Source organism: Carassius carassius, chromosome 24 (genome assembly GCF_963082965.1).
Source record: "Carassius carassius chromosome 24, fCarCar2.1, whole genome shotgun sequence".
Lineage (NCBI taxonomy): Eukaryota > Metazoa > Chordata > Actinopteri > Cypriniformes > Cyprinidae > Carassius > Carassius carassius.
The window spans coordinates 6,154,279-6,226,367 of NC_081778.1; the positions used below are offsets into that span (position 1 = coordinate 6,154,279).

General features: G+C 38.1%; 4 protein-coding genes across 5 annotated transcripts in view; 3 read left to right on the forward strand and 1 right to left on the reverse strand.

Annotated features, from left to right (window-relative positions):
* The first annotated feature begins 6,353 nt into the window (after positions 1-6,353).
* On the forward strand, positions 6,354-16,248 carry LOC132102743 (PR domain zinc finger protein 1-like). The gene is made up of 7 exons (XM_059507375.1): positions 6,354-6,536; positions 8,042-8,293; positions 9,696-9,815; positions 10,857-11,109; positions 13,008-13,972; positions 14,049-14,177; positions 14,291-16,248. Exons 1-7 carry the CDS (start codon positions 6,510-6,512, stop codon positions 14,876-14,878), a joined length of 2,334 nt encoding a protein of 777 aa, XP_059363358.1. The 5' UTR covers positions 6,354-6,509; the 3' UTR covers positions 14,879-16,248.
* Positions 16,249-21,529: 5,281 nt separating this feature from the next.
* On the reverse strand, positions 21,530-48,759 carry LOC132102744 (autophagy protein 5-like). The gene is made up of 8 exons (XM_059507376.1): positions 48,654-48,759; positions 47,414-47,567; positions 47,193-47,320; positions 41,454-41,532; positions 41,212-41,374; positions 39,623-39,717; positions 33,714-33,831; positions 21,530-21,894 (listed from the first exon to the last, which is right to left on the reverse strand). The coding sequence occupies exons 2-8, from the start codon at positions 47,525-47,527 to the stop codon at positions 21,758-21,760; spliced, it is 834 nt and encodes a 277-aa protein (XP_059363359.1). The 5' UTR covers positions 47,528-47,567; positions 48,654-48,759; the 3' UTR covers positions 21,530-21,757.
* Positions 48,760-49,800: 1,041 nt separating this feature from the next.
* Positions 49,801-53,821, forward strand: LOC132103559 (mediator of RNA polymerase II transcription subunit 18). Of its 2 annotated transcripts, XM_059508670.1 has the most exons (3): positions 49,801-49,935; positions 50,026-50,189; positions 52,870-53,821. In XM_059508670.1, exons 2-3 carry the CDS (start codon positions 50,117-50,119, stop codon positions 53,421-53,423), a joined length of 627 nt encoding a protein of 208 aa, XP_059364653.1. In that variant the 5' UTR covers positions 49,801-49,935; positions 50,026-50,116; the 3' UTR covers positions 53,424-53,821. The 2 variants fall into 2 exon arrangements, with proteins under 2 accessions (XP_059364653.1, XP_059364652.1); XM_059508669.1 differs by having other exon boundaries at positions 49,860-50,189.
* A 1,934-nt stretch (positions 53,822-55,755) lies between these two features.
* Positions 55,756-72,089, forward strand: part of LOC132102745 (forkhead box protein O6-like) — a 38,943-nt gene continuing 22,609 nt past the window's right edge. Inside the window, exon 1 of the mRNA XM_059507377.1 lies at positions 55,756-56,557. Coding sequence (XP_059363360.1) covers positions 56,129-56,557 — 429 coding nt within the window. The 5' untranslated portion in view covers positions 55,756-56,128. The remainder of the gene's footprint in view (positions 56,558-72,089) is intronic.

Genomic DNA, 72,089 nt, shown 5'->3' on the forward strand with positions numbered 1-72,089 from the left:
AACAGACAGAAACACACACAAATAGCAGGAGAATTAGACATTCAATTCCAGATAAAGACAGATTGCACAGACTCAATATGAAATACACAGGGTACAAGGATAATAACTAGACACACCTGGAACAAATTAGAAACGATTAGGACAGGAACGGGAAGGACCAAATAAGGGCATGGAAACACATGGGGCGTAATACACACAAAAAACAAGAAACAGAGTCTGACAGTAACCCTTGATATTCTGAAATGTTACAATACTATTTTAATTACATAGTATTTACAATATTGGTAAAAGTTTAATGTTTCTCCTAAAATAAAATGGAAGACATCTTAAGACAAAGCTGATTATCTGACTGAGACATATAAGAGAATCAGCTCTTAGTGTCCTGAGTGTAGACACCTGTCAGTCATAGCCTTGTGGGCAGCACATCTGTGTGAAGGCACAACTGTACTGCAGATAACATGAGTTTGATTCCAGCTGTTCCTTCCTCACCTGTCCAATTGTTTTCTGTTTCTTCTCCTACTGTCCTATACCATGAAAGGTGAAAAGCACCAGTGTAACCAAGAGAAAGAGCAAGCTGTAAAACATTTTTACAATGGGGTCTTGAGAGAGAGTACAGCAAGACAATGAAGAGATCTCCCGTGTTTCTCTTAGTCCATTCTCATTTTGGACTCCTTTCGCTCAGATCTGTTTCATGTCTCAGTTGTGTCTACTACATCCTAGACACAGTTGATATTAAAATGAGAAATACATGAGAATCACAGCTAAGTCTCCTGAGTTTAGAAAGAGCAACCACTGAGCAATAAAATATTTCTATAATGGAGTCTTCATAAGAGATTGCAGCAAGACAGTAAAGAGATATTCTATTTTCCTTCCACCACATTCTTAGTTTTGACTTCTTTTTTTCTCAGATATTTCTCAAGTCTCATGTGTGTCTCCTAAGGAAGTTTAGGAAAAACATCTGAAATGCTGTTGATACTAAAATGAGATATATATAAGAATCTCATCTAAGTCTCCTGAGCTTAGCAAGAGAAACCACTGGGTAATAAATTTTTCCTATGGGTTCTTAAAAGGGCATAACATTTATTCAACTCTGCCTGGAATTTCTTTATTTACCAAAATTCAGAGTTCATGTCTCCAAAAGGTCTACTTTCCTCAATGACAGAAATGGTCAAAATGTTTTTGAAAGAACAATCTATAATGATTCAGGCTTTAATAAAAGATCGGCAGGAGGAAGCTTTTACTGAATGGATGGAAATTTACCAGAAGAATTAACTAAATTAAACATTTGTCAAGCAGAACAATGCTGAAGACTGGTTCAAAACACACCTCTGCAGTGACTGATCACATTAAACAGTGCTTGTGCTAATGATTTGAATACAGCCAGAGTCCATTCATTGCCATTAAAACAGTAAACCTTGTGTTTTGCAATGTCAGATGATCCATGAGTGTGTGTGTGTGTGTGTGTGTGTGTGTGTGTGTGTGTGCGTGTGTGTGTGTGCGTGTGTGTGTGTGTGTGTGTGTGTGTGTATCTGCATTTCCTACATTATGGGGAACAAATGTGTGTGCATTTGTGTGTGAGAGAGATATTATAATAAAGAAAAACAGAAACACATTACTCCAATGTGGAATCTGCTCTTTTACATTTCTTATGTTTTAATTCTATTTTGTTATGATTTAATACGTTAGCCATAGTTGTTTTTATTACAATATTATAATCATAATTCTTTTTATTACTTTAATGCTGTTTTCTACATTAAAAATTAACACATTCATTTATCACTATACAATTAGCATATGTTTTAACAAATTCAGTTATATTGGCTAATTAATTTGTTTTATGTTATTGAATAAATCCTTAATCGGCGAGTTGGTGATTTGACATGTAGTAGATAGTGTGTGTGTGTGTGTGTGTGTGTGTGTGTGTGTGTTTGTGTGTGTGTGATCTCTCTATAGGAGCCAACGGTGGTTTAAATGGACTCATTGTTCTGGCCATGCTGATGAAACGTGGCTCCTGGTTAAACACACACACACATACACTGTCATATCCATCACTTGTTCCATCTATCACACTAACACACAATTCTGATCCCAAACACTCATCATATGTCATTTTAAGCTGATTAATGTGATCTACACTACTATCTACACCAGGAGAGTAACAGTAATACTAAACATGTGACATGCAAACAGTCAGCATTTTCAAAGCAACACACGCAAGACACTTCAGAACATAGTCAGTGACGTCTGCTTGATTGCTTTGTGATATAATATAAAGTACATTAAGATTTTGCAGAATTCTGCTTTAACCACATAGAGCTATTTTGCACTATACAACATATTTGTGACACATGGCTGCTAAAATAAAACTCTAAAAATAAATCTAAAAATAAAACTGCTAAAATAAATCTGTCTGCAGTGCTTTAAAACCTTTATTGATATGTGACAATGAAAGCCATCATATTTGGTTATCATGGGGATTTGTCTAAAGGCACCTGATCCATATTAAATTAAATTAAAATTAAATGTATGCATTTAGCATATAACAAGTGATGTGTATTTTTTTTTTTCACACATGGATGTATTATTTGAACTACAATAACCAGGCAGTGACCCTGAATCCTTCAAATGTGAAATAGCTTTATTATAGTTCTACTGTACCTTGTTTTCATGTATCCAATACAGGTCATCTCATAATACTTCCAAAGTTATAATAAATCTCAGTTATTATATTTATTTTAATTAATTCTGTTGCTTTTAATTTATATTTTTAATAGCTTGCATACAGTATGTTCAATAAAAAAATAAAACATTAAATAAAAGGATCTGGAGTTTTGAGAATTCATTTTACATGTGCACAATGCAACACAAGCGCGCTCTGACTCCATGTCTCAGGTGGAGGTGTGCAGACAGCTTTTCCAAAGACTTTTGTGGCAGAGATCCAAACTAAATATTTCCTAACATTCACATTCACAGCACTTCACACGGGGTGCTGATGGGCCAAAGGGCTTCCCTACTCACTGTATGTGTGTGTGTGTGTGTGTGTGTGTGTGTGTGTGTGTGTGTGTGTGTGTGTGTTTTCAGATAAACACTGAAGATAATGGTAGGTCTTTTTCTGATCATCTTTTGCTAATCAGATCTTATTAAAAGGTTAAATGGTTAAAAAGCATTTCCTTCTGAATGTTGATGAAATCACTGGTGAGTAAAGAGAAGAGCATGTGTGCTTACAGTGTGTCTGACTTTGTTCATCCTACATACGTTTCTCAGTTGCTTTGATGGGGAAGTGTGTGTGTGTGTAAGGGGGTGGCCAGGAACATTATGTCTGTTTCGTGTAAAGATCTTAGACGCAGAGAGGAGGGCATGTGTGCCGGTGGGGCAAACTCATTCAACATGAACTGTATTATCAGCTCAGCATAACGCTGCAGTTAATGCCTGTGCCAATGTTTGTGTGTCTACAACAAACTAATTTCAGTCAACTACAGTCAAACCCAAATGTCTGGACGGATTTAAATGCCATCATGACAGCAATAAAAATGCTAGAATAAGTATTTATTATGTTTAATACATTATACCAGGTATTGATGATATTTTGTTGATTGTTTTCTCTGGAGCTGAATGGGAAGATAAATGCCTTCAACATTTGCTTTAGCTTGGATTTTGTTCTCCTGCTGAAATGTTTGCTTTCGTAATGTCTTCACATAATCCTAATGAGGCTGATTTGGGTGGAGGTTTGTGTGTGTGTGTGTGTGTGTGTGTGTGTGAACAGAGATCTCTGAACTCTTGTGTATATCTGTAGGAATAAAGCATCGCTATCATTCACTGATGTTTCTGGAAACCAGCAGGTAAAACAAACAGATCTCCATTCATTATAAATGTACTTAAAGTGTATATATCTATAATTCATTTTCATCAATGTGTCAAGTCAATAAACTAATCAAATCCTAGACACATTTCTAATACATAATATCATTTGGTTTTCTAATACATAATATTGAATTGCTTGCTGAAAATATTCAGATATAAATGTCATTAAATAAGTGAATGTGCAGTCTTATTTTTGTAATGATTCTTAATGCATGTTACATACATTCCTGACTGTACCCAAATGGCATGGCATGTAAGCAAACCCTCAATCCACTGTCGCTGTAAAGGGTTTATGTATCCTGAAAATTGAATCATTAATATAAACGGTTTAATAACACATGTGCCAAATTTAGCATGGTCCTCTCTTAGTTTAGATAGTCTCTGTCTGGTTACAGTATTAATCAGCACGCCGCCCCCTCTGTGGTAAATGTTGTAAGGAGACAGACATATCTCCAGATGGCTGGTTTGAGGAAGTTGAAGCGCAGGGATTAGAGCTCTGTTGCCCCGTTCCCCCACATGAAAAAGGCTGGGAGGGGTGTCATCTGCAGAACGTGCGGCACACGTGCAGATCAGCTTCTCTGTGGCACGTGTGTACACACACACACACACACACACACACACACATGCTCGAACCTTCAGACTTCAGACAGGCTTAATACGCCATGCCTAATATTTCATTTGTGGTGGGATGTGCTTAGAATAACAGTCACACACACAAGCAGAGGACATGTACACTAGCTTTCTTTTAACTAAGTAATCACTCTATTTAGAGAGAACCCTGATTAAATGATTTAAAGGAAGATAGCCCTGTTTACACCGTTTTAGAAGGGATGTGTTATTGACTGAGAGAAGGAAATTAGATTAAAAAAAACACATTGGTTTCACATATCAGTCTCTGGCTGCCGAGGACTTGGAGAAGATTGGATGTGGTCGTCAGCAACTTCTATGTTTGCGGCTTCAAGGATGTGAGCACTTACACTGCACAAATTTGTCATTCCTAATCTCCAATTGGAACATTTCTATTTAAGCTGCAAGAACTTTTTGCACTTCGTATCTTCCATTTTTCTTCCTCTGCGGTGTGGGGATGTTATGAGCTGTCTGTAAAACTAACAGCTCTGTTGATGTTCCTCTGCCCGCTATTGTTTACGCTGGTTTTCTTTCAGGCCGCATTAAACCCTTTATACAGACAGTATAAAGGTCCATTTGAATTTGACTTCAGAGATGAGAGAGTCCTCCCTGCCCCCTGGCCTCAGCTTGTCCAGAGAAAGAGAAGGTGTCTGATCAAGCCCTGGAGGGTTCAGCCCTTTTATGAGTTTGGAGTCTCTTAAAGTGGATCTATTGGGGATGACCAACTCTCTTCTCTCGGATCCAGCTTGCTGGCAGGTCCCCGTTTCAGATCTTTCGTTTGAAGGTGGATTTCAGTGTTTTGGTGCTGGTCCTTCCTGGACTTCTTATTGAGTGGGTTTCAGTGTAAACAGCTGTGGACCAGATTGGGGCGGGTTGTTGGCTGAGCGGGTTCTGGGCAGCCCTTGGGGCTACAACAATCTTCTGGGTAGTCTGCTGCCAGGAAATAGTAGGCTGCGACTGATGTGGTCAGCACTTTGTCACCAGCTGAATTTCGGGTGGGTGAGAGTGTTTTTGTGTGTAATGAGGGTTTTTGAGCATGTCTGCTGAGGGACAGGCAAGAATCCTTCAAGAATCTTTCATTACTACTTCATATCCACCTAGAGAAAAAGAAAAGTTTACAAGAGAATGTATCTGATTTTAAGCCTGATCAACATAAGATCCCAGAAAATAGGTTCCTATGAGTTTGTAGTAGCGTTCTTAAGAATTAATAATGTACCGGAGAGGGTAAGTATTCTGGGAAAGAGTGTAAAAAAGGAACAGGGACGCCAGTCGGCTCCCAGTAAATGGCCTTAGTGATTGAGTCACCGTCACAGGACGTCCTTCCTTCACAGGATGAGAGCGAGGAAGACGCATAAACATGTTCACTTTCCTCTTCAAACAAGACTTCTGGGGCTTGGGCCAAAACAGTGTCGTGTTGTGCATCGCAATAATTCAAAGACTATTTTGGTCAGTTTTTTCTCTTTCATGAGGGTCTGTGTTTGAATTGACTGAATTAAAAAAAAAAAAAAGAAAATGCACACCGATTAGAAGTGATTTTAATACAAGGATTGTTCAGAAAGTACATTTTATAGAAGTATATTTTAATAGAAAAATGCAAAAAAAAAGTGTCAAAAGAAAGTAAATTTAAAAGAATCTCAGAGATGCTGGGCACACATTTGTTATTATTTGTCATTTTCTCTAATTAATTATTTTGTCTTCAATAAAAGTGTGTGTGTGTGTGTGTGTGTGTGTGTGTGTGTGTGTGTGTGTGTGTGTGTGTGTGTGTGTGTGGCAGTGGAGTAATTGTTAGATCACTCTATAGGCGGAGTCAGTAACACCAAGGTGGGAGGAGATAGTGGGCAGGGCCAAAGTGCCTTCAACAAGTCAAACATACATTCTCAGTCAGTCATTCAATCTCAGGCAGTTGCAGGAGAAGTCACTTACCATCTGGACTAGCAGTGGGACAAGACAGGAGAACTGTGAGCTGCACCTGTCCCATACACACACATACAAACTCAGGGGAAAGATCACAAACAGCCTCTATGTGTGGCTGGGACCAGAGCGTCCTGGTAAGTGACATTTCTCTAAACTGTGTTTGTTTGTTTTTTTTGTTGTTTTTTTTCTGGTAAGGCAGAGAATGCGTTTTACAATGGAACCAATTGTTTCTATTATTTCAGAAATGAAATATTTAGTGCTTTTTTGGTTATTTAGCAGTTATTAATTAAATGTGCCGTTTTTTTTTTGTTTTTTTTTTGTGAGGTACAAAAGCAGTTTTATTGGTGCTTCCTAGTTTCTAGGTGTTTTCATTTAAAATTCTTGACTGTGATAATTTAGGCATTTCCATTTATTTCAGTTAATTTAAAACAATTCTTAGAAAATTATTTCTGTATGTAATTCTTAGAAATTTTTTTTGTATGTAATTCTTAGAATTTCTTTTTGTATATTTAATAAGTGTAAGTTTTTAGCTCGAATAAATGTAAACTATACATATTTTGAAAGTATTTTTTCCCGACTCAACATAAAATATAGTTTTATATTATGCATGTATATGTATTATGCATACATCTGATTTCATGTTTCCATGTTTGTTAATGAGGTGTTTTTTAGTTTCAATATGAGTTTTGGTTCTACAGCTGTCCTACGCACACGCTTCTTTCTAACAAAAAACAAAACTATTTTCTGATCTTCAAGAAAATTATAAAATGTTAATTTGATAGATAATGCTCAGCTACAATTTATATTGATCAAAAATCTACTTTTTTTACGAATCAATTACAGTTTTGTTAATTTCACATTACTGTTTGTTTTGGAACATACAATTTTATTAATTCTGTAAACTTTAATAAAATGAATTAAAACACTTTGCAATTATAAATACAAACAGTTTTAAATTAAGTTTTTAGTTTAATTGGAAATTTATATTTTAATTAAATTAAATTAAAACACTTTTAATCATTTTAAGTGGTTTAATAAAACAATCTCAAAAAGTCCTGAAGAGGTAACTACATATTTTACCTTTTGAAGTTTGGTTGGTTCACTTTGCGTCAAAGTTTTTTTCCTCTTTTGTTTCTATTTCTCACACACACATTCTCTGGGATGGATTGATGTTCTGTTGCTCTGCCACTGATTCCAATTTTAGCTACATTCAGATGTAGACAGACTTCCTTCCTCTGTTTTCCTCCATTTGTGACTATTTTTTCACTCAGAGAAGAAAACAGGGAGAGGGTAAGGCGCGTGTTGATGGACAGAAATGAAGAGTAAGACATGAGAAGAGAGATTGTGATCAGTTCTGACCTTATGAACGGCTCGGGACGGCTGTTGTCTTTAATTGACTTCTTTCTAGTTTTTAACGTGTAAACAATGAAGCTCTGATTTAGTCATAAATATTTCAATTCTAATGAATTATATTTTTTGGTATAAAAGAATATTTGTGCATCCCGAAAGTTTTAAAGAAACTAGATCATTTATGTAGTTTAACCTTTTTACTTGGATAATGTTAAGTTCTCTTGTTCTCACAGGCCGTCATCATCTGATGAGACGACACATTTAATTCCAATGCTTTTTCTTTTCTCAGGCTGCTTCTCATCACAGCTCGGCCATGTTGACTACTGAGGGAGCACCCTACATCGTGGACAATGAAGAGCCCAAGATGGATGTAGAGGATGTAGATATGACAAAATGGACGGAGGACGAGTTCAAAGAGAAATGCACGTACATTGTAAAGGACCATACGTGGGATGGTCCTCTGGAGAAGCCAGAACTCACTCGGGCCGAGGCGTCCTTACCCAGAAACCTGGCCTTCAAACACCCAGCAGACTCTAAAGAGGTATGACATGACGCCCGGCATTACGCATGATGAACTCATGGCCTCGAGGCTTCCTTTTTGAAATGTGCCACAAGATTCATCAGGTTACAACTGCAGTCCTGCATGCCATCTGCTAATAATTGTTGTCTGCTTGTATGAATGTACTGACGGTAAATCTACAAACCCGCCTCAGAGTGTCACATTACCGAGAAGCGGGTTTAAGCAGAACTTTGGATGGTTGTGATTCTTGTTTAAACAGCGTGTCCATAAAGCTGCACCTACTGATCGTATAACTGGTATTAATCTTCTTTATCAGCACTGTCAGGCCAGTTTTTAAACTTGTTTTGTTGACCTGTCTGTGTCTGTGCGCTATATAATTTCTAGCTCACATTGTTACTCAGCTAACACAAACATCCATACATCAGAGCAGCACATGACAAGCTCCTCAAGCACCCGAGTGCAAATGTTCCCGAGTGCCATCTATCACACTTGTTTAATCTGCAGCAGACTGCCATGTCTGTGTCCGTGACAATCCAAAAACACACCACTTTCCACCTTTCTAGCGCTAATGACGGCAGGAGCTTTGAAAAGGATTAAGGTTCTCTTATTTTGAAAGTGTTTATAGATCAATACGAACAGGGCTATAGATTTTTTCATCAGTCGCTCGGTCCGTCTTATCTCTTCCTGTGAGGAAAAAAGCGTGCCTCTTTTATGAGCACGTACTTATGAGGTGATAAAGAGTTCTTCAAGAAACACCTGAGGTTCTTCATAATCTGAGATTATGATGATGAGAGAGTATTGATGGGGAGAGCATTTCATTTAAGATCTTCAGGTAGAAGATCCAAAGGTATTAGGTATTTAAAATATTCAATATTTTGGCTTTGATTTGAAAACTCCCATCTCTGTTTAACACATTTACTTATTTGAATCCATTTTGCAGAATCAATTTAATCTAGAAAATCCTGTCTGGTCTAAAATATAGTGATATTTCTATCAAATAAATCACCTGTATGGTTCGGTGTTGTGAAGAGAGGTCAAGCTTCGGTGATCTCCTCAGAAGAAATGTCTGTGTGGTTAATAAGAGGTGAAGCGGGACAAACGAAAAGTCTCTCTCAGCCTTAGGACACAACCTTGATGACCTTTAGCTTCCTGTGGCTGTCAGGAGATGTGACGGGTGAAGAGAGGCATGGCTCCATGTCTTTCAAGTGCACACATCTGGCTGACTGTCAATTAATTACCCCTCTCTCACACACACACACACACACACACACACACACACACACACACTCCTTGTCTTGCTAATACTGTCAAGCTAATTTAATGATGCTTGCAAATAATTTTTCAGAAAATGATCAAATTGTGAACTGTACTGTAACCTACCTCTTTTTTAACCACCTGTTTACCTACTTTTTTTTTTTACCAGGTTATTGGTGTAGTCAGCAGAGAATACATTCCAAAAGGCACACGGTTTGGCCCCCTTGTGGGGGAAAGTTACACTGCAGAAAATGTCCCCAAAGATGCGAACAGGAAGTACTTCTGGCGGGTGAGTTGTTTTGTTTCAAAATCTTTTAATAAAGTAGGAGCGGACAAGAAAAAAAAATAAATACCAGGTCACTTCCTGTTCCACTGACTGACTTCCTGTGTGACATCATGGGCTAGATGGTTATGTAGAAGCAGTGAGTTTATATTCTCAGAGCGACCAGAAACTGCTGAGTAAAGATCTGCTGTTTTGGGAACTGCATTGCTGCACTGGTGCTGAATGACTGAGAGAGCACTGATACGTTCCATCATCTTTATTTGACTGTGCAGCGCTCTGAGCTTGTGGGACAGGAAGTGCTGAATGACTCTGCAGTTCTGCTGCTGTGAATATATCTTAAGAATATTTCAGCTTTACAGATCATCTGTGTCACTGCAGTTATTCAATGAGTTTGACCAGTGAAAAAAGAAATCGCATTAACTGCTACTACAATTAAAACAAAACATTTCACTCTCACTCCTCTGTGACTCGCAGCTGTCGTCACGGAGAAAGTGCAAAGTCAACCCGCTCTGGTTTTGTGTTGACTTGTTTTCTGTCACTTCCATATTGTCGCCAAATCGAAGATCCCCAAGTGGAACAACTCTGGTCTTTACCTACTTGAAACAGAACTGATATCATTCTTTCCTGTGTTACTGTCAGTCCTTAACCATATGGTGCAGGGCAGGTGATTACATAGTCACTGGTTAGAGAAAAAGTGCTACAGGAAGTGTAGTGTCGACATTTCAGAGGGGAACCTTGTTTGTGACGTCTTGAAAGTGTTCCTGGAACTTGAAAGCTTAGTATAAACAACATACTAAGACAGGCGTCCCCCGACCACACTTTAGATGAGACCCAAGAATGCATCAGAGAGCTGGATGGAGATACTCTGAGTCTGTGAATATTAGTGTGGGGGCGTTTGCTGACTCACTGTGAGACTTTAAAAGTGCAAACCCCATTCGTCTGTCTCAAAAACAGGAGAACCACACTAGAGGACTATAGAATAGAATACTTAGTAATTAGTAGTAATTGGTCTTAATTTTATTTTATTTCTTTTATAATATTTTGTAGATATACTCAAATGGAGAGTTCCATCATTTTGTGGACGGACTGGATGAGGAGAAGAGTAACTGGATGCGTTATGTGAATCCAGCTCATTCCCCTCATGAACAGAACCTTGCTGCCTGCCAAAATGGCATGAACATCTATTTCTACACCGTGAAGGCCATTCCTGCTGATCAGGAACTACTGGTGTGGTACTGCCCTGAGTTTGCCCGCCGTCTCAACTACCCTGCCTCTGGAGAGATTATGATGCAAAAACTCAGTAAGTTCACAAAAATACATATATTTAATGCCTAACTATTTGCCATAGACCTAAACACAGATATTTGTTCCTTTTTATCTCAGTTTAAGTCTAGAAAAACATGCCTTTTCCACTATAGAGATGGACCCTGTAAGCATGGTGCAAACATACCAGCTTCTTACCTTTCATCTCTGTTAAGATCAGAATTCTTTGAACTACTCTGTTTCTCTGCTTTCTTCCACTACAATGTTTTTGTTCAGACTAATTACAAAGAATGGGAGTGTAATGTTGCAGCCATTGGTGTTTGAGAATGTCCTTTAAACATGAAAGTGCAGACTAAGGTTTGTTTTGCCCAACATACGAAACCAGCAATAAAAGTCTCTAAGCTGAAAAAGACGAGACAGAGGGAAAGATTGATAAAGAGGTGAGGGGGAGATTATAGGTAGCTGAACAGGACAGTCAGTGTGACTCCTCTCCCCAGAGTCATGCGCATACCCTGGGGCCACTGGATGTAGCCGACCCCTTGAGCTCAACACTCACACATACACAAGTATGTAATTACACCTAGTCAGTCATGTCTGCTGCCTCTCTTACCTGCAGCCTTAGGAAGGAATAATAGCTCCTGCATCTCAAAGCAGAACCTACAGAAACCTGGTGTCTGACTCATTGTAACAGAATGGGCTGATCTGACTGACACAACCTCCCACATGAAACTGATTTAGACACTGACCTTCTATTTCACTAGTCCTGTCTGGTGTAAAAAGACAGCAACACCAACATGGATCTTGAGTCCTTTCATTCCTTTGCCTCATGAGGTGTGGGAGGAACTTCTTCATTTGTTTGCCACTTTAAGAGTAAAGAGAGGCTAGTAAGAGCGCACAGGAGAGAGAGAGAGAGAAAAAAACTCCATTGACTAGTTGAACTTCCTGGCGGCAGGGCTGTGCTGACAGATTGATATCTCTGTGATCGCCGACTGTTTGTTTTTGGCAAGCTCTCTAGGGAGGAACAGAACTCATACTATCTGTGGAAGAGAGGTGGGAGGGGAGAACTGATAACCTCTCGGTTTGTTTACACGTAAATGCCGGGACAGAAGGATAGGGGAGTAAAGAGTACAGATCTTCTTTTAAGGGATACTTATCATGCACACACTCATATTCACACTTGAATTCTACACAATTAAAGTTCAGTGAACAGGAAGCAGGAAGTTATTTAATTGTTTACATCCTTTTTTTAAAGAGATTTACAGTGAAGCATTTAAGATATATGGAAAAGTAATTTTCCAAATAGCTGCCCACCTTTCATCAAATGCGAGTGGGTGGAAGGGTCAGGGAGGTTTATGATGGGTCTATTTAGCCTAAATCTGATAAATGTATTACTCCATGTATGTTTTATTCATATTTCACTCCTCATCTGATTTTTAATGTGAATTCTGTGAAACCTTTTAAGTTTGAGACTGTGCAGAAATTTGGGAACTCATTTAAGATTAATCACTAAATAAAATCCATCCATGGTCTCTGTGGAGGAGATGTAGACTTGTAGATCCCTATTAGCAGTACGCCATCAGTCCCCCCACACCCACCCATGAACCCCATTAGATAGTATCAGTGCATCCATCCCACCCTGGCCGGGGCGGCTGTCAGGCCTCACATCCTGTCTGTAGACCCTAACACAAGATAATTTATCAAACTGCCACACTAAGTGAACCACTGAGGTGCTTTGTTGAAATTTGGTTAAAGAAGAGCTGTATCATCTGGGACAGTAGAACTGATGTGCCCCTTAAAATAACATTAACTGGAATTGGTCAGGGATTGTGATTGTGACAAGTAATATATGTAAAACATATCACAAACAGACCTGTATCAGTGAATGTGAATGAGTGAGAACATGATTAACATATTGTTTTTATTGTGTGTAAACAGAGCAGAGCCTGATCGAAGCCACACAGCAAGCAACTGAAGTCAAGCACCCAGTGAAAAGAGAGCACAGTGTTTCAGAGATTTTGAAAGATGTACTGAAAGAACCCAGCAGACCACTTCCCACCCGTCCTCGCTGCCCCAGCAGCCCAGACCGACCTCTTTACCCGAGTGCTGTCTATCCACTCCGCCCTTCCCTAAATGGAGACTTTGTAAAGACAACCACAGTATTTGGCCTCCCAAACCGCTCACACAGACAGTGCACAGTGACACCCAGCCCTTCAGCACACAGCAGTCCGGAGAGAAGTCCAGAATGCAGTCCCAAACCAGCATCCCTTGAGCCAAGAGACACCCTTCTCTCCTTCTCTCCAGCACTCTACAGTCGTGGCCTGAACCACTACCCAGGCTACTCACCAGCAGGCTCAATGCCATTTTACCCTAACCCGCACTACTCACGCTACCTCATGCCCCACTACCCTGTTAGTAGTTTAAGTGGGCCACCTACTTTGGGTGGTATATTTCCACACATGTACCCCTTTTATAGCAGCATGGTACCCTCTCATGTTCCCTTCCCACATGGCATGCTTCCATCCGAGGGTAGTCGACAATTTCTTCTTCCACATGACTCTCCGGTTCCCAAGGACATCCTGCTCCCAGCGGCCACTAGTGCCTTTTCTGCAGCCACTTCTCTGAAAGACAGACCGGTCCATGGTCATGGGCACCCTTACGCTCCCGCTGGTAGGTCTCCAACAGCCGGCTCTGCAGCCTCTACAGGACGTGTTCCTACCAAGCCTACCTCAGCAATTCTGAGAAGCAGCCGCTCAGATGATGAGGTGATCAATCTTAGCAAGATGAAACGAGGTTCTGCAGGCTACAAAAGTCTAGATTACCCACTTAAGAAGCAGAATGGGAAGATCAAGTATGAGTGCAATGTCTGCACCAAGACTTTTGGTCAACTTTCTAATCTCAAGGTAAGCAAGAAAACCATGTCTCCCTTTTAATGAAAAGCATATGTGTAGTACCCAGCTTACCTGTCTTTATTTTCAGGTGCACCTGCGAGTCCATAGTGGTGAACGACCCTTTAAGTGTCAGACCTGCAATAAAGGTTTCACTCAGCTGGCCCACCTGCAGAAACACTATTTGGTCCACACAGGAGAGAAACCCCACGAGTGCCAGGTAAATGATAACAACAATTTCAGTTATAACCAGTCATTTCCTTCTATGAGTACATTTGTAAGGTCTCTGCTCAAATAAGGATGAGATCCTAAAATTCTGCTTTCACCTCACAGGTGTGTCACAAGCGTTTCAGCAGCACTAGCAACTTGAAGACCCATCTGCGACTGCACTCTGGTGAAAAGCCTTACCAGTGCAAGATCTGCCCCGCCAAGTTTACACAGTTTGTCCACCTCAAACTGCACAAACGGCTGCACACACGAGAACATCCACATCAATGCCCGCATTGCCACCGCAACTACATCCACCTCAGCAGCCTGCGCCTCCACCTCAAAGGCTACTGCCTAGCAGTCTCTCCTTCTCCCAGCTGCAGCCTGGATGAACTCAACCGCGTCAACGAGGAAATTGAACACTTTGACATCAGCGATAATGCGGACAGGCTGGAAGAAATGGAGGGGTTTGACGTGGAGAGCATGGTAGAGAAACAGATCTTTGGCCTGCTCTGGCAGGAGATGGATTTTAAGACGTCTTATCACAAAGGTAGCACTGGAGAAGACCTGCACCCCCCAGCACCTGCATTATCTACATATCGTCTGAACGAGCATGGCAGTGAGGCCTCTGTCATCAAGGTTCATTGCAGCAGCCCTATCCAGCTCCAACCTATCAAAGTTAAAAAGGAGACAGAGGAGGCCATGGAAACCTAGCCAACTAGAGGCTTGCTGACTGTTTTCCTGACTAGTTGTCTAGGCCAGGTTATGGACAGCCACAAATATACATAATTCTTCTCAAAGAATCAGGCTATGGCCTTTATGTTCAGGGACTTCAGTACTCAGGACTAACAGACATTGATCCTGTTCACCAGTGGTCCAGTATGTCCTACACAAATTAAAAAGACAATCATATTCTTTTATTAATATTATTATTATTGTTATTAATATTATTTGCTCTTCTTTGTGTTTATTTTAGTTTGTTGGGTAATCTATTTAATTTATTGTTGAACGCGTCATCTTTCACAACCAATACATGAAAATAATGTTTACAATAACTGGTTAATTTGTTGTAATTTACTGTTTTATATATTTTCTTTTACTATATTCTTTTGTTTATAGTAATTGTAAATGGTGTCCCAGTTGACTGTGATTTCATGTGTGACTGCAAAGAGCTCACCACATTCAGGTTTATTTTTAATGTGGGCTGAAGTCAGAGGTAGACCTTTTGTTGAAGGCATTTCTTTTTTCTTGTCTTTTTTTTTTACTATAGGAGAGGTCAGAAAATACATATCTATGTGTACGTTTTACATAACATTTAAAATCTTAATGTTGAGCTCTACACAATATAATGAATACAAAAAGGGCATATTGTGTATTACCAACAACTGTTACCTCAAATGTCAGTGTTTGTGTGTGTGTGTGTGTGTGTGTGTGTGTGTATGGTGTGTGCTTGAATTGAGAGATGTCAGAGGCATATGTGATGTTTGTTTTGCTACTTGATGAGGAAATCAAATGTCCCAATGTGCAGGTCTACATGTGGTCCAAAGAATAGCAGTCTGTCTAGCTGTCACACACAGGCTGTGAGACTGACACCGACTCTGCATTTTCTTACTTATGTGTGGCACATTACTAAATCCAAAATGATAAAGGAATGAGAATGTGGAAAAGATAACCAAAGTGAACTCTATCTTTAATTTTCAGAGATATGCAAATACAGTGTGAGTTTCTGAAACTGTCTGCTCTGCGGGTCTGTGATGATGTTTATGGACACTCCACATCACTTTGGCCTTTGTATGCACTGGTTCTTTTTTCTTATGTTTGTACTTTTTTCTTTGTTTTTTAATACGATTTTGTCCAGCGGTATTAGTCGGACAGTTTATCAGCAGCATGTGCTGTGAGGTAGTAGTATCTCATACACTTTCTGTCCTGAAGTATGACCAAAGTCTACACCTCATCTTCAGCTTTAAATTAAAGAAAGAAAGAAAAAAAAGACTGTCTTTGTTTACATTCTGGTTTATGTAGCTATTTATGTACAGCTTTGACGAAATGTAAATTATAATATAAATCTTCACTGATCGAATGCATTTTTGTCACTTGTGTGTTTTTTCATTATACATGTTAAACAGGGCTAAAGGCACATATGGCACAAAAACTCACCGCAGTACTTTCTAAAACATCTGAGATTCATAATTCATGTGAAAATTTGGTGGATTCTTGATGCGATTACAGGTAGCAGCACAGAGATCTTTCTGTGCTAATTTGATCTAGTTTAAGTGTATTTATGTAGCAAATGAGAATTGACACCATTAAAGAATACATTTTGAGCCAAATTCCTTTTTAAAGTTTGTTCAAGTTAATTTAACCAAGTTTTAATAACTGAAGAATATGTAAAAGTATGGTATTGGGGTTAAAACACTAGATAATGCTAGATAAAGTGTAAAAATTATATTTGGCAATTTATCAACCTTTAAAGAATTTTCTTTTCTTTTTTTTTCATAATGACACTTCATAATGGCAATTATTTCCAGTAAATGTTTATGTAAGAAACTAGCTAAATCAAATTTTTAAAATGTATTTGCAATTAAGTGCAATATAAAACAGCCACAAATAAATTCAATTTTGAAAATACGTTATGGTTCTGATTCTTAGGTACTTAAAATACAACAAACTATCCTTAACGGTGCATTAAAGTAATAGTTCCCAACCCTGGTCCTGGAGGCACCCCAACACTGTAAATTTTGCATATATCCTTTCTCTGACAAACCAGTTTCAGATCTTTGAGTCTCTACTAATGAGCCGATGATCTGAATCAGGTGTGTTTGATTAAGGATACAACATGCAGTGTTGGGGTGCCTCCAGGACCAGAGTTGGGAACCACTGCATTAAAGACTCTGGGGTCTGCGGGTAGCTTGAGGGGTTAAGTAAGTAACACAACAACCCCACAATTACAAGATGCTTCATTTGCACTTCCGATGAATAGATCCATGACTAGGCAGACAAAAGAAGCAGTCACCAAATCCAAAGTGTAAAATTCCACACCACACAAATCATGACACTTTTAGTAACACCAGCCACAACAGGCTTATAAATATATCACACTATACACATACACACTACGTCACTGCAGTAATGAAATGCATATTAAGAGATCAAGCTCTATTATTAATGTAAATAATTGTTTGTCTAGCTGTATAACCATGGAGGTTAAAACAAGAAGTCTATTTCAAAATGTTTTCTGTTTAATGAAAATCTTTCAGACCCACATTTAGCCTACTGATAAAAACTTTGCTTTGAATGATCAGTTCTAAAGAAATCCAGAGAGTAATACAAGTGTAATAAATAGTTGAATCTAGACTGGGAAACCTGACTGTCAGAATGGGATGTTTACAATGCGATTTCATTGTTAAGCAGATGTGGTAATACAACGCTTATGCAGTTCTGGCTCATGCGTGTCCTCTTCCTAATCCAGTTCTGAGAACGCTGACTATATCAAATGGAATCCCTTTCAGCTCTACCCAAATTGTACATTTATAGGCCCCATGTGAGTATGTGGATTACATGATAATTGGTTTTCTTCATTTCCCGCTGTAAGATGATGTCTGAACCACTAAAGCTAAAAGGGGAAACACTCAGTTACAGAAACAAGACAAGAACATCAACAAAAGTGAATGAACAGAACAGCAAGTCAGAATCTACTGACGTGGTCATACCGTTTAAACCTATAAAAATATAAAAAGTCAGCACAGGCTTACTGAAAAAAGTAGTCTCTACCTGCATTTCTGGAAAAACTCCAAAAACTTATCTCCTTTACATAAAAATAACTGCAGTTTGCATCTTAAATGAACACTAATGGCAGCAAACACTTTCATTTTTCTTTAAAACACAAATTATGACTACAGGGGCAGAATACTCATTCATAGATTTAGTGTGTTTTTTTATGTACTACAAACACTTCCATTTCTATCACAGAATAAAGCAGAGGAATTATTTTCTTTAGCCAACTATAATAAATGTTGTTAGTTAGCACTGCTTTATTCAGATGTTTTTTTTTTTTTTTTAATTACAGAGATGATTAAAAACATATGAACCATATTTTGTCGCAATCGTGTGTTGTCTTCACATTTCATCAGTAAAAACGTTCCTTTTTATTTAGCTAAAGCTGCGATTGCTTTGGCTACGGTGACAGAGGAATGCCTTTATTCATATTTGTTTAGATATGAGTTTTTACTTCTACAAGTACGTTTTGGACTTTCTGCCAACTGCAGCTACACCACTGCTTATTTTCAAGATTGAATATTTTCAAACTGCCTTGGAACATACAACTAACGTAATAAAACACTGAACTGAACATGCTTTTAGTGCCACTCACTGGACAGTTCACTTTGAAAGTGTCACAAAACCTGCAGAAGCAATGGTTAAACAAGTCTTTATACGTAGAAGTTTCATTGATGTTTTCAAATGGATTTTGCTGTCGGCCCTTGGTTTTAGTGACAGTTGGAATACAAAAAACATCATTAATAAATGGATAAAAACGTGTCAGCTAAATGTTAAGACTTCTGTAAAACAAATAACCATCTTCGTCTTTACACAACCAGAGTGAACAAAAACACATCAGGCCTGCTGTAAGTCACTGCTGAAAAATGAAAAGAGAAAAGGAAATCAAAGTAAGAAAACTATATACAATATAGTATATCTTAATGTAAAAAAAGAATTATGTGGGGTAGAGATCATCATTGTGCCCTAAATGATCACAGCACCTTGGGGTCCCTCAGCACCTGTCCATTAGGAGCCAAGGTTAATGACAGGTTGGCTCCGTGCGAGAGGGTGAAGGGGGTCTGAAGAAAATTAGAGGGCAGCTCATGTTAGAGAAGAGAGAGTTTTGTTGTTTGTTCCCCAGTGATCACCCCCCTCCCCCCACTCAGCAGCTCAGTTCCAGGTGTACTTTTGAGTACAAGAAGGCCGTTCTGATCGGACAGAGGGGAAAGTTGTCTTCTGACACCTCATATAACTTAACAGGGCCTGACTGTTGTTCTTTTATATCCCAATCAGCAAGCGTAGGGGAGTGGACGACACAAGAGTAATGTGGATAAAGTCTGTAAAACACATATGAGAGGGCTGAAGGAGACATGAACCCTGTCCGCTTCCTCATTAAATTAACTTCAAAGCGGGTTCACTGCCTAAAACGGTCAAGTCTTCACCTACTTCCCATGGAGGAAGTAGAATGAAGAAATGAGTTTAAAAACAAAAGCAGGACACTTTTACGACATGCATCAGAACAAATGTCTGAAGGAGAGATGACAGAGGAAGACACAGAGGAGAAGAGTGGCTCCTCTGATCTTTCAAGTGACGGGTTTACTGGAATCAGCGAGTGGGTCTAGGATAGATCTTTATTTAATGAACACATGAAGAGTGCTCGGCTTCACTTTGATGTCCACTCCGCCGCCACACAGGAGAGACCGCCTCCCAACCCTTCTTCCTGCGTGCCTGAGAAAACTAATGCCCCCAGCAGAAGACCACGACACTGAATGAGACTGAACTGTAGGTCAAGAAAATAAAAAATAAAACTGACTGAGATTCTTTCCATTGTGAACAACAGAGAATTATGAATTCAGAGCTTTTGTTTTGCAAACCTCAGATTTTCAGTATTATTTTCACACAGCTTGGTAATCTACAAAATGTAAAACTTTGCCATTAATATCACAAAGAATCTGGAATGAAAAGAATCAAAAATCTGATTTTGCATAGATCAGCATGTAGATTTTCTAAATGCAAAGAATAAAAATAAAAAAAAAAAAGTAAAAAAAACTTAAGATACTTAATTCGCTAGTTTTAGTTCAATCATGGCCACATTGAACTAGTTTGTTCACATTTTAACTAAGTAAAAATGAGGGGAAAAATGTAAAGCATGGCCAAAATTTAGTTAAAATCGTTAAATCGTTCAAACAAATTTGTAGTTAAAGTACTTTTCATGAAATGAAAATGCTATGAGTTTACTCTTTTTAGCTACTACAGACCTCCCTGATTTTTTTTTTTTTTTTGAATCTCCTTCTTGACCCATTACTTAAGTGGGATAATAATATATATATATATAAAAAAAAAAATCGGCCGTTCCGATTTTGGCCTTGTTGTCAATTGTAGGAAAGGAGCAGATTTAAGCAGACTAAATGATTGGAGAGGTCTTGTCATTTTTCTAGAAACTGATCAAATTATGAGATCAAAGAAAGAAAGAAGAGTTAAAATGTTTACAATAATATAACATTTTATAGAAAGCATATGGTGAATTTTCATTTCATTCAGAAAAAAAATGACAATTTAGAGCCAACACTGCATAGCTATAAAATATTGTTTTAATTCAATGCAGAAAAAAAAGACTGTTTAGCAATAACCGCAATTAAAATAGCGCAAGAAAATGCACATATGAACCATGTTTTTATCATTTTAACCGTTATTAGTAGTGAGGAGTTGCAGCATCTTTATTTCTGTAATTATTTAGAATCATACAAGGAATGATATAAACATCTTTAAGTTTGTACACACACAGCATTGGCTCAAGAACAGTCTGCTGAGAAGTCACCTGGTGGTGGCGTAAGCTCTGTGGTTTTCCCCACTTCTCTGTCTGGGGTAAAACACTCACCGATTCCTCTAAACGAATAATCACTATCAGCTGTGTGTCGTCTGCAGCACTGATCTACACTCCCCACATCCCCCTAAACACAGACAGCCAGTCTGCCTACAGGTTGGAAATAAGGGGGGGGGGGGGGGGGGGGTACTGTAAGGTAAATTTGCTGGAAACAGTGTGATATGAAAATGTATTTGTACAGCCTCTTACTTTTATATTTTACATACCCATTTCAAAAATCAAGTATTGGCTCTAAATTAATAAAAACCTTTTTCCAAGCAGAAAAAGCCCCGTAAATTAGAAGTAAACCATATCTTAAACAGTGTCCAGGAAAAGAGAGTTTCATTTGTGCTATATCCCACCAACATATGTCTGTGACTGTGACTAATCAGCTCGTGGTATAATCACTTCCACCAACATGTGTGATCCCCTACACAGCTGCCAAAACCAGACACTGACGCATTTAATCCAGTGAATCCAGTCACCGATATTTGTCCCTCAAGTCACCAATTTTCCTGCGTTGGTTTTTATGCAAGAATTCCATCTAAATTTTACACCTCATCTGACCCGGATGCTTCCATAAAACATGTTGCTGATCAAGCCCCATGGTGGTCGTGTAATAACACCAAATAGGATTCCTCCTAATAATGAAGAGATCTGAGAGTCCAAGCGTACGTTACTCATAAATTAGAGAGTCAAAGAGTTAATGTGGGAGTATAATCACATCACAAGCTTGTGCAAATGTAAGAATGTAAGAATATTAAAGGCAGCGAGAACACGGGACCAATCCGAGAGCTCTAAATGAACCAAGAGCGTCTCGTTCATGTGAAGTGCACAGGATTCTGATGTTTAATGACCATCACTCGATAAGGCCACTGCAGGGATGAGAATGAGAAAACAGGTGTGCCATCAGAACGTTTCTGCAAATCTTTTATCCCTAATTCTCCATCACCGGACGACTGGATCCTCTGGAATCAGTCACTTGGTGTTGGGATGATGCTGATGTGGAGAAAGTTGTCTGGGTGGCTCAAGTGTTCGCTCAACCACTGGATGGGTGTTTCCAGCAGCGGTTCAATGCCGTGAATCATAACTTGGAATTTCTTTGGCTCGTCTGGAATGAGTGTGAAACAGAGAAAATGACAATTATTCATCAAGGGAAGTACCATTCAAGTAAAGATTCTATGTTTTATGATATGTGTGTTAAAGCTTGAATATATATATATATTTTTTGTTTGTTTGTTTGTTTGTTTATTTGAACATGTAAATAAAAAAAAAATACAAATACAAATTTATATACATACAGGCATGCATACATATATAAAATTAAAATAACAGCCAAATTAAGTCATGTACTTCTCGGCACAATCTTTCCATATTATTTTAAATAATTCAAATTAGAAATTCTCATGTTCAAAAGGAGTAGGAAGAAGTTCATAAACTTTTCAGGTCCTACCCCATTTCTCTATTTTTATCCTTTAATTAAATACAAAACAATTTGATGCTTCACTTATATACATCTTTACATACATCCTATATCTACCTACCTTCTGTTCACATAAACCTATACATAGATACAGATTCAAACACACACATTCCCATTTTTTTTTTCTTTCTTTTCCATCTATCTATAACAAATCAAATAATAACACCTCCATACTATACTTAACATGTAGACCAGTGGTTTTCAACCTGTGGTCGCGGTGGTATTGCACGTGCACGATTTCTAAATCGCATTTCGTGGCCCTGACCTCCCGTAGTATGCTATCCGATCCAATCAGAATGCATTGCGCCTAGCGCAAGAACAGAACAGACTGGGCATATGCCTAACTCCAGGTTCACACACCGTCTGTGATGCGCCTTTTTCCTGAGCCCATGTTAACGGATCAGAGCATTCACACTGCACGCGGTAAAAGGCTAGAAATAAAAACGTGCGAAAATAATTAATATCTAACACATGAGCATAGAGAGAACTGTGAGTGCACAGGACGCGGTTTAAGTGAGAGGAGACATGTTTTAAGTGCGCACACTCACTTCCCGCAGAGCAGCGTGTGTCTGAGCAAGTACGTCTTGTTTTGTGACAGAGCAAAGGAAATCTGCATGCGAACAGAGAGATTCACGCTCGTGCATTATTTTAATGTGCTTTTCACGTTATATTTATGCGCTCTCACTGCTGACTGCATACACATACTGTATACACACTGCAAACACCTGAGGCATCGCCACATTTTCTTTTGGAAATATGTTTCAAATTAATCCTGAATGCATTTATGACTATAAAAGCATATCGGTGTGTGTCACAATCACAAAATTGATCAAAGAAATCGCGTTTTTTTTTTTTTTGTCCATATCACACAGCCCTAGTTCATTCAATAAATACAGTTAACAATCTAGCTTCTGAGTACTAAGTTATTAACCCAACAATAGTGGGGTCAGTTAATTTTTTTTAAGTGGCCTGCGCAAACATATGTGTGTGGTTGTGTGGGCCGCGAGTTGAAAAAGGTTGGGAACCACTGATGTAGACCAATGAGCCTGTATACAATACTATCACCTCAAGTCATTTTCGTATTCATTTAGTATATTCAGTTTAAATAGTCTTTTAAAATTACTTATTGTTGAACATGATTTCATCTCTTCGCTGCAGCTGTTCCATACAATAACTCCTTTGGTTGTGATGCAGTGATATTTAGAATTTGTTCTTATAGATTTCTTTTTTAAATACAAATGTTCCTCTTAAGTGATGATTGCTCTCTCTCATTTGAAACAACCCTTGAATACTGTTCGATAGCTGTTGATTATTTATTTTATACATAATTTGTGCAGTTTTGAAGTCAACAATGTCTCTGAATTTTAGTGCTTTTAATTTAATAAATATACAAGAGTTGCACAGAGCTGCTTTCATGTACAACAATGTAACTCACTGCTTCACTGCTTTATCATAGTACGATGCATTTTTTGAGAAAATAACTAGTTAATCAGTTACAGCTTCGATATTAATTTGTTCTTCGTTGGTTTTCTATATTTACAGATTTTTCGTCCAATCACAGGTTTCCTCTTACGTCATACTCCTGGGTTCCACCAGGGTAATAAGGCACTTTTATTTTCTTGACAAACTAAAAGACATGATGAAATTTGTATCTCTATGGAATGAAAGATATACTGTAGATTACACTGCATCTTAGCTTAACATCTGATAAAAACACAGTAATCCACACGACATTGATCACTAAACGTCTTGTTTGTAAAAAATCTATCCATAATATTGCTCTCTCCAGCTGTCTTGTCTGAATCAGGAGAGAAATATGCACAGATCAAGCACTGTTTACAAGTGAAGAGAGTCGAAAACCGTTCTAAACAAATATGTCCGTGGATTTTGGTGCGAGACAACATCAGGACATTTTCTCTAGAGGAAGCATTATTATCGACTCAAATTTTAGCCAGGATAATTTGGGGATTATTATTACTTATTTTTAATCAGCTCTTTGAACTCTCATTCTGATGATACACCTATTCATCCACTGGAGGGAATCCAATAGTGAGCAATTGATGTAATACTAAAATTCCCCAAAACTGTTACAATTAAGAAACAAACTCATCTATATCTTGGATGGTCTGAGAGGGAGTCCATTTTTAACAAATTTTCATATTTTGTTGAACTATAAATTCTGAACTTTTGACTGGTAATATCATTTTTTGACATTTTACAATTGTTATTTCATGAAATGCGTAAACTACATAACCAGATATTGTGAGAGGTTCTATTGTCAGAGGAACCGCAGCATGGTTATAACTGCTATTCTCCACTACTTTATCATCTCATGCACAGAACAAATTGACCAAGTTCATACTGTGTAGCTAGTTACATACGACTGGGAAATTGAAGGAAACGCTAGAGGCAGTAACATTACCCTGTTGACCCATGGAGGTTAAATGACTAATGCAGTTGGACGGAAGGAGTTTCAGTTTGACAGCAAGTGATGGTTCAGGCATCAGCATGTGCGCTGGATGACCTTCTCACACTACTGAACTGCATTGTGACCTACAGGATCATTTGCATATTAACACATACAGAAAGTAATGCTGTTTGGCCCTTGAAATCTTTCAGATAAACACCACAGTATCTCACTGCATGATAATCGCCATATGAAAAATCAAAGTTTCACTATAGGACACAAAAAGCGCAAGTAAAGACTCTCTCAAACACACACAAAAGCAATTCATCATGTCTGCTCAACTTACTCCATTTATCATGAGTCTGATGAGTTTAGCTCAGGGCTGGAGAAGTTGGGGACACAGATAACGTGGGTGCAGGAAGGAACTTCTCATAATAATGCATTCTTTTGTTTATTAAATGAGTGGTCAAAAAGGCATGGCCTCAGCTTTCCCTCTGTCTGCTGTCAGCTCAATTATCTTTAACTAGATTCATGCATCATTTTCGCTTTCATTAGGCATAGCTGTCAATAAGGTCAAAAATACAAGTATTTTTCTATTTTTGCATGAATCAAGTAAATCTCTTCATCTTTCAACTAAGGAAAGGGTTTGGAGAAGATACTTAAACCTTACTGGATTCCCTGTTTTTTTTTTTTTTTTGTGACTTATATATATATATATATATTAGGGCTGTCGCGATATACCGGTATTGACGATAACCGTGATATTCAAATAAACAATTATCGGTATCGTGTTAATTTAGTGTATGAGGATATACCGGTATTAGCGATAACCGCAATATTTAAAATGAACAGTTCTCTTATGATGACACCACATGTAAATACTTGGTAACAGTACCTGGTTGAGTGCCCAGGTGGCAGTATCGTGCCTTAACTCTGACACCTGTCACACAAGAAAAAGACGCAGCACTCGCAGCTACTCTGAGGAGAGCTGTGTTCATCAGAGTAAGTTGTTATTATTTTACTAGTCATAGACTGGGAAATATTATATAACCTATTAACAGCGGTTTTCTGTGTTCATATACTTAAAGGGTGATTATTTTAATAAGTACCGCGTGTACTTGTCATCTGTGGTCATTCTTCAATAAGGTTCATTAGTTAACATTAGGTAATTACATTAGTTAACATATATAAATAACATAAATAATGAACGATATTTCCACAGCATTTATTAATCTTAGTTCATGTTAATTTCAGCATTTACTAATGCATTGTTAAAATCACAAGTTGTGTTTGTAAACATTCATGTACTATGAACATTGAATAACTCCATTTTTATTAACATTAACAAAGATTAATAAATTGTGTAATAAATGTATTGTTCATTCATGTTCATTAATACATTAATGTTAACAAATGGCATCTTATTGTAAAGTGTTACCATTAATACTTATTCATCATACTGTTGAACTTGACAGTATTTTCTCTCGTTATTTCATAAGAGCTTCAAAGAAGACGGAGAAAGCCAGAGTCTTGTGCCCTGCGTTTATCAGTATCAATATTATGCTCGTTGGGTGAAAAAGAAAAACTCAATAAACAAAGTAAAAAATAATTTGACTGATATCTTCCCCACCCCAAGGTATATATATATATATATATAAAGGATTAATTAATTATCATCATCATATTAGCAAATCCAATCTGGTCACTATCAGATTTCTATGCAATTATTTATTTCATTACATATTTTACTTTCTTATATTACCTACTGACATTTTGCATTTTGTATGTAATTTGCTATATATAAAAATATCTTTAATAATCTTTAATTATTATTTTGGTCAAAATTGAAGGTTTAACATTAAAATGTCTTGATGGATTTTTTTTCTTCTAAAAACACAACTATACACTTCACAAGATGTTAAATAATGGACACACACATCACTATATCAATAATTATATATTTCTAATAGCAAATCACATCTGTCCACTATAGGACTTTCTATATGTCCCGTGTTGTTATTTATTTTATTTTATTTTTGCTGCTGCATATTTTTCATTCTGACATTACCTACAGATAGTTTTTTTGGTACTTGTATAAATATGTTGCTGTTTTCCATTTAAGATTAGTGGTGGTTGTTAATAATAAGAAGAATGAACAACTAAAGTAAATAAAAGTTTTGTCATTCTTATTATTATTATTGTTACAAGACACAAAAAGATTCCATGAACAATGTAAGTGAATAATAGCCCATTTAATAAAATCTACTTAACGAGAAACAAATGAGCATTTTGGTAGATGTTCATTGTACGCGTTCTTTACAGAGAAATATTTAAATGATCCCCTGCTGATTTTGTAAGTTTGCCCACTTACAAAATACATTTTTATGGTAGGTTTACTTTACGTATAGAGACAGAAAACCAACCAAAGAAGAAAAAAAAACATTATATAAAGGTTAGAAATTGATTTGCATTTCAGTGAGTGAAATAAGTATTTGATCCCAAAGCGAAACATGACTTGAGTTCTTTGTTGCAGAAACCCTTGTTGGTAAGCACAGAGGTAATACGTTTTTTATAGTTGGTCACCAGGTTTGCACACATCTCAGGAGAGATTTTGACCCACCCCTCTTTACAGATCCTCACTAAATCCTTAAGGTTTCTTGGCTGTTGTTTGTCTACTCACAGTTTCAGCTCCCTCCACAGATGTTCTATAGGATTGAAGTCTGGAGACTCCATGACCTTAATGTGCTGCTTCTTCAGCCACTGCTTTGTTGTCTTGGCGGTATGTTTTGGCTTATTGTAATCCTTGAAGACTTATCCATGACCCATCTTCAGTGTTCTGGCTGAGGGAAGGATGTTCTCCTCCAAGATTTTACAGTACATGGCCCTGTTCCCTTGATCCTCATTGCGGTGTAGTCATCCTGTACCATTAGCAGAAAATCAGCCCCAAAGCTTGACTGTAATGATGTTGTTCTTGGGGTCATAGTCAGCATTTCTCTTCCTCCAAACACGACGAGTCGAGTTAATGACAAAATGCTGAATTTTGGTCTCATCTGACCACAACACTTTCTCCCAAACCTTCTCTGAATCATTCAGATGTTCATTGGCAAACTTTAAACAGGCCTGTACATGTGCATTTTTCAGCAGGGGAACCTTGCAGGCACTGCAGGATTTCAGTCCATTATGGCATAGCGTGCTATCGATAGTTTGCTTGGGGACTGTGGTCCCAACTGCCTTAAAGGGATCCCCGGGTATTAAGACATGTATAGATGAATATAACATAAATTATGTCTCTTATTGAAATATGTAATAGAAAACCCACAAAAGACGCATGTTATTTAAAAAAAATGATAACGTTTTTACACTATGGGGGGACGCCATTATTTTATGTGCTACAGTACAACAGGTTTAAATGCATCTAAGGTCAGAATATACATTTTCTCAGAATATACATTTAATATTAGTCATTTGCCAATGATTTCGAAACGATTCGTTCCAAGCAAGTTCGGAGCAAACCCCTCCCTTCCTTTGCGATAAACAACTTTACAGATTGTTTAAAGGGTTAGTTTACCCAAAAATGAATATTTTACTTACCCCTGAGTCATCCTAGGTGTATAAGACTTTTTTCTTTCAGACGAACCCAGTCTGAGTTATATTAAAAATTGTCTTTGATCTTTCAAGCTCTATCATTGCAGTCAGCTGGTGTTGCATTGCTTCAGTTCAAAAAACGTGAAATAAAAAGCACCCTTCCATTAAAAAAAAAAGTGTCTCACACTGCTCCGGGGGGATGAACAAAAGCCTCCTGTAGCGAATTGATGCATTTTTGTAAGAAAGATATCCATATTCAAAACATAATATAACAACATATTATTCATAACATAATCACTTGAATCTAGCTTGCGCTCACTGTTGTACACAGAAGCAGTTCCAGGGGAATGACGTATGAGGGCAGCTTTGGGCATGCGCCGCTCAGAAGTGAACACAGCAGAGAGATCAAAACAAAACAACGGTCACCAATTTGTAAACAGGATTTGTAAAGAAGAATATCGGAGGATTTAGACATTAGCCAAGAGATGACTGGTTTTCCTTTGCTAAAGTAAAGAAACTTTGCTTCTTTTGATCCTGTAAACAAATGTTGGTATTCACGAGACTCACCGGCGCATGCGCAACACTGACCTTATACATTATCCACCTGGAGCTGCTTCTGTGTACTGTGCTCTTTTTATTTCACGTTATTTGGACTGAAGCAATGCAACACCCGCTGACTGCAATGATAGAGCTTGAAAGATCTAAGACAATTTTTAACTCCGACTGGATTCATCTGAAAGAAGAAAGTCATATACACCTAGCATGCCTCAGGGGTGAGTAAAACGCAGCCTAATTTTCATTTTTGGGTTAACTAACCCTTTAAGGATAGCTACATTTTAAACTGCAGAAGAGATATTTACAAGCTCCTTCTGTGTATTTCTGGGCTGGTCCTTTCTCATGATCATCCTTACCCCATGAGGGAAGGTCTTGCACGGAGCTCCAGACCGAGATTGATGGTTATTTTGTATTTCTTTCATTTCCAAATAAATCACACCAACAGTTGTCTCCTTCTCACCAAGCTTCTTGCCAATGGTCTTGCAGCCCACTCCAGCCTTGTGTAGATCTACAATCTTGTCTCTGACATCTTTTGACGGCTCTTTGGTCTTGCCCATGGAGATGGAGAGGTTGGATGGAAGATGCAGATTGTGTGGACAGGTGTCTTTTATACACCTAGCAAGCTGATATTAGGAGTAACTTCTTAAAGTGGCAGGACTAATCTGTGTTCCACTCGGTCACATCACCAGTCTGTGGGAGCCAGACTTCTTGCTGGTTGGTACGGGATCAAATACTTATTTTACTCACTGAAATGAAAAATAAATCTTTAACCTTTATAGAATGTGTTTTTTTTCTAGATTTTTGGTTGTATTCTCTCTCTCTCTATGCATTAAAATAAACCTACCATAAAAATTACAGACCCTTCTTTTTTTTTGTAAGTGGGCAAGCTTACAAAATCAGCAGAGGATCAAATAAATATTTTTCCACTGTATAAATGGTGACAGTTGTAGATGTTAATTAGTTTTCTGGGTAAATCAGCATGGTCTTTTGCTCAACAGGATAAATTTGAAACCCGTGCCTCGCATAAATACCAAGAACATTGAAGCAGCAAACAAACTGGGACGGAGTTCTATATGTTCTCATATGACTAAACATGACGATTTCAAACACAAGCACACACACTTCCATGAACAAAACATCCACGTAATAAGAGAACTGACTTGAAACCAGTTTAAGCTGCAGGGCTATTGGAATTCCTTAAAAAAAAAATCATGATGAGGTTTGAAGATATCTAAAAAACTTTACATGATAACTAAAAACCCGAAACAAAGCTCTGACCTTGATTTTTTTTTAATTGTTAACGGTCAAACAGAACTCTCAAAGAGAGGACTAAATCCACTGACCCTGATTTTTAAGTCACACAGTAATAGTGTGAGCAGAAGTAGTAGCTCATTCCTTGAAGTCCTGTTTGTGTGTCTGCCCCCGTGGAGATTGTAGGGGTGTAAGGTGGGTGCGTCCCCAGTGTAGTCTCAGAATGACTACACTGAGGGGAATTCAAACAACACAACCTCAAATAGTAAATGAACACAACATGCTTTCTTTATGGCAGTTATAACATACGCCCACAGAAAAGCCCTAGCGTGGGTTGGCTCTGGACCTCTGCCACCTTGGAGTATTTCACTCAACCATGACCAACTTCTTTCAAAGCTGGTAGTGAAAACGCAAAAAGCATACATTTCATCAATTCTCGTATTATCTTCTTTGCTGATATTAATATCCGTTGTCATGACCTGGCTGTTGATAGTCCCATAGTTTACTGTTTGAGCTAGAGGGTTTCACTTGGTGCCTATGAAAGATTATGCATGGCTCGACTGCCAAAATTCATCCCAGTTAACAATCTCTTCACTTTTTTCATATACTTTTTTTTTAGGTGGACTATCCCTTTAAACATGTTTTTCTGAAGTTTTAAAGGATTGTGGCCACATATTTATAAATTAATGGTGTCTTAGTGCTATATATATATATATATATATATATATATATATATATATGTATATATATCAGTGTTGTCTGGAGTCCAACATTCTGTGAAATATCTTTGTGTTCGACAGAGTTAAGAAATGCATACAGATTTAGAACGACATGAGGGTTATTTTCATATCTGGGTGAAATGCCCTTTTGATAATACTGTTACATGACTTTTGTCACAGGTATCTGTAACAACATCCAGTGCAGTTTTTTCTTTCTTTCTTCTAATTATTTTAAAGAGACAGAAAATGTAACATGACATCACATGAAAACAAAGGGCTGTCAAATCAATTAATCGTGATTAATCACATCCCAAATAAAAGTTTCTCTTTACATGATTTATACATGATTTATCCTCTGAAACCTGAATAAATAAGCTTTTGAGTGATGTATGGTTTGTTAGAATCAGACAATATTTGGCCGAGATACAACTCTTTGAATATCTGGAACCCGACGGTGCAAAAAAACAACAAAAAAAACTAATCTAAATATTGAGAAAATCACCTTTAAAGTTGTCCAAATGAATTCTTAGCAAAGCATATTACTGATCAAAAATGAAGTTTTAATATATCTACGGTTAGAAATTTAAAAAATATCTTCATAGACCATGATCTTTAGACCTAATATCCTAATGATTTTTGGCATACAAGAAAAATCGATAATTTTGACCCATACTGTGTTTTTTTTGGCTATTGCTAAACATATACCCCAGCGACATAAGACTGGTTTTGTGGTCCGGGGTCCATTATGTGTACTTTGTATATTTATATGTATATATAAAAACACATACATGTATATATTTAAGAAATTCAATATATATTTTTATATGTTTCATATATATATATATAAAGAAATATATGTCACATATTAATATATAAATCATTCAATATATATACACACACACCTGTAAATATTTCTTAGATATACAAATGTATGTGTATGTATTTATATATACATATAAATATAGACAGTACATACAAATATATTATGTAAACAAACTTTATATTGGATGCTATTTATCAATTTGACAGCCCTAGGAAACATTAATTATTGAAAATCCTTTCTGGTAAATCTTTTAAGTCCATGACGGAGCATAATTCTTGAAAAAGGTTTTCATGTGGTAAACAGAAACTTGAGCATGCTTGCCTGACTCACAAGAACTAACAAGATTTGTTCTCATGTAACACAAGTACAGCTGAGCTTCCGTTTACCGTATGTGATGTGCTTGATCTATGTGAATTGATAGATTTTTACATGTAAATAAAAGCATCATTTACACCTGTTCATCATTGTAAATCAGCCATGGCTCTTTCTGAAATCTTGGATTAAATATGGATTACGTAAACAATGCCTTTATGAAATCAAAGGTTTTAAGAGAACGGACTTTCGATGGATAGACAAAGCTCTTAGATTTCAAAATGATTTCTAAATCTGTGTTTCAAAGATGAACAAAAGTCTTATGGGTTTGGAAAGACACGAGAGTGACTATGACAATTTTACATTTTGGGTTAACTATCTCTTCAAAATATTGCAAAATATGACCTAATGTATTTGCTTTTCCATTCATATATAGTTAATAATAATAATAATCCATTAACACATTGCATAAACTGCCTAGAATTACAAAGACCTGTATATCCAACATATCAACTTCCTTAAAAAAAGCACTCTGATTTCTAACATCAAAATTAATCAGTCATTAATCAGTCTACAGAGTTCATCATTTTTGAGTCACTGACCCTTTTTTTTAACCACGGGATCACAGCCACTGAAAGTGTTATTTCAATGTCTGTCATGGGTTGAGTAGCGAGATGTGCTGGGGGTGATGGAGGTGGGCGGGCCAGCTGGAGGTTTCCCCACTCGCAGAGTGGGTTGACACGAAGGGCTGATGGGTGGGGGTTTTCTGAGCAATTCATTTATTTGAAATAATACCACACATACTCTTCTTCACTATAAAACCTCTAAAACAGAACACGGGGAAATTTTAGAGTACCATGTATAGCCGTTTCGATATATATATAAAATCTTTATCTTATTGTGAAAAGCGTAGGAGAGACAGCACCGTATGAACATGTCTCCATTTTTACCCAAAAGTGGTAAAAATTTAGCGATAGATTCCATTCCACTCAGTGCCTGAGACATACAGATCGCTATAGTATGGCACTGACAATACATGTCAGTCTGGCTAAAGCATTTTCTTTTGATTTGTGGGAATCCCCACTTCATTACAACTATAACAGTACTGTAAATCATCTGTGGCATTAAGCCTTTTATAAAACAGAAAACCTCATCTGCTGATAAAAGAGGACCTTTAAGTCACAAAATGCAGTTTTTCACTCATGTGTAACTGATAAATGATTAATCAAGTCAACACTGTGATAAGCAGCTATGATTCGAGACCATCTTGAGAAAAGGTATTTCCCCAAGCAGAGATGTATTTCCTTGTAATCTCAACACTTCGCTCTGAGCTGTTATCAAAGCAAATCCCATATATCTGGAAGAGACAGAATGATAACAAAAAAAGAGAAGCACAAAGCAGCACTTTCTCTTCATCCAAACCACCAGGCTGCTCAGACTAAGCATGCAGGTCTTGAATTGGGCTGGAAGCAGCACAGATGTGCTCCGTCATGCGGGCATCTCCACCAGCAGGTGCTCGGTTTGTCACTGCTATTGTCTGCTTATCTACTTCCTCTCAGGAGAAACCAAGACTCCCCCTGTTTTGGCTGTGGATTTCATTCATGCAACCCTGATTTGTCTTTTTCTGTCTTTTCCTATTTCTCATCTCTACTGTAAATCTCTAGATGTTAAAGATTTGTTTTCCTCTGATGTCTTTTCCTCACATCTCTGATTCCAACCTCCTGTGAGATATAAGTCTAAACTGCAAACACGTTTTCATCAAATAATATCTGTGTGAATTTGTCATGTGGATCACCTTCCGCACTTATGGCAGCAGCAAACAACTCCTTTAGCAGGTCTCCCAACGTAAGCGTGTGGCCCTCAGGAGACACTGGTCGGAAGAGCTTTTGGATGAACGGTCTGTCACTCATCGTCTAAAATGAGAAATATGAAACCTGTTAGAATGATTATGACAGTGCAAAGTTCTCAAAAAATGCAGAATCTGAAGATTGTGGAAGAATGCCTATAATCGCATTTTTTTAATTACTTATTTTGATTTAGTTTTCAAGGCATCCGTTTGTATTAGTGATGACTGGATCCTGGTTATATCCACAGATGATCTACAGGCTGGGCGTAATTGTAATAAATGTATCAAAATATAACATTCTGATTAGTTGCAGTTCCCGGGTGCATGAGACAAATTAGTAAAAGGGTTAGTTCACCCAAAAATGAAAATTAGGCTGCATTTTACTTCAACCCCGTGGCATCCTAAGCCCCTTTTACACTGCACGTTGGACCTGGAAAATTGCCGGAAAATTGCCAGGTCGCCTTCTGTGTGAATGCAAACACCTAGTAACATTGCCGGGTTCATTCCCGGAATGAGCGCTGTGTGAACAAAAGCCAGAACTAATGCCGTAAAGGGTGTGTCGTAGTGTTGACGCAGGTTATCGCGTGACTTTTTTACCAGGTGTTTTGAAGGCAGATCAACGTTCGCGATAAAAAAAAAAATATGTGCAAGCTGTAATGAAGCAGAGATCAGTTAGTTCCTCACTTTCCGCGCTGAAGCTGAGATCGTTCACCAGCTTAAGTGAAAGTTAACGTGTCTAGCGTTTTCGACTCGTACGTTACATGTCACATCCTGATGTCACGTGTCTTTACGGGACCTTTACGGGTTATGTGTGAACGCACACACATATTCCGGCTAATCACTGGCAGTGTGAAAGTGCAAAATCTAGCCACTCGGGAATAATTGCCGGGACACATTATCCGTGCATTTTCAGGAATCTCAGTGTGAAAGGGGCTCTAGATGTATATGGCTATCATCTTTCAGATATATTAATACATGCGCAAAGCTGAACTCAAACATCATGCTCCCGGAACTACTGCTGTGTACAACTGTTGATCCACGCTAGATTAAAGTGATAATTACGTTTTGAACATGGATATTTTTCTTACAAAAATGCATCGATTCGCTATAGCAGGCTTTTGTTCATCCCCCCCGGAGCCGTGTGGAACGCTTGTTTTTAATGGAAACACCCGCTGACTGCAATGACAGAGCTTTTTTTAATATAACTCCACCTAGATTCGTCTGAAAGAAGAAAGTCATTTACACCTAAGATACCTCAGGGGTGAGTAGAAGGCAGCCACATTTTCATTTTTGGGTGAACTAACCCTTTAATAATGGAAATATTAACTACATTCTCTAAAACGTAATTATTAACTATAGCTGCATAATAAATTCATCAAAGTGGTACTGTAATAAAGTAATTTCATGTCAACATTTTGCTTTACTCATCACATACCAGGGCATGTAGGTGGCACTTGGACTTCATTTAACCGACTATGATAGTTCATCAAACAGTAAAACAGTATGCATGTAAAGTACGTAAATCATAGACGATTAAACTCTACTTTCAATTAATAACTTCTGTTAACAAAAAACTGAAAACACAGTCTACATATATCTACACAGTTTTCAACCAGACTGGGAAATTACCACTGCGCTTCACATTATCAATTGAAAATGAAATTTGAGCTTGTTTGAGCGAGACGCACCCAACCCACAGCAATGTGTAAGGCCAACAGCATCTCAGAATGACTGATCCGAAAAAAGAAATAGGAATTTTCAGACTGTTGAGCGATTCGTTACTGTTTTGTACACACTGTCATATTAAATGTAAACCAAATACATTTTATTTTATTGACCACAATATTATTGTGAGACGGGATCTCAAGCCCCAAAAGGACTGCACTCTGAGAACTAGAATAACTGTAATGTGATGATCAGAAGAGGTTCGGTGTGGATATCTAAATCAGAGAAAATCATAGGTTTAGGTGGGTGGATGATTTATTTTCAACAGAGGAATTGGGTGATGTTACAAATGAACGGTGCATCTCTAGTTTGTATGTATCTATGCCCTGTATATGCTGAAATTCTGAAACAATAAAAATGGTGATCACAAAAAATAAAAATTATAAATTTTTACCGGTATATATCTTACCAATATTGGAAAGCTACACACTCAGATCACCAAATAGCACATATATATATAGCAGATATAGCACACCCTAACACAATGACTACACACACTGACCACCTACACTCAAGTGAGTACACTTTTCCTTTGAGTTTTTTCTCAATTTCCATTTAGTTTATATGTTATTTTAAGCCAGTCAGCATCCGAGAAATGGCATCTACATAATTTCAGGGTACCCACTTTTCACACTAGTTACAAAGCGCTGACAGAAAAATAATTCATTTGTTAACTTCAACAGTTAGAGCTGTTTTTAACCCACACTAGTGGGGTGTAATGTTGTGAATTGCTGAATAAGATATTGAGTGGATTGACAGCCGGCAGTCACGCATAGTCTTTCCTATGGCCTTGTGCGAGCAGGCAAGGTGTCGAATGCTGGACAGGATCCAGTTTTCAAACACAACTTGCATGTGGTCATTGATGCAGGGTATCATTCTGTAAGATCTGGACCTGTGGTGACAAACAGCGGCCTGGCGAACAATAGGAGTCAATCTTGGGGCTGTGAAAAGGAAACTAGTGACAACGGCTCAGGTAGTCCAGCTGACACTGACACCCTCAGGTCTCAGGAAGAGAAGGTGTCTCAGGATGCTACGGTCACGATCAGGTTACCAGAAAAACTGACTCACTGCTCACTTGCACCAAGATCATCTCCAGAGTCAGAGAAGAGAGAGTGTGAGAAGTGACAGCTACTTCGTTGCATTTTTAAACAGCAGCATTAATTATTGAGCCCAGTATTATCCAAAAGGCTCCTGATACTGATGAGAAGTGTGATACTCTGGGTGCCGACACTTTCTTTTCAACTCCTCTGACAGCCTAGCTGGCAAACCAGCACATGAAGCACACAACAGACATCATTAGCCTTTCTCCAAAAGCAAGAGGCCAGAGAAAAGAGATGCTCTCAGGTCTCAGAGCTTATGATCAGAGGCTGTATCTACATTTCTAGAGTATGCAGATAATTATAGGTTCTTTAAGCAGTAATCGGACAGTAAAACAAAGTAAGTCACTCAGGCAAGGCAGTACCCCTGAACCTTGTTTTAAAGTGATACCCCACCCCATAGCGAAAATTTTGTCATCAATCACTTTACCCCCATGTCGTTCAAAAACCCATAAAAACTTTGTTCATCATCGGAACACAATTGAAGATATTTTGGATAAAAACCGAGAGGCTTGTGACTGTCCCATGGATTGCCAAGTAAAATACACTGTCAAGGTCCAGGAAAGTATGAAAGAGATCGTCAGAATAGTCCATCTGCCATCAGTGGTTCAACTGTAACGTTATGAAGCGACAAGAATCCTTTTTGTATGTGAAGAAAACAAACATAATGACTTTATTCAACAATCAGTCTCCACTGTGTCTCTCCACATCATGTAGCAAGATTTTGGAGAATATGAGCTGAACGCAGGCAGTGTACGCTCTTCTGTGTCAGCCGTGCCACAAGGAATTTATGCTTTGATTTGAATGAAAACAGTGCATCCTTGTGGTGCAGCTTATAGATTTCTCGTCACTTCATAACGTTACGGTTGAACCACTGATTTTGGGGTGGAGTATCCCTTTAGTGAGATGAGTGGTAAAAGTAAACTGAAACAACCATGTCAATTGTATATTCAAACGAAGTTAATATAGTCAAAAACATCAAACTGCTGAATTATTTGAATATTAAATATATTTATATATATATATATAAGACTTGTAAATTTTGAATGGAAATATTCAAATGCATATTTATATATATATATATATATATATATATATATATATATATATATATATATATATATAGTCTGGTCAGAGGAGAACTGGCCCCCCAACTGAGCCTGGTTTCTCCCAAGGTTTTTTTCTCCATTCTGTCACCGATGGAGTTTCGGTTCCTTGCCGCTGTCGCCTCTGGCTTGCTTAGTTGGGGACACTTCATCTACAGCGATATCATTGACTTGATTGCAAATAAATGCACAGACACTATTTAACTAAACAGAGATGACATCACTGAATTCAATAATGAACTGCCTTTAACTATCATTTTTGCATTATTGACACTGTTTTCCTAATGAATGTTGTTCAGTTGCTTTGACGCAATGTATTTTGTTTAAAGCGCTATATAAATAAAGGTGACATTGACATATATATATATAAATATTAAAGGTGTTGAATTCAAAAACAAAAAAAATTGGTTTGAAAATGTCAACCAAAATATCAATCCATCATTGAAATATTCAAATGGTGAAATCAAATATTCAAATAAACATTTAAATAACTATCAAATAATAACAAATGTTTGTACTGTGAATTTCAAATATTTAAGCTCTCAATTTAATTAAATACTGAAATTGTCAAATCCAACATTCTAACGGCTGACTTCAAGGTAATTAGTTGAATGTAGCATTTAAAGAATTCATTTACAACAGCTTTGTTTTTAAACATTTCACCAATAGAGCTACAAGGTATAAATATAAACATATCTTTGCCATTTTTTTTTTTTTTATATTTATAGATTTATATTTGCTATGGTCTCCCACATTCTCCTATAGAAATTTACCCTGCTATAGTTTACTCCCCTGCTCCAAATCTGGGCATGTTAAAAGGGTCTAAAAGACAAAGTAATCAAAAGCATTTGAAAAAATTTTGATCATTAGGTGGTGTTGCCCCAAATTTTTCAGGTACTTTCAAAGCATTACACATGAGTTTCAATATCATGATTTTAGGCCAAACGTTTTAAGCTATTTGCCATATTTCTTGGACAGCAGGTGGTGATTTTCCAGTGTTTAGAAAATGACGAAGCTGGTGGAAACAGACTGCAACACAACAAGATAATTCCTTCAAACATTAAAAAATAAAAAAATAAAAAATGCAATTCTTTTACATCATGAGGTCCTTGTCTCTTATCCACATACTGCTGTTTATTGAGTTCATTGTCATTCCATGTGTCCCCATTTTGTTGCAGCCAAGATTTCAGATCATAAAAAATAATAAAGCCTTTCAGAAACTAAACATAACTGTCATTTATAAAAATAAAAAAAATAAGTAAAAAAAATTGATCACTCTCCTAAACATTTTTGAATGTCTTTCACATACACAAAAAAAAAAAAAAGAAAGAAAAGAAAAAAATTAATTAAATGAGACCCTGGAGCACAAAACCAGTCTTAAATTGCTGGGGTATATTTTCAGCAACAGCCAAAAAGAAAAACTTCAACAACATTGTATGGGTCAAATTTATGGATTTTTATTTTAAGCCAGAAATCATTAGCATATTAAGTAAAGATCATATTCCACGAAAATATTTTGTACATTTTCTACCGTAAATATATCCAAACTTCATTTTTGATTAGTAATATGCATTGCTAAGAATTCATTTGGACAACTTTAAAGGTGATGTTCTCAGTATTTTGATTTTTATGCACCCTCAGATTCCAGATTTTAAAACAGTTGTATCTCGGCTAAATATCGTCCGATCTTAATAAAACATACATCAATGGAAAGCGTATTTATCATATTGATAAATCATATCATATCATATACATTATGATGTATAAATCTCAATTTGGAAAAACTGACACTTAAGGCTGGTTTTGTGGTCCAGAGTCACAATTGTCTTATAAAGTCATAAACATTTCCATTTCACTTAAAATTGTTACTTTTTGTCCCATCAGTATAATTATTTACCGTACTGCAGAAAGTAAATAAATGAGTAAATACCTGATATATTCTAAAGGGAATATAGCGGAAGCCTCCCTCTTCGGTAGGATACTCCATGAGTTTACGATTCATTGCCCAGAACTGGTCGAATTTATCTGATAAAAGCAAGCAATTGTTTTAATCAATTACAGTAACTCATGTTTCACGTTGATTCTCTTTCAAATGATGCAGCACAGTAATGTACAAACCCCTGTGAATTTCTTTCTTCCATAGGACAGCCTTAGGCACCATTTACTTTCAATGTATGGAACCAAGATGCAATGAAAGTGAATGGTGACTAAGGCAGTCAGTCCCTAACATCTACTTAGCATCTCTTCTTGTGCTCCACAGAAGAAAGAGTCAAAGTGAGTTCAAGTCAAGGCCTATTAACAATACAAAATAACTTCAACTATTTTAGCATCCACAACAACGGACAATACCATTCTGTTTATTATAAGTGCATGGGGTAGTTTTGCTGTCTGGCACTTTAAATGCTTGAGCACTCGGACAAACTCTGACTGACTGTCACTTATACAGCCAACGTGTTTACTATTAATCAGCTGGAAAAAATCATTCTGAAAATGATCCCAACAATATCATTCCTCTGTGTTGTCATCATTCCAGCTGTGATGTGGATTTCCCAATTCTAACAGAACTGATATAACTTTAGAATAAACAGGCATGAGATTTCTCAGCAAAGCCGTGTGTTCAGTCACATGTGCAGGTGAAACTGTTAATTTCTCTCATCAGAGAGGACAGCTGTGACAGTGTGTTATCAAAACATCTATGCTTCTGAAACTTACACCTCTCTCAGTTTATCTGCAGCTTCACATTTTCACCTTTAAATTAACTACTGAAACCACTGTCTGCATCACATACACTAATTTTAAGATGAAAGTGTGGGTTTGAAGTTACTGATGGCATTATGTTTAAAAGAACACTCCACTATTTTTGAAAATAGGCTCATTTTCCAACTCCCGGTAGCACTTTTAGCTTAGCTTAGCATAGATCATTGAATCTGATTAGACCGTTAGCATCTCGCTCAAAAATGACCAAAGAGTTTCGATATTTTTCCTATTTATCGCACCCATGGTACAGCAGCTAAGTTCCCTGATGGGACCAGAAAACATTTTGTTACCCGCATTCTTCAAAATATCTTCTGTGTTCAACAGAATAAATAAATTCATACAGGTTTGGAACACGTTAAGGGTGAGTAAATGATGACAGTCTAAATTTTGGGGTAACCTATACCTTTTAAGGCAAGACACTACAAATAAAACCTTTTTCTTTTCTTTTCTTTTCTTTTTCAGACACGAGACAATTTTAAGGTTTTGGGCTATTTTGCTTCCCTAGCGTTTCTTTTTTACGACTAGTGAAAAGACAACATCCACTTTGCACACTTCAGTGATTCTTTTATTACACTATCTATTTGGATCTGTAGATTTCTATTGCAATTCATATTTTTAAAGGCAGTTTTCTTAAAATAAGTATTTTCTCCTGCACTCCAGAAGCCAGAAATCTTCTTTTCCAAATATCTCTTTCCACCAGTTGTGTCTTGCCTTAACACAGAGTATGCACATGAGGAGTGTTAACCGGTCAGCAGTTCTTACCGTTCTGCAGACCCATCCACAGTTGTTTATGGTCTTTTTTCTGCATGTCGTTGATGACTTGGCTTTTGTGTTTGAGTGCATCTGCCTCTTTAATGCATGACATGAAATGCGCTTCTATCACGGAGTTCGATGCGCAGTGAAGCAAGTCGCGTTCAGGGAAGTTCTGCAAAATAAAGGGGGTCACAACTGTGGCATATCAATAACATAACGGAAAAAAACAATGAATGAATCAGTCTACACACCTTAAAGTGCACTGTGACGTTCCAGGGCAGAGCTGTGTTTGAAGCATGGAGATCAAACAACACGCCAATGGGATAGTGCCTTCAAATTATGAAAATAGCACGTTTATAGTCCACAAAGTAAACACATTAGCAAAATCAATCACTGAGTAACTCAAAATATGGCAAAAATCAAACAGCTCTCATTCCTCAAGCAAGCAGAGATCTCATCTGTAAGCCTTGTTTTATCCTGCCACCTAGTGGTACAAGACAAAAGTACACCTAAAACTCAGACCATAAACAGACTAACAAATAAAGAGCTGCAAGGATTTGAGAGTTTATAAATCTATAACAAGAATAAACCAGATCTAATTACAAGTGCTGGGTGAGATATTTAGTAATAATTACATCTATGCACCAGCTAAGAAACTGCCATTGAGAGAGTAATGTACACAGCAAAAACAAGTCAAGGGAGTAGGGAGGTTCATTTCTGTTATTTTTCCTAACCGACAACCGACGCTCATTAACTGATTAACCGTTAACCAACAAGATTATTTTAAATTATTTTACACATTTGTTTCCCGGGGATTAATTTGACATGCGCTAAAATCAGCAAACAGCAGAACATGAGGATTCAAATCACATCACGCACCTGCAGCGCTTCTGCAAAACATAATAAAGCTAGGCTATAAATAGCAAATAAACAGGCCTATACAAGATATATAGTTTTACTCAAATAATAAATTACGAAAATGAGCGGAAAACGCAGGAAGAAAGGAAACAGACGGAAGAAAGCAGTATCCTCTTTTTCTTTAGGCTTATTTTACGAACAAAGATTAGTTTTTATTGCGCATGTACACAAATAAAGGCAAACAGTTTCCAATTCTGATTATCTTTGTGACTAAAAGGAGAAGTTGCTTCCACTGTTAGAAAGGGAAAAAGTGATAGCGCTGGCACAGAGTTGAGCTTTGCTACTTTGACAATGCAGCGTGTTCATTATCATAATAAGGTCAGTCAAACATATGGAAGAAAAAAACACATTGCTCAGTTTAAATATGTAATAAAATATGTGCTGTTAAGTGTTATCACCTTACCGCCATGATGTTAGGAAAAAACATTTTGTTTAACGTGGATACTGGAACGCGAGTGAAGAAGGGTATAATAATAATAATTTAGCATTCAAATACATTGCGAATATGGAAACATTTGATTTTGTGTCGAATGAGAGACCCAACGTTGGTTTTCAGTTTCATTTAAGCCTAAATTAAATAGTTTTGGCTTTATGTAGCTATAACGTCTTATATTTTTTAAATAGGCTGTTAATTGAAAGGATTTGTCGTGGAGTGAGGGGAACTAAAATAGCAGAGCTATGTTTACAGTGTTTATTATAATGTTTGTAAACATTTCGCGTTGGCATTAGGCCTATTTCTGAATGAAATAATAAAATGCGAATTATTAATAGGCTGCCCGGCTTAAGTTTTTCTTTCTCTCTAAAACCAATTTTTTATGCACGTACCGTAGCCTATTTTTGACTATGCGGCAAACCTTTTTTAATATTTCGATAAGTTGCTGAAAACTAATAAATTAGTTTCTAAACCATTTAACTGATTGTATTAATTGGTCAAAATTCTTCACACTTGGTTAACGGTTAACTGGTTAAAATGAACATCCCTACAAGGGAGCATCCCGCAAACCAAAATCTATATTGTGGTTTGCTGATATGTTTTCGGAGAGTAGCCAGTCTTGTGTAAGTTGAAAAGCTGAAATTGCTTACAACACCTTTAATAAAAGTACAAGAATGTATCAATTATATTGACCATAGTAGACTTTTAACTTTGCTGCAACTTATTAACCCTATAAAGCCTACTGTATCATATTACACAAATTTCTAAGGGCTCTAATCAAATACGATCCATCAGGCTTTTGAGGAACATATATTTGTACACCTCTCAATCATCAACGTACCGCATCACATTATGCGTTTTGAATAGGGCTGCAACTAACGATTATTTTGATAATTGATTAATCTGTCGATTATTTTTACGATTAATCGGTTTATGTACTTATATTTTAGTTTTTCCCATTTTTTCCCCAAGTAAATTATTAATAAATGGTCTTTATCCTTCAGCATAGATTTTTAAGAGATTTTAACCATTTTGCACTGTCATATCCTAATCAAAAATATACCTGGAGTTGTTTTATTGTGTTAGTAATCCTTTGTCGAACTCTTCTGCAATCAGAACACTGACCCATACTCTAGCAAATTTCACAAGGAGATTTAAAATAATGTTTTCACCATGGCAGTCCTTAGAGGCTCCTAAAGTAGTTTAACATCCCGAACAAAGCTTATTAAGGAATCTTTCAGAACATATTTTCACGAAGAACAAGGATAAAACAGAATAAGATTGCAGTGCGTTGTATTTTATTATTTACTGGGAAACAGCTTTATAGCTTATGCTGTGAAATTGTAAACAATCCTTCGAATAAAGTGCCAATGGCATGAAACCTGAATGGAACTCACAATTTAAAGTAAAATCCATCAGAAGGTTGTCCAGAAAAAAAAATTGGACACACACAAAAAACCTGCTGTGTGAAAAAGAGCAGTGAATACTTAGAAAAAAAAGTGCATTTCAAATATCTTTAAACATTTACCCCTCTCATTCAGTCATAATTAGGCTGCACGACTGAATTTTGAACTGGTAAACTACAAACTGATCACAGAACATGTTTGTAAAGCTTTAAATGTTAACTGTTAAAAAGCAATGTTATCAGCTTTTACGACTAAACATTTGCAAACAACATTGTACTGGAGAATCTGCACAAATAAAAGTCTTAGGGGCCGTTCACAAATCGCGCCTAAAAGACGCTTTCTCCTTTCCAAAGCGCTCGTGCAGAAGCGCCCCTGAGGCGTCTGCCTTTGCTAAGCAACCATGACGTGCTCTCTCCTTGAAGACGCGGAAATTTCAGCAAAGGATAAATGGATTTGCAGCTCAAAAAATCGCTTGCAGTAGCTCTGCTACTAAACTCCTGCAACCCACCCTGAACACCTCTCCAATCAAGCGCTCTCACCATTCACACCTCCTGCATCCCCCCTCTCCCCCACACCTGCAATACAGATCAGCGAGGATGCGGTGCGCCAGGTCTTCAGGAAGCAGAAAAGGAAAAAAGCACCAGGCCCAGATTGCGTTACACCAGCCTGTCTGAAATCCTGTGCTGACCAGCTGGCCCCCATCTTCACAAAGATCTTCAACAGATCGCTGGAGCTGTGCGAAGTCCCTTCATGCTTCAAACGCTCCACCATCATCCCCATCCCAAAGAAATCCAAAATTACAGGACTAAATGACTACAGGCCTGTGGCTCTAACGTCTGTAGTCATGAAGTCATTTGAAAAACTGGTGCTGGCCCACCTGAAGGACATCACTGGACCCTTGCTGGATCCTCTTCAGTTTGCCTACAGAGCAAACAGGTCTGTGGACGATGCAGTAAACATCGGACTGCATTATGTTCTGCAACACCTAGACAGACCGGGGACTTATGGGAGGATCCTGTTTGTGGACTTCAGCTCTGCCTTCAACACGATCATCCCAAACCTCCTCCTGCCCAAACTAACTCAGCTCTCCGTGCCCACCTCCGTCTGTCAGTGGATCAACAGCTTCCTGACAGACAGGCAGCAGCTAGTGAGACTAGGAAAATACACATCCAGCACCCGTACAATCAGCACCGGAGCTCCCCAGGGCTGCGTTCTCTCCCCACTGCTCTTCTCCCTGTACACTAATGACTGCACATCTAAGGACCCCTCTGTCAAGCTCCTGAAGTTTGCAGATGACACCACACTCATCGGCCTCATGACGAGTCTGCTTACAGACAGGAGGTTAAAGAGCTGGCTGTCTGGTGCACTCTCAACAACCTGGAGCTTAACACGCTCAAAACAGTGGAGATGATTGTGGACTTCAGGAGAAACCCCCCTGCACTCCCCCCACTCACCATCATGAACAGCACTGTGACTGCAGTGGAGTCATTCAGGTTCCTGGGCACCACTATCTCTCAGGACCTGAAGTGGGACATTCACATTGACTCCATTGTGAAAAAGGCCCAGCAGAGGTTGTACTTCCTTCGCCAGCTGAGGAAGTTTAACCTGCCACAGGATCTGCTGAAACAGTTCTACTCCACCATCATCGAATCCATCCTCTGCACTTCAGTAACTGTCTGGTTCAGCTCAGCTTCTAAATCTGACCTCAGAAGACTACAGAGGGTAGTCCGGACTGCTGAGCGAATTATCGGTACAACCCTCCCATCTATTCAAGAACTGTACTTATCCAGAGTGAGCAAAAGGGCTGTTAAAATCACTCTGGACCCCTCACATCCAGCACACTCCCTCTTTGAACTGTTGCCATCTGGTCGACGCTACAGAGCACTGAGCACCAGAACGACCAGACACAGGAACAGTTTCTTCCCTCAGGCAATCCATCTTATGAACAGCTGATAATAACTGTGGGACACAGTACACTATTTATATTTATATACACTACACTTTTTATCCAACACACATACTTAGCGTACACGTAAATCTTTTGCACATAATATACATGTACATACATGGAACACACTATACTACTTATATTTATATTTATATACACATACACTTATTTATCCAAACACACATACTTAGCGTACAGTTACAATTTTTCCACATAATATACATGTACATACATAAATGCTCATTTTAATATACCTGCCATACATTGTCAATTTGTATATTGTCAATCCTTACCCACCTATTTGTATTTTTTTGTATTTTTTATTCCTTATTGTGTTTTTTGTTCTGTCGCTGTTATGTTGCACTGCGGAGCTCTGTCACGAAAACAAATTCCTCGTATGTGTGAACATACCTGGCAATAAAGCTCATTCTGATTCTGATTCTGATTTATTTCAAAATGGAAATCCATATACAACTATGATCAGCTGTTCCTTTCATCTTGACTGAGCTTTTAACGTTGTTACGGGAAAGGATGAAGCTGATTGGTTAGTTCTTGTCACATGACCCGCGATGCGCTTGCAGCATTCTGAAAAGTTGAGATGTTTTTAACTCGATGCGGTGCGGTGTTGGAAATAATGAACTTGAGCGCGCAAAAGACGCGATATGTGAACGTCCCCTTAAACAGTTCAGTAGTGCAGAGTTTACAGGTTACTCTTCTTTTTTGAAGGCTCAAAGTAAAGTACTCCCAGTCTCCCACATCCCGCTAAATGCTGCAGAGACGCTGTTCGGAAAGCACATGACATAAAACAAGGCCAGCTATTGGCTATTCGCTACTTCTCCTGCTGTACTGGCTGAGTAAAACCTCCGGTGGCTCATTACTGCCACACTTTGGTCACCGCAGATTTGAAATATGCACGAAATGAGCCACTTACGGCAAATAAAAGTTATTTAGCAACGAATCGATGACTAAATTAGTTGACGACTATTTTAATAATCGATTTTTATCGATTAAATCGATTCGTTGTTTCAGCTCTAGATTTGAAACTACAAAACTTTGATCATAAAACGAAGCATTTCTTCTTAACAAGAGATATTATTGGGAGTAACAGAGTGACAACTAATACTAATACGCATTTTGTATAAGTGGCCTGCATTTAGCCTTGATTGCTTCTGTAGCTCAATTAGCTGAGTACCTGTGTAAGTGGCTAAAATGCATGAATGTGAAAATGAAAGTCATGTGCAAAAGTTAGTTAGATTAGATTAAACACGTTGTCAACTCGACATACCACTTGAGAGGCGTTCCCTCATATTCAAACCACATCTCCTCCACGTCTTCAGCCTTCATGACTCGGAGGAAATGTTTCTTGACTTTATCAGTGACTAGCGTCAGGTAACTGACCCGTGGGAGGAGCAGCTGACAGATTGACAGAGAGAAGCAGCACAGGTCAGGTGACATGAGACTAACCGCTCTACAGCTGAGAGAAAGAAAGTCTGACTCTTAACTGACATAGTAGGGTTCTGCCTCTCTCTCTGTGGTTTCCTCTGGAGACAGGGTGAAACAGGCCGGGATCCTGCCGAACCACACATCTCGGAGCACGTCCTTGTCATCTGCCATTATCATCTTTCTCCAGGTGACACATATAATGTCTTCAGGTGCCGAGCTGTTTGAAACACAGAACTTCATCAAGATATCAAGCCGCTCTGATACTAGGTGTTTATATATGATTAAACACTTTGTTATCTGTCTAAACATGCAGAAACAACTCAAAGGAAGCCACGTGCACTTAAGAGTCCCAAAAGCAGATAGGTGGAAGTGATTATTTTTTGCAACTCAGATTTCTAAATAATACAGAAAAATATTAAGAAGCAGCCTAAGAAGCCCAATCAGAATCTGAAAATGGTTACTCATATGGCCACGAATAATGTGTTCTTGATAATTAACCATTTTAATTTTTACTAACTTTACTATTTTTTTTATTTCAACTACTGATGGAACATTTGAGAAGGAATATATATATATATATAATTAAATGAAATTTAATAGAAGGGTTGTCAGAGTTGTTCATTTGAGATATTTAACGGTAGTCAAATGTTTTAACATTTTTACTGAATTTCGACACTACAGTTTTCCAGTCTGTTTTATAAACAATCGCTGAAAACCATGGCAAAAGCAATTATTTTATTCTATTAATAACTCAAGTCTTTAAATATGCTAGATGATTTTCTCAGGTTCAAAGAAACATAGTAAATAATACCTTTCTGAGACAGAAAATGATCTGGGAAGAGCTATAAACATAAATACGTATAAAAGTCTCTTTTCATATCTCTTCAAGTGCTCTAAAGAATACAGAAAACACATAACGTATTCATCTAACGTTTAAATGGCTGCAGAAATTGTTATGATTAGAGGAAATGAAATGTAACGTTAAACAAAAGATTTAATAAGTGAAATAGGCCTAACGTTACTAGCTCTGCTAACATTGGGCTAATGTTAGCATTTAATACTATTTACCATGACAATCGACAAACTGTAAAATGATCTTCTATAATCAGGTATTAGAGATATTTACTCGTCTTTCTGAGGCTGTAATTATGATAATATGAGTAAATAAAGCTAGCACCGACAGAACAGCATTACACACGGTGAGACACCTTTGGAGCTATAAACGATACCAAAACTGCCTCGAATTCATAAACTACTGCATCCAAACCTTAATAACAGACAGAAAAACAGAATAATACATTACATTCATTAGATGTCGACAGAAAGCACTGGAGTTGAGCTCATCTTCAACGCCAAGAAGCGATGTCAAGATGGCACAGACCTTCAAATTAAAAGTCTCTACATGTTCATTTATTTTCTAAATAAACGTCACGGTGCGTTTAGTGTGTTTCACAATAAAAGTCCCAGTCATCATAACAGTCTGCCATACCTTTACACAGTTCTGTTCTGTGATTGTTTTATATATTTATTTATTTTTAAAGGCGCTGTCGAATGACTGATTCAGTACCGATTTGGACGAGACTAACATCTCACAAGAAGTTCATGTGCTATGATTGCTTGAATGTTTTAATGACTTGTAATTATTTATTTATTTTAACAGATAATTTTAATAATAATAATAATAATATATATATATATATATATATATATATATATATATATATATATATATATATATATATATATATATATATATATATAATTTAAATAAACGTCATGTGAGTATGTAGCATACCTTATATTAAAATGGCCAACAAGAATATTCCGCGATTTAGTTCTGTTTAAATAATTGTACCCATGAGCATCAGGGAAAGTAAGCCATATCCTTATATTTCCCATCATACCTACAGGTTTTAATTTAGTTTTAACCTAAACTTATTTATTTCAGTTTTTAAGTTCACATTTTTCATCTAATATTTACATTTTTATTTTATTTCAGCTTTACTCCAATTATTTAAAACTGGTTTAATATGTTTAGTAAAGAAATTATACAACAACCTCCAATGTTAGATTTTAATAATGGATTTCAATGATAAAAAAAAAAAATAATCAAAGTATTTTCATTTTGAGAAGATGTTACTTTTAATTCTCTACAGCTCAAAGCATAAGATCTGACATTTTTAAATTATGATTTATTTTTAGTGGGCAGAACTGATTAAAACTGATATACTGACATGCGTATCTTCTTCAACAGGTAAAACTACCAGAATTGTTTCATTTATGCCTAATATTTGTGCAACACTCAACATTATGTTGGAGAACGTAACGGAGAACTGTATTAATATTATAAAGACATAAACATAAAAGTCTCATAAATATCATTTGAGTCATAAATGTTGTAAGCATTAATAGTATGCTGAAGAGATCCCTTCAGTCCGGGAGATGGCGCTAAATGAATGGATGAAACAAAGCGCATGCGCTGTAATTTCAACCGACACTGCGCATGCGCGTTTTGCACATGGAGTAAATTGCTGATAGTATTTTACAAAAACATAAGCCGTTCCGATTTTGTTTTCTAATAAGAGGTCAAAACATTTTATTTTGCATTTATTATTCAGACTGAGTATTTTATTGGCTGGTGGTGTTGTGTAGTTAATATCTTACTATCTCTGCAGGTCTTTTGTGCGCGTTGATCTACGGTTCATTTGAATTTCTGTTTTAACCAGCTATATTTCTTCACTAGTAGTAGGAGAGTTCAGAGGAGTGATGGAGGCTCCTCCGGTCACTGTGATGCCCGTCACGGGTGGAGCCATTAATATGATGGAGTATCTCCTCCAAGGTAAACTTCTACTGGTTTAGAAATATAGCCACATTACTATTACTATTACTATATAGCTCTCAGTCTTCTAGATTATACTGTTCTGGACAATATTTCGTGTTATTGCTTCCTTATAATACATCTTTCATTGTTTTTCTCATTTATAAATATTTTGGATAAAAGAGTTATAAAATATTTGTATGCACCTATTAAGACTTTTTAACCGTGATTGCTCATATACATCTTTAATTTAAAGTCGTTATATTGAGATTGTATAAAAGAAACGTTGGATTGATTTGAACAGAAGCATGTATGGAAGCCTGTTTCTGCCATAAAATTTATTAAATTCAGAGAAGATAAGCCAGAATTGTGAGAGGAAAGAATCAGAATTGTAAGTTGAAAAGCCGCAATTGGCTTTATTTATTTACTTTTATTTATTGTGAAAAAAGTTGCAATTAACTTTTACATTTTTATTCTGTTGCCGAAGAGAGAGAGAGAGAAAACAATTGTGCGATGTAAACTTGAAATTGTGAGGAAAAAGTCAGAATTGTGAGTTTATATCTCACAGTTAATTTTTCGCAGAATTGCACACCAGTAAGTTGATAACTCTCAAATATCAGCTTATTAAAATAACCAGGTTTCTCTATTTATACGCACATCAGTAACCAAGCTGGGTTTACATGACTTTATCAGGTTAAATGAGGTTATTTCCATTTAGTGATGTCAAAATATAATCCTTCGCGTTTCTGACTCTGATAATTCTGTATGTTTGTCAGTTGTGGTGTTAAATAAAACTTGTAACATGTCTGCACGTAATTTACAGCTCATATTATCCTCTCATTATATAGCAACGTTTTGACTGAACCACTTCTACTTCTGCTGCATGAGAGAACACTTTTATCATTTTATGAGTCATGAAAGAGTGCTTTTGTGATATACTGTATTTCCTTCTTTCATTACTGCAAAACTGTTGCTATATCTAGATGCACTTAAATCTGCACTAACAATGCATTCCTTTATCGTATCACACATGCTAACTTCAATAAGCCGACAGAAAGCAGGTTATTGCGTTTACATGTTGCGCAAAATCGGGGTAAGAGGCAAAAATATTACCTGTGTTGACTGGTTTATGCTTAAACCATTTATGAGCTTACTCTGATAAAAGAAAACGGGTTACTGCATACGGCTGCACGATAAATTGAAATGGAATCGAAAACGCGATTCGGCAAAAGCTGCTATTGTCATACATATCTTTCAGTGGCTACGTTTACATGCACAATTTTTGGTTCAGTCGGACTGGATTCATTCCGATTGATGAATCTAATTGTAGTGTTTACATGAACGCAAAATAAAGTGATCGGGTTGATGTGCGCGTTTATATGTTGCAAGCTTCAAATCTGAATTTTTTTCTGAACAGTTTCTCACTGTTTGCAGATAACCACTCTCCTACACGGATTCTTTATTTGTTTTTAACAGCAGAATTAATATTTATTTATTACATGAAGGATTTTTATCCATTTATGGATAAATATAGGCATGTAAACCGCCATGGATTGAACTGCTGCTTATATTTATCACGCAAAAAAAAAACGTTTAGCTCCACTTAACAGTTGCCAAGTGAAAGGAGAGTTTTATAATGACAGGACACACATTTCTACAACACTTTATTCAAAAGTAAAAGCGCTTGTTCCGCGTGTCACATGCGCAGACCTTTCAGTTTCGTGGTTCAATCCGATCGAGTGTTTACATGCACTCTCAGTCGTATTAGAAGAGGAATAAAGCACCCCCTTCAATCCGATCAAAATTGAATTCCGATCGATTCCAATCCGATTACAAACGGATTATTTGGTAGCATATAAACGTAGCCAGTGAAGCACAGTTCTGTGATCAGTTAATCTCCACCCAAAGGCCAGAGGGCGCTCTCCCACTGAAACTCCAAATACACCTTGCAGAAGAAACCAAGGAAATGCCTATAGTGGTAGCTGGATTAACAGAAGATTTAACTGCTTTTATTAATTCAACATGACTAATAAACACACAATTATGATAATATTTGGTTTATTATTATTATTATAACTTTAGTTAAAATAAAGCATATTTATAATGCAATGCCTTTATCGCCACTTAGAATGCTATCAAATATGTTTTGTGCCTTATTCTATGTAAGAAGCCACATCATCTCACAGAAAATTTATTTCAAACACTCGACTGACGTTATGAAGTGAGTTTGGAGTAAAAATATGTTATTAAATGGGGTATTTTCACATGCTTTCAGATGGAGCAGCATTTACCACACAGAGTCGTAGTTCACGGAGAAACTATGCAAACAGGTGTCATTATCGCGAAAAATTTCTTAGATTTAATAATCGTGCAAAAAATTTATTTGCAATTTGTTTTCCGTGTAACTTGTCAGTGAACTACGTCTCTGTGTAGTAAATGCTGCTCCATCTGAAAGCACATGATGATGATTTACTGCTTATTACAGAACCGGCTTTACTAACAAAATGCGCATGACAATCGCATTTGTTTAATCATACAGCCCTATTACTGTTTACATGACCATGTTTATGTTTCATAATCTGTTTAAGAACGTGCATGTAAATGTGCTCACTTTCACATTAGTTATGGGCTTTTAAATTTAAGTAAGCTTTGTGAAGTTATGTCTTCTGACTTTACCGTTTTGTTGATTTGTTCGGCACAGGCAGCGTACTGGATCAGTCTCTGGAGAGCCTCCTACATCGACTCAGAGGTCTGTGTGATAACATGGAGCCTGAGAGCTTTGCTGATCATGAGCTGGTGTATCTGCTGAAGGGTCAGCAGGGCAACCCGTTCATGCTGCGTGCGCGCCGCTCGCTTCTTCACCCCACTGCCCCTTGGCATCTGCGCTATCTAGGTCAGCCTGAGGTGGGCGACAAAAGCCGTCATGCCCTGGTGCGAAACTGTGTGGATGTGGCTGCCTTGCACAGCTTACCGGAGTTTCTCAACGAGATGGGTTTCCGCATGGACCATGAGTTCGTGGCCAAGGGTCAGGTGTTCCGGAAGGGTGCGATGAAGGTGGTAGTGAGCAAACTGCTACGTGTCCTTGCGTCAGGAAACACGGAGAACACAGAGCCGCTGTCTCTGTCGTATCTTGTTGAGCTGAGCGTACTGGCTCCTGCGGGACAGGACACTGTGTCTGAGGACATGAGAAGCTTCGCAGAACAGCTGAAACCTCTGGTGCACCTGGAAAAAATTGACCCTAAAAGACTCATGTAGTGTGACTTGATTTCATTGGAGGCGTTTGCTTGTATTATTATGATAATAGGTATGTTATGCTATTGATTGATAAACATTTAAAAACATTTATTTTTAGTAACTAAATAAAATTCCGTAATAAAGAAAAAAGTGACAAATAAACCTCTCATTTGATATTTTTCAGGGGAGAAATGTAGTGTATTAAAAACAAAGTAAATAGTATGTTTTGATAAAATGGTTTGATAAAAACACTACATTGTTGTAGGTTTTTCTAAAAACAGTTGCGTTTGGTTAAAATCAATGGCATGTATTAAAACGGTAGAGCTACAGCGCCCCCTGAATGATGTCAATTAAATGTGCGCAGGTGTTCAGAAAAGTTGTGTTAAGTCTGTTAATAAATTTCCCATTCTTGACATGAAGCTGCTTCAGTGAGTCCTTAAACTGACTTTTTCTCATCCCAGGAAGAAGATGTGGCTGCTCGGCCACAACAGAACATAAATACTAGCACCATAACCAAAACTCTTATCAAAGACCTTGGAATTGTTGTATATTGTAGGTATTTGATTTTCAAATTTACATCAGATTTTATATACCTGATGTCAGTTAATAAATAATCTTGAATTTATTTTGTATGATGCTTGATAAGGTTCTTCACCTTATTATTTTCAGAGAAACAACAGTACCATTCCATAATATGCATTCCACGGCAAAACCCAACTTAATCACTTGAGTTTTATGCATCTAATGCACTTTATTTCTTTGTCTTTCAATGTATTCATTTAGTTGTTTAATCTTTTGTTAAAAACATTTCTTTTATTACACTTGTGTCTTCCTTGTGTTGATAATACAGTAAGAGTCTCTACAAGTCAATGATATTGCATAAGAGAAGTGTGATTTAAAAGTCAGAACATCAATGGTTACGTGAATACCAATTAATACAATGCCCCGCGCAGGATAATATCATAAGAGTGAGATCACGGTTATTGGTGCACATTTCTTGGTTTTTGTGGGTGTATTGTGTAATGTTAATGTGTTGGGTGGAGACAATAAAATACTTGTATATGGATGTTTTAAGGATTTGGATTGTGGTGAATTATGTCACTCTTGGGATGTCTAATTGTGTTTCTACCCTTAATCCTTTAATTCTATCCTTTTTTTTTTGCATGACTGATCCTGATGTTAAACATCAAGTTAAATACTGTATTTGGAATGAACACAACTGTCATGCCAAAACAAAGAAGAAATTGACTCACATGTCCTCTTCTTTCTCATAAATGAACACATTTGATCACTGTTGTCCTTAATAGCATAAAAATCTATTACATGTTCCATTTAACTGAAATAGGTGACAACTGATAAAACCTAAAGTGTATTTTATTAGTATCAACACTATAAATAGAAAAAAAGAATTACACCAAAATTTTACATTATTTGATTTTGTAGTTCCAATATCTCAGCTATTATAATTATATGATTCCATACCTTTTAGGAATTCTATTGAGACACCATGAGAAACAGGTAAAGAAACACTGAAAGGAAGAGGCCGAATTTTTAGAAATGATCATTTCAAGAAATCTGAAGCACTCTTGCATGCTCATCTATTTGTTTCCTGTTCAGAGAGCTGTGTGTGTTTTTCTGAATGTGTGAATGTGTTCATTAATTTGTACTCATTGATTTGAACTATGCTGAACTATCCAAAATGAGTTACATTTTAATTTAAAAAAAAGTTTTATTTTGTACGAAAAGGTTAAATATATATATATATATATATATATATATATATATATATATATATATATATATATATATATATATATATATATATATATATTTAAAGCAAGACAAATAAAAAAAAACACTAAAATACAGTTTTTATATATATATATCAGACAACATTTTAAGCTGTCAAACACGTGGGGCATGTTGTCACATTTCACTTTCATTCTTTCAATTTCTTTCAATTCAGGATTAATAAAGAAAAAGTATACACTGGTGAAATAAGACCACAGACATGCGAAATTAATGTGGAAAATACTTTGATCTTAACTTACACAAACTAAAAAAAAAGCCCAAAAGGTGTTATGTAGGCTATATTACTGGAAAGGACACAAATCTGACACACACACACACACACACACACCACCTTTGACCTTTGACTAAACATCGTCTCAGGTCCTACTTTGTAGTTTAGCCTATTTGTGGAAAGTGCCAGAATATAACAGAATACATACAACTGAAACAATGCAACAGAACATAACAGAATCGGTTGCGTTGATCTGAAAATAAACAATCAGTTTAACGCTATAAGAATAGCCTGCAATATAAATGAGTAAAAGAGAATATGTTTGGGACTTTACCAAATATGCACCACTGTTACGACATTCATGATGCATTGTGAAGTTTTAGCTCTCAGTACAATGCGAAGATCTGTCATCTGTTGCTGCTCCAGTTTTGCTTGTAATAACCTCCATCGAGGAGGAGGAGGACTCTGCTGCTGCTGCTGCGGTCGGACTGAGTTAAAGCCGGGATGGAAATAGAATACGAGCCGCTGTCTAAACACATCACATGCATCCATTATTTCTGCAAGCCAGTCTCACTTCAACATGATGCGCGCTCGTCTACAGCATCCTTCTCTCTCCTCCTCTGTGGGGTGGACCCAATGAGGCGTTTCTGAGAATACAGTATCACCTGACGACGTCTACCTGGCATCGTCTTATTAAGGACAGATGAAGATGATGATAGAGGAGGATGAAGCGGAGGCTCATCAGGTGGATATGGAGTCGGATTTGGGCAGCAGACCTCGTTCATGCATCTGGACGAACGACTTCTCATGTGAGGTGAACGCGGATCTGTCGCTTAATTTCTCCATATTTAAAGTAGATTCGGATCATGTTCCATCGCCGGCGTGCAGGAGGAGGAGGATGATGCTGGACGCCGGAGGATTTCACGACTTTACGGGAGCTGCGCTGCGCAAAACCAAGGCTTCCTCGCGACGCAACGCGTGGGGAAACCAGTCCTACGCGGAGCTCATCACCCGAGCCATCGAGAGCACACCCGAGAAAAGACTCACCCTGTCTCAGATCTACGACTGGATGGTCCGATATGTGCCCTATTTCAAAGATAAAGGAGACAGCAACAGCTCTGCCGGATGGAAGGTAACACAGGATACATGCGTGCACACAATAACAAGTCACGTTTGCTGGTCAACTTACACTAACAAGGTTCTTGACCTGATGATTTGATCTAAAAATAGTTAACACTCCACGTGAATTTGCCATAACATTACATGAAATGTAATACGTGCACTATTCAATATGTACTGTATATAAACACACATACTACTGTATATAATAATACAGTACACAAATTATGTGATAGCCTAATACAGGGTGCATAATGAGTAAAAAGTGTTCTTAACATATTATTGTAAACTCATCTGTATTAAGAACCCCATATATTCCAGAACCATTTATTCATTTGAAATTCAATCATTCTGGATAGATTAAGTCTTGTTCTTAAACTCTGCTTATTTCATACAGAGAGAAAAAAAATGGCAAAGATGGGAAAAATGTGGGTGTTAGAAAGATAGGATTTATGCAAAATATTGGGGTATAATACAATGCACATTTTATAATACACATACAATTGTTTGAGTATGTTTAAGTGGATGATGATGGAGGATAAAGGGTTTTAGGAGGGAAACCTCTGCATAATGCACTCATGCACTGTCAGTCTCCCACTGCTCCAATACTCTGCAATCAGACTGACTCATTCCAAACACATGTTATATTGTGACACCTTTGTAATTTTTTTTTATTTCATATGGGAACTTCACACTTTATTTATTTACAGTTACAAGCACCATATTTCAATTTTAATTTCAATAATTCAGATTAATAATTCAAGTGCCTCTCAGTTAGGATTTTCAATGAGAAAGGATTTTTTTCTAAGAGTTGTAGGGCTGTCTGTTGTTTGTTAGGTTTTATTTTGTCCGGCCCGGATTGTCTTTTGGCACTTCTTCAAAACAAGAATTTCAAGAATTTTTAAGGCATAATTTGTTAAGTTATGTAACCCAATCCAAATGGTCAGCTATGGTACTAACATCTTTTGTAGTACTTGAAAGTTGTACTTTGTCAGTGTTTCATCCAATAATGATTCTAGCAGAAAATATCTAAGCAGCATACTGTTGCTGTGGTTACCTCCTCACACAAATGCAACTCTGTTCACATGTTTCAATTTAAAATTAATTAATTAATTAATAGCACACTCGGAAATTAACCTTTATGCAGGTAAGTTAAACCCTATTGAAACATTCAACCATCCAGTTTCCTAATCGCTTGTTCTATGTTGGGTTGTAAAGATGCTGGAGCCCATCCTAGACAGGGAAACACCATGGATGGGCTTCTATTGAATCCTATTGCCCATCATATTTATAGTTACATGTAAATAATAAAAAGGTTGACTTTTAAAGCTCTCCTAACTATTTGTTTTGGCTTAATTGTGATGGGGAACAATTTGCATCCCTGATATTGTGAAACAGATAGGCCACAAATATTACATATTATATTATTTCATATGCTTATGACAAAAGTACTGTTTGTCAGAAACACATTGTCTTAAATTAACTGTGCTGAACTGTGCCAACAAAAGACACACTGAGGATCCCTTGATAGCATCAATACTATGGTTCAGCACTCAGATAGTGCTAGAAAAAGAATAAGTTAGTAGCCTCACAAAGGATCCTCAGTCTGCTCAGACCTCATAGTTCAGAGCTAAGCCTATATCATTAAAATGATGTCCTCAGAGGTGTGTTGAAAGGGAATTAGCTGCATTATCATAGTATCAGCCACTGCCTAAGCTGTAAAAACCTGTTGAGACAAGTCCCACGTGATGGAGGCGATCTTTATGCCTTTCTTAGCTCAAACCTGACATAAAAAAGCATATCCTACTGTCTTCAAATTTCATGAAAATGCATTTTTTAATCACACATTGACTATACGTTCAGCATATATCTTAAATTAAATCCATATACAATTCTTGTATAGCTATCAATATATCATTGAAAGTCTCATAGATATTACTTATTAATAATACACACACACACACACACACACACATATATACTATATATATATATATATATATATATACTGTACTGTATATGTTGTGCAGTTATGCAAACCAGTGCCAATGTGTGAACTGCCGACAAAACTCTACTGATTTAAGAGGAAAATAAAAAAAGAAGAGATAAAAATGTTTATTATTATTATTATTATATATTTTAAAAATTTGTATAACAGTGTTACTGTTATATTTATAAAAGTGTTTTTTAAATATAAAAATTGAAAAGTTGTCCTGACAGAATCAGAATGACAAACAATCATTTTAGTGACAACATCTGATTATAAAACAGAAATTAAACTTGTGTTACCCAAACCAGTTTTTTCCCTGAATATTTTTTAATATTGTGATGAACTATAGTATAAAACAACTGGTCATAGTTTCTAAATAATTAGACATCATCACTGTTTAAAGTCTGCTAAGTGTAAGTTTCAAATACTCATAAATGATGACAAAAAGATGCTCTTTCATTTATTTGCTCTTTCGCTGTGGTCTGGTTTAGTTAGTTAAATAGTATTTGAAGAGAAATGATAACATGACTTGAGGCTGCTATAGCAAGAGGGCCCTCTGAGGGTACAAACCCCACACGATAGAGACAGAGACTATAAGTTATTTTGCTCTGTCTTGCCTCAAAACAGTGATTTTTGGGCACCTTGTACAATAGGCTTGCGTGAGGAACAGATGGCTTCAGTGTGATGACACTGAAAAAAAAAAGAGTACACCACTAAATAATGGCAAGAAAACACATCTTTCTATAAGCTGTCCTTGTGTGCTGCACACGCACACACACGCACACACACTTGTCCAGTGTGGTCAGCTTTACTGACTCAAACGACTCCTAAATGAGCCAGATCTTTTTGGTGAGTTAAAAACGCACAGTGCAGTCAGTATAGCCCAATTCCATTTATTTGTGAATCATAAAATTACTACTTCTCAGCTTATTCAGAGGTCCTCTGAGAAATCTGATCCATCTGGATAAGATGTCTGGGATTGCCTTATTATTTTCTACATTCTTTCTACATTCTGAGACGTTCCTCTTCAGGAACTCGAGCTGCGTCGAAAGCGCTTTGGGGAACGAGTCCTAACGCCGCCAGACTACCAAACCCCTGCCTGGTGTGTATCCGAAGAGCACAGCTCAGGACAGAAGGACAGAAGCGCCTGGAGTGACTGGCATATCTAGGTTTTAAGTGTGAGGTTTTAAGTGTGAGATGTCTGTCTGAGATATCTTGAATGGTTCAAACGGGGGTTTGCACATAGCCTCTAACACCACAACCAAGTCCCACGGGGGAATACGGGACCGTACTGGAGGTCTCAGCCTCAGTGCACCGCGGAGGAAACGTGTAACTAGTGGGTGTCTTCCCAGAGACTGACCGTCGAGAAGGGCGTGGTAGGCCGCAATGGCCGCCACGTAAACCTTCAGAGTAGAGTGGGTCAACCCTGCAGAGAGTCTAGCCTGTAGAAACTCCAGAACTGTACCAACTGGGCAGTTTGCTGGGTCTAGCTGGTGGTCTCTGCACCATGAAGTGAAGAGCTTCCCCTTCAGGGCGTACAGTTTCCTCGTAGAGGGAGCTCTGGATTGGAGTAGGGTCTCAACAACCTCAGTTGAGAGACCAGCTGCTACCAGTTGTGCCCCCTCAGAGGCCACACCCACAGCTTCCACAACTCCGGGCGAGGGTGAATTATCGTGCCCTGCGCCTGTGAGAGTAGGTCTGTCCTGATCGGTATGTCCCACGGAGAGCCGTCGAGGAGCGAGACTAGATCTGAGAACCATACTCGGCCCGGCCAGAACGGGGCTACTAATAACAGACGGACCCCGTCCCGGCGTACTCTCGCCAGAACTCCCGGGAGCAGAGCGATAGGGAGAAATGCGTACAGACGAAGCCTCGGCCAGGTCTGTACCATAGCGTCCAGTCCCAGAGGAGCTGGATGAACTAGAGAGAACCAGAGGGGACATTGTGACGTCTCCTGAGTCGCAAAAAGGTCTACATGAGCCCTGCCAAACACTCTCCATATCTGATCTACCACCCGTGGGTGAAGTCTCCATTCCCCGGGCCTCGGCCCCTGCCTCGACAGTATGTCTGCTCCCATATTTAACTTCCCAGGAATATATACTGCTCTTAATGAGAGGAGTTTGCTCTGGGACCACACCAGGATCTGGTGCGCCAGCTAGTACAAAGGGCGCGAACGCAGACCTCCCTGGTGGTTGATGTAAGAGACCACTGATGTGTTGTCGGTGCGCACCAACACATGGTGACCTCTCAGGTCTGGGGGGAAGTGCTTCAGTGCACGATAAACTGCTAGCATTTCTAGACAATTGATATGCCATGTTAGATGGCGATCGCTCCACAGACCACGGGGAGGGTGGCCACTCATGACCGCACCTCAGCCGGTGAGGGACGCGTCCGTCGCTAGTGTCACACGGCGACAAGGAGCTCCCAGCACCGGGCCCTGATTCAAGAACCAAGGTTTCTTCCACATGTCTAAGGCACGGAGGCAGCGCCGCGTGACCTTGATAGTGCGAAGCGGATTTCCCCTCGGGGAAAATCCCTTGGTCTTGAGCCACCACTGTAGGGGTCTCATGTACAGCAGGCCAAGAGGTATCACGTTGGACGCAGCTGCCATCAGACCCAACAATCTCTGAAATTGTTTGACAGTGAGTGACTGGCCTTCTCTGACTCTCTTGACTGAGATGAGGATTGACTCGATACGAGCAGGGGACAATCGTGCCTGCATCGCGGTCGAATCCCATACTACGCCTAGATAGGTGGTTCTCTGAACCGGAGAAAGTACACTCTTCTTGGCGTTCAGTCTCAAACCCAGCTCCCCCATATGTGCGAGAACGACATCTCGATGTCGAACCGCAATCTGCTCTGACTGAGCTAAAATCAACCAATCATCGATATAATTGAGAATGTGGATGCCCTGCATGCGCAAGGGGGCCAGAGCCGCATCTACACACTTTGTGAACGTGCGGGGTGAGAGTGCGAGGCCAAAGGGAAGTACTCGGTATTGGTAGGCTTCGCCCCCGAAAGCGAACCTCAGAAACTTCCTGTGTTGTGGAAGGATGGAGATGTGAAAATATGCGTCTTTGAGATCTATCATGACAAACCAGTCCTCGGACCTGATCTGAGCTACAACATGCTTGATTGTGAGCATTCTGAACTTCAGTCTCATAACTGAACGATTTAAGACCCTCAAGTCTATAATCGGACGCAGCCCCCCATCCTTCTTTGGAACTATGAAATACCGGCTGTAAAATCCGGGCCTCCTGGAACCTGTCGACGACAGAATTAACTGCGTCGCCGAACAGGCCAGTCGGCTGGATCGGGGCGTCCATGAGGCAGACCCTGTCCCGTTCTTTCATATCGGACAGGGTCAACCATAAGTGCCTCTCCGCGGCCACCATAGCTGCCATGGACCGCCCAATCGCTCGGGCGGTCTCCTTGGTGGCGCGGAGGGAGAGATCAGCGGTCCTTCTTAACTCAGAGATATCATGGGACTTGATCTCCTCTCCCTCGTCTAGCTCCTTAAGCAGGTTGGCCTGGTACGCCTGTAACACCGCCATGGTGTGCAGACACGCACCAGCCTGACCTGCAGCCGTATACCCTTTGCCCACCAAAGCCGAAGTTGTTCTTAGTGGCTTTGAGGGCAATGCCGGGGCCTTTAGAGACGATGCCGCGCCAGGGGACAGATATCTCGCAAGCGTCTGTTCCACCTGGGGCATCGCTCTATAACCGTGCTCTCCCATCCCCACTACATTTCCGTAGTAATCAGACGAGGGGATGTAGAGGCGGGCCGAGAATGGACACTTCCACGACCTGGCGATCTCATCATGCAGGTCGGGAAAGAATGGAAGGCCCCGGCTGGGAGGTGGCTGACTCGCGCGCAGGAAGCGTTAATCCAGCTTGCTTCTCTGCGGTTCAGTAGACTTTTCGGCGGGCCAATCGATACTTAATTTGGCCACCGCGCGAGTCACCACCTCTAAGAGCTCCTCATACTGTAGCGAGTGGGGTGGCGAATCCCTATCGAGCGACTCCACATCGACCTCCTCGGAGGAAGAGAGGCGGAGCGTCGATCCCTCACCCTGAGTGGAAGGAACCGCTGTGCGTGCTTCCGACTCTAGGGATTGGGTGCCGGATCTGGCAGAAGTGGAAGGAGATAGGGACTGGCCCGTCTCCATTCACTCCACCAGATCGACTTGCGAACCCCACGAGTGCAGCTGCCGTTCTGCCTCGGCAGAAGCGGGACCAGCACCGCTGGGAACGCTGGCGAAGGCCCCCTCCTCAAAGAGGGCCCTCCGGGAACGAAGCAGCCGCACCGACATTCGCTCACAGTGCGGGCAGTCGGCCCCCTAGAGAGCCGACTCAGCGTGCTTCGAACCCAGGCAAACCACGCACAGGTTGTGTGTATCCCCACCCGTTATATATCTCGGGCAGGGAGGAACACACAGCCTATAACGCGATTTGGAATCGCCATCTGAGTGCTTAACTTTCGCCTTGCTTTTTGGCATGTCTAGGAGCTCTTTTAACTGGACAGACAACAGTAAATAAGACTCACAAGACGGACAAATGACATTCACACACAGAGCGCTTGCTGAAAGACGCGAAGCTGACTCCAGCTGCGTTGCACGTGCGTTTTTAGCATCCTGGTCGCTTACGTCACCACGTCGGTGACGTCACGCCCTTCCATTGGACTGATTACACACGATATTCAGAGTCGAACTGAGCTGAGCTGGATGATGAAATCACTGAATTAACAAAGAACTGACTTTAACTGATAAACTGAAAAAATTGTCCTCTTGAAATATGAGCACATTATTTCTGTTTAACACGGTATAAGCTGCTTTGACATTATCTATATTGTATAAAGCACTTTAAAAGTGACTTGACTTGAGAATATATGTAAAAAATTTACTTTCACAGAAATATAGCAGAACGTTGTTCTTCAACCAATTCAAGTATTGTGTTTTGTATTTTATATATTTATCAACATATATAACCAATAAGCTGCATTTTATCAAATTATTATGCATTGCAAACCCTAATAAGTTACATCACAAAAAATATTAAGTTAATAAACTCAAAGATAAAATTGTTAAAACTTTGGATTTTGATTTTGTACACAAGCATTTGCACATAAATATTGAGTTAACTAACTAACTAAATACAATTTGATTGCAATTATTATGGTACTGGGGGTAGGCTTCAGTTCCCATTATCTCTCAACCTGTTGATTGGTGGTTACCTTATTTGTAAGTTAATCCATAACATGTATCCATGCATGTGTTTAATCCATAAATGTATGCCTGTCTTCGTGGTCTGTGTGTTTTTTTTTTTGTTTTTTTTTTTGCTTTTTAGTGGTTCTTTATGAAATGTGTCTCGCCGCATGTAAGCATACATCCAGCGTGTGTTGGGTGTCTGTGTGTTTGCTGATGAACTCAGTTGGAGACTGAGTCCTCAGGGAACAGCTCCTGTTAATAATTCAGACATGGCTTATTATCAAGCAAGTGCAGATTCCATCTTAATTGCAAGCAGTCTGTTCTGCTCAGTATCTCAGGAAAGCATGTATGCCTAAATGTTCAACTCTGCACACACAAGAAACAGCCACCTGGACCTTTCAGAGGCAGAATAAAATAACTCCCTTGCAATGACTGATGTATGATAAACTGATGTTAATTGATAAAAATGTCTAACAAGTCACACGCCATTGTGAATTCGGTGCAGTGTAATCTTTCGGACTTTAAAGTGTATATGTATATAATTTTCTGCATGTTAAAATACTTCCTCCTTTCCAAATGTATTGTGCAGAGACTTTTACATTTAGTCATTTTGCAGACGCTTTTATCCAAAGCGACTTACAATTTGGAAATACATACAGTGATTATTCTTAAAGAGGCAAACAGACACAGGAAGTGTGCATATAGCCACATGCCTGTATGAAGGGACCCATTGAATGTATATGGAGAAGAGGAGGGGTCAAAGAACTGATCCCTGAGGAACCCCAGTGACCAGTTGATGTGCTTTGGATACCTCCCCTCCCAGGCCACCCTGAATGACCTAACAGTGAGATAGGATTCAGACCAGCGAATTGGAATACCTGTGATGCCCAGTGAAAGAGGGCAGACAGGAGGATCTGATAGCCACATGCCTGTATGTGCACATGCCTGTATGCCACATGCCTTTTCACACTTTCACTTTTCACACTTCACTTTCACTGATGATTGACAACGTTAAAAGAAGCAAATAGATCCAGCAGAGACAATAATAATCCACTGGTAGGCCTATTCCCTGAAGAGAGTAGACACTTCCAACACATTGCTCCATTTGTTTGAGCACCCTGACATGTCTATATCTTGCCCAACCAATGCCATGAGTTTTGGATAGCACAGTTGATGGTTAGAAGATGAGGAGGTGGTAGGAATGTTAGAGAAAGCTGTTTGGTTCAAATAATAAGTCCTTTAAAAAATTAATATAAATTCAGTAGACTTTAATCAAAGGAAGGTCAAAACCATTTTTAAGAACTATAATAATAAAAACGGAAGATGTGGTTGACAGGAATTAAACATAAAAATATGGTTATGATGTTTCTGGTATTATAGGATGGCATATCTGCGCATGCATATTTATGACTTGAGGCCTGTTCACGGAAGATCACTATAATGATACTGATATTGTTTTAAAATCAAAATTTTAAAGAACAGCACACACAATCCACACCACAACTATAATGATAATGGCACAAAGGAATGATAGTGTTGAAAACACTTTCCAACTGATGAACAATAAAAAACACTGACAGCCAATCAGAATCCATCCTGCTTTAAATAAATGAAGACAAACAACACAACTGAAGCACATGCTTAAAAAAAACAGAAAGTCATTGTGTGTTGGTGTGGACCCTAATGTAGTATTATAGTTATTGTTTGTGGTGTGAACAGGCCTTTATAACCATAACCATGAGGCCACAATCCCAAAAAACTCAGACAGGAAAGTTGGTCTGCTGACGCTCAGCAAATTAAGGAACACAGACACAGCTGGATCATATATGACTAATTTATTTTATTAGTCATTCTGTTAAATAATTAGTAAATCATGTTGCTTGATTTATTTAAATAATCCCCTCCCTGTATATTTTGTGTCTGAAATGGAAACACTTACTAATGCCAAAGAAATGCTAAAGAAAACCTAAAAGTTTCATATAATCATATGTCATTTATCATGAAGAATATGTTGGGTATGTCCTTTTACTGTTTTCATTGTAAATTATTTGGTAATTAATTTTTTATTGCAAAACCATACATGTATATATGGTACGGTCACTTACAGTTAACAAGTTAACAGGTTTTTAACAGAAACTTGATCTAGCATGTGTGTTTTTGTTAAATCCATGTGAACATAGAGTGTCCCATTTGTTATTTTATGATTCAGAAGTGTGCTCATAAGTGCCCTGTTTGCACTATCCACCCTTCTGTAAAGCCTGCACTGGTAGACTTTATAGCAAACGACTATCTGACAGTGAGGACAAGCAAGTGCTGTGGGCATCAGGACCTTTGACTCAGAGCTGTCCAGATGATTGCAGGTGAAAATTTGGTTAGGTATTGGTATTATTCACTATGGAGACTCAGGTGTGTTCTGGATTTGACATACAATGGTGACATACAATACCTTTTTAGATCCAAAGGGTGACATCTAAAGTCAGTCAGGAAAGGGTTTATTAACCAAGTACTTAATATGAAGTCAAAACAAATCCAAAATCATAGGGAAAACACCATAGAACTAGAAATGAAGAACTGCAGCAGTAGGAACTAGATTTGAACAGTGTTCAGCAGGGGTAAAAAGAGGTGCTGAGGGAGGTACACACGGTTGAGATGTGGCCATGTGCTTTTTTATGAAAGTAGGTCAGTCTGAAGGCTGAATGTTTGCTATTCCATCCATGTAAACTCTGAGCTCAGAGTCGCAGATAGCCCCACATGAACCCATGCTTTTTATCTCTCCCGTTATGCAACTCTTTGTTCCATCTTTCATTTGTTCTCTTTATCTCTTTTTCCCCAAACCTCTCTGCTGTTTTTTTTCCATTGGCACATTTAAGATTCAGCCTTTTCCAAAATTACTCAATCTTGTTTCTATTTAACCGCTATGTATGTCGCTTGAATAGCTCTCAAACAAACATGACAATTATGATGTCATTCATGCACCACGTGTGTTCCAAACCAGGGTGACTTTCTTTCATCTGCTAAACATAAACAAAACATTTTGCTGGCACAACCAGCAAAATGTTCACTCTGGTTGTTTCCATACAAATAAAGTGGATTTTGACCAGGAGAAAACAAGCTCCAAAAAGGAACAAACGAAAAATTTATTTTGAAGTCATACAATTGGTTTAATGTACTGTAAGCGACAGACTGAAATGTAGGTCTTTTAAACCTAAACTGGGGTGAGTTTTCCGATAACGTTTTCTCTTAGAAGACTCTAAAGGTATACAGTATCTTAACTAAAGGTATAACTTTTCTAGGCGTGTTCCCCAAACTATACCTTAGGAAGCTGTTTGAGGTACAATATACGTTCTTATGTGTGCTGTCCATGGTAGTGGTGCTGAATTGGTTGATATCAGTGGCTCGGTGGATTATTCAATGGATTATTCACTCTTTGCAGGGGCTGCTTCAGTGCAGTACATGAGAAAGCAGTGTTCTTTATAAAATAAGCTTTGATTTTAAACAAAGACACAGAAGTCTTTCGTGTTAGAATGCAACAAACTTGCGTGAAACTCCGCACCACATTAATTCCCTTTAAATAGACTCCTATAAGCCTTTACTGCCTAATGAGTTGCCAGCTGATGTATCTTTGGACAATATAATAAAAAATCTAACAACCATAAATCTAATGGCGATTTTATTCTTTGCATGAAAACACTTCAGTCAGCCTCATTGAACAATGGGTGTATTACAACTTTAGAATTATATTTGTTTAAGCCGAGATGTAAGGAACTGTGAACTGTCAGCAGTGATAAGGTATAGCTAAGACTGGTCCAGACCAACCTTATCAAAGTATGACTTACAGAAGGTAAACTTAACTAAGAAAGTTTTGGGAAACACGTATGATGTAGTGTTAAGAAGGTTTCGGGAAACACAGCCCTGTGCTACATTTCCTGATAGCATTGTCTCGTAGTGCGCTATGAAGATTCAAAAGATATATCTTGACTTAAGGTATACAATTTATTGGCTTGTTCCCTGAGCTATACCTTAGGAGGTTGCTTTCTTATGTGCAACGTTACCAGGTACTGTCTATGGGGGTGGTGCTCAATTGGTTTTAAATAAAGACAAGGAACTCTTTCCTGTTAGAACGCAACAAACTTGCTTGAAATTTTTACTTTTGCTTTGTGACATAAAGTACATTACATCAGGGAATAAACCAATAAAGAAAAATATATACCACGATCACCTCCAAGTGGTCACCACATAAAATATTGCTTAATAATTTAACAGCTTTTAACAAAAGAAAGAAAGAATGAAAGTATATAATTTACAACTTGAGATATAACTTAAGAACAACTTTGCGTTAAGAAGGTTTTGGGAAATGTAGCCCTGGTCTGTTCATCATATACAGCTTTCTTATGTAAATTGATGTAACACATTTAGTGTTCTGTTCTACAGAAGAAACAAAGTCTTGCCAGTTTGGAATAACATCAGGATAAATAAATAATTGAGTAAAAGAGTTTTCATTTTTGGGTGACATATTTTTTTACAATATTTCTTATACTTGCATATGAGTCATGCATCCTAAACTTAATCAGATTATTGCCTTTCTTCCCAGAAATATTCACTGGCATTTGCCCAAGTCATTCAACTTGGTACTTATTCGTGATTCTGAAGTCATGTCTTGAGTAAGCGTCTGTGTGGTGCGTACGCACTCATTGTTGGCTCGGTTGACAATGACAGTTGCTGCTTTACCTTGCATTAAAGGTCAGAGTTTGTGGCCAGGGCCTTACCCTTTTCCTATCTTCTTTTTTTTTCTTTTCCTTTCTTTTTTTTTCTTTTCCTTAATATTTTATTTTTACAGAAAGAGAGAGAGAGAGAGAGAGAGAGAGAGAGAGAGAAATGATGGAAAGGAGAACAGGGAATCCATGATTCCCGTGCCACCTTTCACTAGATGCAATTTGTCCTTTTTGACATCCAGAATGTTTCAGTTATGGATAATAAAATAAAATGCAGGGATCAACAGCTTATCCTTTACCACAACATTGCTATTTGAGAAGCCCCCCAAAGATACTACTTTTAATTTAGAGAAAAATATATGAATATAGATAGCAATTTTAAAATTAAGACATAAATAAATTGAATGCAACCTCATGGTATTTGAAAGCTAAATGAAGTAACTGGAGCTAGTGCAGTATGCTGCTTGGTCATAATGGTCATAAATTAAGAAGAACAACAAAAGTGAACTAAAAATAATAATAATACTGCTTAATAACCATACAAATATAAACTTTTCTTAAAAGCTTGTTGAACTGTAAACTTTACTCACTTGCATTATTTTAAACTGGAAGGTCCAAAACCTGGAAACCCGGAGTATGCATTTTAACATTCCCTCTTATATCTTCCTGAAGTCCAGGTTTTTGGTTAAATGCCTGAAATAAGGTCTGTGGTGTAAGGGAAACAGGTCAATTTAGCTCAAAGGGAATCATTTAAGATTTTAAAGGGAATTTGAACAGAATCACTGTTTCACGGCTGATCACTGAGACACCCTGCGATTCACTGAACGAGCCATTTAACATCAAATCTGCGCTGGATATTAATATCCAAAGTATAGTGAAAACACTATCAATTAGCACAGTAACAAGATCGACAGTTTAAGACATTAACTTGTAAGCACAAAACACAAGATACTTCTCTTTTCAATATGAATAAGGCTTTATTGATAAATCTAAGACATATAAACTAATCTAACAAATAAACGCACGCACTCACACATTCACACAAGTTGCAGGAAGATCGAAAGTTAGGGAAAGATGAGTTTAAGAGAATGGAAATGTGGAATCCCAAGTTTACAGCAATACGTGAAATTGCATAGACATGAACAACCATCAATCACTTAATTAGCCCTCGCAATGAGTTCCTCAATGAGGTTAAAATTATATTAGATACACCAGTACAAATGTCTGAAGGTACATTGCCTGTGTTCCCTTTGTTGTCATCGAAAGGGGGTTTCCGATGTCGCTGATTGGCTGGATGTTCAGTAGTCGCTGAAGTGATGTCTTGGGAAGCCCGTGGTTGGGCGTTGGCTGAAGATGCAGAGTTGTGTGGGCTGACACGGCGTTACAAAACTTAACTCAGAACACCAAACTCTCAAACAGAAAAGAAAAGAAGTAAACTTTGCCGAGACTAGGTGGTGTTTCTTCTGATCGTGGCTAAGTAGCAGCAGGCATGCAGGCCGAAGCATGCTGGAACCGCGCTCAAAGAACGCTTAAAACATGGCTAAAAGCTAAAGCTAAGAAGCAAAGCTACAAGCTAAAAGCTAAAAGCAGGCATGACTAATAGCAGAAGCAAGGCTAAAACTAAAAGCATACATGACTAATAGCAGAGCAAAGCTAGAAGCTAAAAGCAGAATTTTATGGTGTCCTGAGTATTTAAACTGGCCTGTTGGCCACACCTCAAATGTTGTCTTGACCAATCAGATATTGTCTTGGCTCGGGGTATCATAAATCATATGTTATCTTATCAAGCACATGGTCCGAATTTTCCCGCTCTTGCAGGGTCTAATTTTGGACATGATTCCTATAACAAGAATATGATACATTTGATAAATAACTGATGGTCAGGACTGTTTCAAGCAAGCAGATTCAAGCACAAACATACCAAACATGATTATGAATCCTTAAGCTATCCCATAGTTATTAAAAGACATACACAATAAGGGATTATAAACATGATAGTCAAATGTGTGGGTTACATATAAATGAATATGGAGTGAAGCGATGGACTGATATTCATTTATAAGTCTTTTTGAGTTAATTTTCGTCCATATATATATATGTAGAAAAGACAGTTTTCTGTGCCATTATCTGACATAGATTTCTGTGGAGACCAGAGGTTAAAAGGCCCACCTTAGGAATTTCAGTCTGGTTCTGCTAGGTGGGGGAAGTCAAAGGATCTTGTGTAGTACTCTCATGGGTTTACACGTGATGTCCGGCGTTGCCTATCAAGTACGAACAACAAATTTGACAATCTCTTCTCCGAATTGAAATTGTCAATAATTGTTCTAGTGGTGTTAATGTTGAAAGCTGTTCTGTGAAAGCGTTGGTTGGTTGGTTATCTTGCTTGGGACTTGTGGCACAGAATGTTTTATGACTTCCTGTTGCCTTACTGAGGAATTCGGCTCGTGTTTCAACCACAGTCCTAATCGACTCTTTAATTTGTCTGATTCGAGTCAGATCCGCTACAGTGGTTAGCACTAGTTCAAGATCCTTTTCTTTTCTTTCTTTATATATTTTCTTCATTTTTCTATGGTAAAAATTATATCAGTAATAACCCCCTGTGATTTTTTAAAAACTTTTTCTTGGAAGTTGCTATTAAGTGGCAAAATGAGACTACAGAGGTTAAGATTACTATAGATTGTTATTTCAGTGACTTTTTCCTTTATTTTTTTTTTCATTAAGTCTAAAAGAGTTGTGTTTTGTCTCTCATCTCATTTTTTTGAAGGAAGCACAGCTGTATCCTTCTCTGCATATGTATCCAAAAAGCATTGTTAAAGTCCGCGTGAACCGGAAGTTGCTAACGACTTTTCTCCAGTGTTGTGACATATTTCTGAGAGAAACTGAATACTAAATGAGGAAAAATAGTGGGCGTGGCCTTATTTTCCAACTAGCACCTGATTGGATCTCACAAACCCCATTTCGTGTTCTGTCCAATTTTTTAAGCATTCGTGCGTGAAGTGCTTAGAGCACATCCGTGACCTCTCTCTTATCCCTCCTTTCTTGAAATGTAAAACTTCAAGCCATCTGGACCGTAACGAGGGAATTTTAGGAAATGGGAAAAGTGTTTAGTGAGTGCCACAACCAAAAATGTGCACCTCCTCGCCATCTCTCCTTTCAAGCGCTGTCAATGCCCACAAACACACAGGCAGCCTGTCTACTGTCAGTTTGAGGGGCGTGGTTACGGATGCGAAGCAGACACCCAAACCATCAAACTTACGTCATCAGGGAAGGTCCTCCAATGCAGTGGGGAGGGGCATTTTCAGATTTTGATTAAATCTATCTACAAATAGATTTTGAATTGTGAATCGCCGATCTCGGACAGTAATTGATTTAAAACGCTAAGAATCAAATGAATCGCGATTTCTATAGTGATTCAATGCTTTCAAAATATATATGTCACACCCAGGGGCTGGCTATGCTTTAACTAAGCCACACCCCTTCTCAACTTCCACCTCGAGGAGGTCCCCAAACCCGACCCAATGGCCAAACAACACGAGAACAAGTAAGTGATAAAACAATCTTTATTTAAATATTTAAAAATAGCTTGGGGAATAGGGAAAGGGCAATTAAAACTAAACTCTGACTCGGCCCTCCAGA

Bases quoted from the DNA above. Each gene is read 5' to 3' on its own strand.
- LOC132102743 (XM_059507375.1), top strand. From the start codon at position 6,510: ATGTGTGGCTGGGACCAGAGCGTCCTG. The intron at 6,537-8,041 runs GTAAGTGACATT...TTCTTTTCTCAG, and splicing joins GCTGGGACCAGAGCGTCCTG to GCTGCTTCTCATCACAGCTC. The intron at 14,178-14,290 runs GTAAATGATAAC...TTCACCTCACAG, and splicing joins AGAAACCCCACGAGTGCCAG to GTGTGTCACAAGCGTTTCAG.
- LOC132102744 (XM_059507376.1), bottom strand. From the start codon at position 47,527: ATGATAATGGCAGATGACAAGGACGTGCTCCGAGATGTGTGGTTCGGC. The intron at 33,832-39,622 runs GTATTTACTCAT...TTCTCATTTTAG, and splicing joins TTCCCTTTAGAATATATCAG to ACGATGAGTGACAGACCGTT. The intron at 21,895-33,713 runs GTGATCCACATG...CACTCATTCCAG, and splicing joins TGCTGCCATAAGTGCGGAAG to ACGAGCCAAAGAAATTCCAA.
- LOC132103559 (XM_059508670.1), top strand. From the start codon at position 50,117: ATGGAGGCTCCTCCGGTCACTGTGATGCCCGTCACGGGTGGAGCCATT. The intron at 50,190-52,869 runs GTAAACTTCTAC...TGTTCGGCACAG, and splicing joins GATGGAGTATCTCCTCCAAG to GCAGCGTACTGGATCAGTCT.